The following is a 72,089-nucleotide window of genomic DNA, read 5'->3' on the forward strand; positions in this document are numbered from 1 at the left end:
CTGAATGTGTGTCTGGAGTAGTATTCATATTTGTATTTTGTGTTTGATTTAGAGACATTGTGTTATTATTTAAATTCTCTGAAGATGTAAAGGAACGAGTTTGTATTGCTGAACGTAAAACCATTAAAATTAAAAATGTAATTATTCTCTGGAAAGGAACTAATACTTAAATGTGAAATAAAATTAAAATTTTATAATAAATTAAAATAATTTGTTTATATACAAATATATATATAAATTTTATATTATTTAACCTTGATTAAAAATTTTATTTATATAAAAATATATATTTATATTCGTACTTACATACAATGATCTTTTAAATTATTTATAATTAAATTTTAGTTAAAAATTTTTTATTGTTGATATTGCCATGAAAAGGTTGTTGCTGTTTAAGTATCTTCAATGATGTTGCAATGGCTTTATAAAGGATGTCTAATAAATGGTTAAAGGAAGTATTAAGTGTTGTTGAAGTATCTTCAATGATGCTTTGTATGAGACTATCCACTTTAAAAATAAGCTTTTATTGAGGTGCAGATAAGACGTCGACGTTGCGTACAATTAATTAACAAAAATTACAGTAAGCACACGTAGTAACAGGAACAGTAAAAATACTTAATATTCGAATAAATAAGACGTTTATAGACACAAAGTATTTGAGAGTGACGTAGTGCTATTGTTATACTTCATCGTTGGTACCACTCTTATGTGCAAATAATTTTAAAAGTAGCCAAATATAATCTTTTTATTATTCCGGCAAAAAGCAGATTTTCTTCTATTTAATATATAAGTAAGGTATTTGTATATGTATATTATTTATTTATCTAAGGATGGCAAGGATGGCAAGAAGCGTGTACTGACTGTAGGTACGGGCGCATCTCATTCTTTAATCCGATATGATTTGGCCAACAGGAGAGTAAAGCCATTACCTGGAACAAGGTTGCGTACGGTCACTGGCGAGTAGAACCAAGTCCAAGGAGAAGTGGTATGTGAGGTCTTAATTGGAAAGGTCACGATTCTACACAAATTCGTTGTAGCGGAGATCGTCGATGAAGTCATATTGGGAGTGGACTTCTTAGTTGACCATGACATAAGAATCGACATGCAAAGAAGGATTATGCGTTATAAGAACCAGGATCTACCACTCTACTTCAGTTTTGAGAAAGGGTTCAGCAGTTAGCGAGTGCTGGTGGAGGCGATTGGACAAAGACCACCAAAGTCGGGCAAAGGTTGATGGATCGAATGCGGCAAATAAATCGAAATCAAAAGTACCTGCGAGAGAAACACTGGCATTGCCAAAACCAAATGGACGCACAAAAACGAAGGAAGGAATTTCCCAGAAAAAATGCGAGAGTAGTTTTCAAGCCAGGGTGCACTACTGTTGTGAAACGTGGGAACGATACTGATTATGCGAAGCCAATCCGTCAAGCGCAAGCTCTACGAAGTAGTTCATTGGCCAAACAACAGAGTGTGAGGGAACGGAATCAGTATAATGAGTACTAGGATGAAACACAGGTATGAAAGAACAATAATTCGAAAGGTTTCCGGGAGGGAGATTTGGTATTGCTATACAACCCTCACCGGCGGAAAGGTGTTCCATCCAAATGTTGGTGCAGTTGGGAAGACCCGTACAAAGTTGTGAAGAAGATCAGTGATACCATATACCGCATACAAACCATTGGGAAACCACGAAATAGAAGGGTGGTTGATTTGGAGATTCCAGCGGCGTTTAGATCAGGAAATTTGTCTGATCGGGACGATCAGACTTAGGTGGAGGGCAGTGTGTCTAATATTAACAACACTAAGGGATGCTATCATCTCTAAGCCGATACTAAGCAGTCACTTGTATCTACATAAACAAATCAATCATTATGTCTACACATATATACATACAGCAGTGGAGAGATACTCACAAAAGTATGCAATCATCAGCAAAGTAGTTCTCACACATACACACGCATATTTCTGAGATACTCGCAAAAGTATGCAATCTTCAGCGAACTACTAAATTCTAGAAGGAGAAACGCCTAGAAATATGCCAACGAGGAACCGAAGAGTATAAAAGCAGCACCAGCTGAGGCATGAGCAATCAGTTTGATTTATACTAGGTTCAATCACACACCAAATTGGCAATTTATACTATTTGGGCAATTTATTACGCAATTTATCATATAATAAATTGTAATAATAAATTGCCAATTGAAAAAAAATTGCGTAATAAATTGTTTCAAACTGCAAATGCAACATTGTAAAGTGTGTTTATTGAGTATATTTAAACGTCAGCTACGCACGGCTGAACTATATGGTTGGCTCATCTCATCAGCTGATTTTATGTCTTTCATTTCACTGGAGTAGGGATTGTCAAAAGAAGATGGCAAACTCAAAATGAAACCAAAACATTGAACACATTTTCTTACAACACACAAAAATTTCAAAGTTTTATGTTTTCATTCCATTTCATTCGCCTAATACCAACACGCACATTTTGACAGTCTGAACAAAGGTATCTTCTTGCTGTAGAGATGAGCCAACCAGCTATCAAATTACTATTGTGTAAGCTAAATCGAGTTGTATGAACAGCACTCAATTCAAATCGAAATTTCCTCAATTTATTTTTCTGTTTGAACATAGTATTAAGCAAGTAATGGTTGTGAAGTATCAGTGTTATTGTGAAGTACTTTAATAAAGGTCGTTTCGCTGCATTATTGAATATTATAGTTATTTTTTCAACAGTTTAGTGATACGAACGTTAGTAGAAGGTGTAAAATAAGCGGAGTTTCACTAAATTCGTTACAATATTATAACCCTTTTAATTTAAACATAAGCTTGTATGAATTTCAATTTTTGACAGCGCACGAACGCCGTTTAGTTGAAAATATTGATTGAAAAAACTAAAATTAAGCAAATGTTTGCGCTAATTACCTTTTAGTTTTTAATAACTTAATCTATAGATGGTTTCTTAATAATGATACGTCATCTTTGAATGATACCGAAAAATGTCTTTCTATATCCGTGTTTTGGCAGTAAAAATTAGAATTATAAAGGAAAGTTTTTTCCAAAAATATTTTTTTGGTATTATGTTTTCTTTTTTCATACATCAAAGAAAACATTAAAGCAGCAACCCTAGTCATGCTTGCCGTGATCGCCCGGCGATCGATAGCAATAAATCCATCTTTGCAAAATGCCGTCGCGTAAATTTTGCTCTTCCCTTTCATTGTGTTCACCTTCATGTAATTACAGGAATTTTATTTTTGACAGGACGAAGTTCGTCCTGTTTAATTCACGTGGGCAGGGAATTATGCTTACAGCTTTTTGTATTTAAAAAGTTTACAAAACTGCTGCGCACCAAAAATTGTTTTTTTTTTAATGAAAAAATCAGTTTCAACATTCTTGTCACATTAGAACAATTCTGTCAGTCTATTATCCGTAGAAAGGGTAGAATATTTTCCACTTTTTTTAGGCTAAATTTAACACACACAAAGAACACACCATTTACACAAACACCTTGTTGTTGTTGTTGTTGTTGTTGTAGCGATAAGGTTGCTCCCCGAAGGCTTTGGGGTGTGTTATCGATGTGATGGTCCTTTGCTGGATACAGATCCGGTACGCTCCGGTACCACAGCACCATTAAGGTGCTAGCCCGACCATCTCGGGAACGATTTATGTGGCCACATTAAACCTTCAGGCCATCCCCTCCCTCCCCACCCCAAAGTTCCATGAGGAGCTTGGGGTCGCCAGAGCCTCGTCTGTTAGTGAAACAGGATTCGCCGCGGATAGGTGAGGTTGACAATTGGGTTTGGAGAAGCTATATATTGCGCTGGCAACCTGAAGAATTCCTTGCGATTTAAATATGTAATTAGCGGCGGTGATGAAATATAAAATGCACATTTTCTGCAATGAGACATTTTTAGAAGCTGCCGCGCCCAAACATTCTTGATTTTTTTTCAGTTTTAATATGTTTTGTCAAAATTATAAATTTAGTATTCAAATATACACCGGGGTGAATCATGAACCAAGTGATTGGTTCATGAGGTTGAATATAAAAACTGTAGAAACCGCAGAAAATTTTTCACAAATGTGATATGTTGTTGCGTTTAGAAAACTGTCGACAGTAAAAAGAAAAAAGTTCAAGTTTTTGTCGTTTCTTGACAGAGAATACCCCTATTTATAAATTTTCTGTCCAAAAATACAGGGGTTTGAGTCAGAGGCTGGCACGGTGAGAGGACGCAATATGTGGGAATATTAGTGTGTTACGCTCAAAAATGCTTATGTGTTGGTGGTATTGCACTGGAAAAAATTTATATGTTGTATAAGTTAACAGATAAATCTTGACGTGGTCGAACTTAAATTGACAGGAGAACATAAAAAATCTTATGTTTTGTGTCTACTTGAACTTTTTTCAAGTTTTTTGGAGGGTAATTTTGTTTGAAAATAAAATATTTTTTTTTTAATTCATATGTGGGTTTTTACAGAAATCAAGCTAACGTGCTTCAAGCACATTTTCGGAATTCAAAATGTACCTATGTATCTGTTGTATTAATAGTTAAATTATGAAGGTGGCTTAACTTAGATATTAATAAAAAAGCATGTGTGTATGCTTTGTGCTTAGTTTTTCTTAAGTTGTTTATCAATAAATAAATAACTTGTTTTTTAATTAAAATATGGGTTTTCAACGAAATAAAGCGAGTGCTTCAAGCACTATGAATTTAAGTAAGTTTTGTAATACGAAAAGTATCTGTTGTAGGCATAACTTAACAGATAAAAATACCTAAATATTAATAGAAATTTTTTTGATTTTTTTTAACTTTTTTTTTTGTCAATAATTAAAAATAATTTTTTTTTAAATTCATATGTGGATGTTCAGAAAAATAAAGCTAACGTAGTTCGTGTACCTACTATGAATATTCAAAATAAGTTAGGTAATTCAAATGAGAAAGTAGTATACCTACATATGTATATGTAATTTTTACGTGATCGTAGTAAACTTTTCATTAGGGGAGTATGTATTAATTATTTAAGTTTTTTACATTTTGAAATCAATATTAATTTTTTGATGAAATATAAACTAATAATGTGATGATAATGATAATTACAAACTACAGAAAGTTTAAAAAGTTAACTATTTACATAAATTATCAAACTCTAATAATTTTTCAATTTGAATTTCCTTATCGTAGCACTTTATTTTGAGCACTGTTTCAAAGGGATTGCCCGTTAGCTGGCTTCGATGTTTGCGTTTTATGAGAGACACTGACGAAAATGTAGGCTCACATATATATGTTGTCGAAAACATTGAATACATGTTTAATACAAGGTCCCTAGTGGCCCTGTATTTGTTATGGCAAAAATCTTTCCAAAAAGGAATGCCGGTTTCCAATGGAATAGCTAAATCCTCCCTCATTGCTAATAGCTCATCTTGAATATTTATAGGTACATTCTCCAGTGAGCTGTCAATGGACTATTAAAAATGTTTATAACCCATTTCATTGAAAAAACATCTTTAAATCTACTGTCAAAGTTTGTTATACGATTATTTATTTCTTCCATGAATTTATCTAATTTTTGGGGACTTGGAAATTTTGAATATATTTCGGAAACTTTTGGAAAGTTAACAAAGTTTTGGCAAGCCATTTCGATCTTGAAACTAATTAGCTTTGTGGAAAACTCAATTATTGCTTGAAGCAAGTCGCATATGCTTTTATTTCTTCCCTGCAAAACTAGATTTAAATTATTTATTTGCAACGTAATATCTGTATGACATCTTATGGTATTAATTATTTGAGCATCCTTTGGAAGAGCCTCGGTCTCCAAAAAACGAGCTATTTCTTCTCTAAGACAAAATAAACGATCTAAACTTTTTCCCCGACTGAGCCACCTGACTTCTGTAAATTGTAACACATCCTTGTATTCTGAATCTATTTCCTTCAAAAACGCTACCAGCTTCCTATGTGTAAGAGCGTTGTGTCCACCTTTCAAACGATTGATTATTTGCACAGAAGTTTTCATTACGTCGACAAGGCCAATTGATTTTGCAAATAGAGCTTGTTGGTGTATAATACAATGAAACGTGGGAACATTTATTTCGGCTTTAATTAATTGCCCTACAAAACCCCGCTTACGGCCAACCAAAACAGATGCTCCGTCTGTACATATAGCTGAAAGCTTCTCCTTGCCTACTACTGATAAAACATTTCATTTCATTTATTTATTTGAGTTTTTGTACAAGTAAGACATAGTCTTTTAGATAGTACATCAATCGTATCACATTATCAAAAATAAAAGTAGAGTAATATAATATAATATAATATAATATAATCTAATATAATATAACGCAAATACAAGAGTTAAAAATATAATAAAATAAACTTATTCTTTAACAATTAAACCTCCTCAGTTCAAAATTTTTGTGACAAGGATAAAGATATATAATTAAAAGGTAGGTTAAGAGTTGAGAAAAGATAATACTGCCTGCTTAAAACATCCTGCTTTCCTAATAGCTTTAGTTGCGTATGGGAGTGAGTTCCATAGACGGATTGTACTGACAAAGAACATTCTGGATGACGTTGTGTACTTAAAATTCGGGACTATGAGATTCAAAGTCCGTGTAGATTGGCAGAAACTTAGTTTGTTAAATAAGTACGGCGGCTTTTGTGAGTGTATTAGCTTATGCAAAAAACAGAGATTTCGCATTTTTAGGAAATTATAGATATCGCATCCAAGAATCTGCATTGCATAAGATATGTGATCAAATTTCTTTTTAGAAAAAACAAACCGGGCAACATTGTTGAAGGCCAGCTGCAATTTGTTGAGTGACATTCAGTCCAGGTTACCGTATATTAGTTCACCATAAGAGACTTGAGGTATTATTAGAGCTTTGACCAGTTTCATCTTAGCGTCTCGTGGTAACAAATAGGCAGTTCTATATAAATTACGCAAGGTATTATATATCTTCCTCACCACAAGGTTGATATGGTCAACACAAGTCAGTTTAGAGTTGATTTTATAACCTAAATTAGTTACCACATTATGAAAAATAATTTTATCTCCATTGAGAATAATATCAGGAAAGTTGTTTACGTCATTTGATGTATTTGCTAACGTAATCGCCTTAGATTTAGCTGCATTGAGAGATAGTTTATTTAGGTTAGCCCAGTTTGCTATACGTCTTAAGTCTTCATTCAGTCTAGCAAATAAGTCTTCGGAAAGACCGATAGGTCGAGACATGTATAATTGGGTATCGTCTGCATATAAATGTATGGAGGCATTGTGGCAACAAGTAACTATGTCATTGATGAAGAGTGTAAACAATAATGGTCCTAGGATCGATCCCTGTGGAACACCAGATGTGATTGGTTTTAGACTAGAGACTTGGTTATCGCATTGAACCTGTTGAAATCGCTCGAGGAGATAACTTCGCATTAACTTGATTGCAAAAGGGCTGAAATTATAGCTGGCTTCGAGCTTGAAAAGAAGTATATTGAAATCAACCGTATCAAACGCTTTGGAGAAATCCAATAGTACTAACACAGTAAGTTCATTATTGTCATAGGCTGGACGTATATCTTCAAGAATCTTTAACACGGATGACGCACAGCTGTGCCCTCTTCTGAATCCCGACTGGACGTCCGATAGCAAGTTATTCGTAGTTATATGTTCAGTTATTTGCGTTGCCAATAACTTCTCATATACCTTCGATAAAGAAGGCAACAGACTTATCGGTCTAAACTCATTGCAGCAGCTCGGAGACTTAGTTTTGGGGACCGGAACAACATTGGCTATTTTCCATTGACTAGGAAAACTACTGCTAGTTACAGAAAAATTAAAAATGTGAGTAAGCGGAGAGATAACAACAGGAAGGATCAGTTTGATAAATCGTATGCTAATTCCATCGATTCCTACAGCATTCGACTTAATAACAAATATAGCGTTTAACACTTCAGCCTCTGTAACCACTGAGAAATCGAAGCGATTGATATTTGGTGTACTGCTTACACTGAAAGACATATTATCGATACTATCATTAGTATTACCATCAGAACTACTGCCCAAAAAATGTTGGTTCATTTCATTTGGATCAAAGTTACATTGAATTTTACTGTTATTAGATATTCCCAACGAGCGAAGATTTTGCCAAAGCGTTTTAGGGGGCAAATTATTATTAAATTTTGTAATTAGGTATGCTATCTTGGCATTCCGAATGCACAGGGTAGCTTGGTTACGCAAAAGGCGGTAAACTTCCCAGTGGTTTTTACTCTGAGATATCTTCCATTCCCTGTATGCTCTACCCCGTTTTTTTATAAGATTTAAAATTTCTCTTGTAAACCATGGTTTCTTATTACTTCGAACTCTAATGGTTTTAAGAGGTACAAATCTACTGAAGAGGTAGTGGACAAGATTATTAAAATATTTCAACTTTTCATCTAACTGAGAAAATGAAAAACATCCACTCCAGTCCAGACGAGAGGCCTCTTCATTTAATGCTTCTCTCACTATGCCATTGAAATCCCTGTACGTCAATTCTATGTCGTGCTCTATTGCATTAAATTTTAAACCATAGGATAGGAAAATCATTTCATGGTCAGAGATACCCTCCATAGGAATTTGGTCAACATGGTTTACAAACTTAGTATTGTTAACGCACATAAGATCTAGCATGCTAGGTTTACTATTTGGCGCAAAGCGTGTTGCGAACTGGTTAACAATGTTCAAGTCATAAGCCTGAAAATTACCAAGAATGCTTCTACTACGGGAATCGTTAATAAGAAGATCAACATTAAGATCTCCGCAGATGACATGTTGGTATTTAACTGTAAATTCAGAAATTTTCTTAAATAAATCTTCCAAATCGTTAGTCCTACTCGGGTTATAAATACACGCTACGAAGCAGTTTGTTAGTGAGTCACGTATTTCAATGAAAATATATTCAACCACACTTGCGTCATCTGAACAATAAACTATCTTTGAGTTTAAAACCTCTCTGCAATAAATTGCAACTCCACCACCACGAATATTGCCTTTTCTGTCATTTCGCAGTAATGCATAGTCATTAATCGCGTATGACCGATCATCAACACTGCATCTAAACCAAGTCTCAGTGATGCAAATTAAATCAATATTTTACTCAGCAAATACATAAGAAAGATAATCTAATTTTTCAACCGTAAGACTACGTGTATTTAGGTGACATAAATTAAATGCATGTTCTTTTGAAATTTGACTCAGTATGAACCTTACATGCCCACTGTCAGCACAATCATTGGTCAATTTATCCATAATCAAAATAAACAAGCTGGATGATTTTAAGTAAGCTGTAAAAATCAATTAGAAATATTGAGAACATAAAGAGTAAAGTTAGGGAAATAAACACCATAAAAAAAGAAGTAATAAAAATTGAGAATAAACAAAAAATCAATAATGAGTAAGTCATGTTTATCATATGTATATGGTTGAGTACTTTTCTATGTGCTGACTGCTGCAATTTTATCAGCGCTCTCTCTGTCATTAATTTTCTGCGCTTCGCTTTGTTGACTAGCGCGGACATACACACATCCACGAATTGAGAAAACAGCAGTGATTCGCTTCTGTTTTTTCAGTTGCAATGCATACTGCAATATCTCGCGGTTATTCTTCGTTAGGCACTCATGGACAAATATTTTGCCATTTCCACTATGCCCAATATCACTGAGTGTCAATGGCCTTTTGTTTGTTTTACAAAAATTCGCAATTGCTCTTAAAAGCAAAGAGCGTTCGGTAGGCGAATTGAGCTTTATTATTATGGGTGAGTTGCCATTTTTGCTCTTTTTAATTCGAAAAACATCACGTATTGTTGGCGCGCTTATTTGAACCGTGCGACATATGCTCTGAAATACTTCAGACAAATCCTCATTTGGCGTTTGGGGGACCCCACTTAACAATAAATCAGACAGCACCGCATTATTTTGGCATTCACTGAGCTGGCTTTTTAAAGAAATTACATCTGATCTAAGCTGTCTACATTCACTTTCAGCCAACTCAACCCTTTTTTCCATTTTGCTATAATTGATTTTTAAATTTGCTATCTCCGCTACCAACTCACCAACTCTCTGCAAAACTCGCTCCTCTGACTCTTTTAGATGTTCCACGATGCTCTCTTTCAGGGATGCACCTTAACGTTAAGCTAATCGTTTATCAAAAAATTTCCACCGTTTCCGTTGAAACACTTCGAAATATTATCGATAAAGAAATTATCAAGATAAATTGTATCTCGTTTTTAACCGAAACGAAAAGCTTTCGTTAGCGTTAAAAACGTTAACAGAAACGTGATACTTTATGTTTGAATTGTGCTGGCAATGCTATAGCCATGGTGAAGCCGTAAGGTGGCAACAACGAGCGCACATACACACACAAACTCTATGTAATTTGTTTGTGTAATTCGTTGGTGGTAATGTCAAAAATACTCTGAGAAATGTTCGTACTGTCAAAATTCATGAGAAAAGTTGCAATCAGCTTGGATAATGCTTTCACCTTTAATGACTCCGCCATCAATCAGCTTTGCCAGCATAGTTTGAAATTAATAATCAACATAAACGATTTGATTTCGTTTTGATATGGCAGAAAACGAAACGAAATCATTTCGTTAATTTGACGATCTTAACGTTAATAAACGAAACGAAATGACTTCGTTTCGTTTATTAACGTTGATTATCGTAACGAAATGATATCGTTTCGTTGGTTAAGCATGCCTGCTCTCTTTCCACAGAATCATTTTTGCCTCTAGGCGCGAAATCTTATGCGGCAGTTACCCACCGACGTGTGCCGTACGTAAGGACGTTTGTCGTACGAAGCACGTTTGACCGAACTCTCAAGCCCGTAGGAATCAATGTGTGCGTCTGTGTACATGTACATAACATATTTGTGTGTGTATTGTTTACAGATAAGCACTGTTGCCATTGACCATTTTGCATGTATGCTTATGGAAACATCAACTTTTTCCAATTAAATTTTTGATATTGTAAAAGGCCGGAATACATATTAAATAAGTATAAATAGATTAAATATTTATAATCAGCACTTTTACATAATTATTTCGAATTATTTTCACAATTTTTCAAACTTTAATTAGGCGTTTTTGCATAAAATTGCAAACGGTCAAAAATTAGCGCACAAAAATTTACTAGGCAACTCTGTCTAGTGAGAGAGCGATCAGCTGACACGTTCATACGGGAAAAATCAAAATTGTTTTGATTTCTACGTTCCGGGCTACGTACGTACGGGCGTTGCACGTCGGTGAGTTTTCGTTTACATTGCACACTCATAAGATAGGTCGTGTCAGCTGACACGTTTTTTCTACGTACGTTCGTGAGTAACTGCCGCATCACTCGAAATTGGCGGTGGACTCTCAATTGTTGAAGATTTAGCAAACGTTGGAGTGAGAAGTGGGGAAGATGCCGCCGCTGTTTGCCGAGTAGTTTTAGTCTTTGGCCTTTGAGCCATATTGTGAATTTATTTATATTAAATTTATTTACGTATTCCAAACAAAATATGACAAAAACGGATTCCACAAACTGGTTGCAAATGGTTTAACTAAGAACTTCCGCGTAATTTAAATAATTAAAATGACGTATATCTGTTTCTAAATGTATTTTATTGCAGCGAAGTAAGAACACGTCTACTCTCTTAGCATTTGTTATACATTGCGCTGGAAAGATTCGTAAATTTTTTCCCCAGTAACATTGCCATACATTGATTGCAGATTTAAAATCTCTTCAGATGCATTAAAAAAGTTGTCAACTGATCTTATGCATACAATCATCTGGCTAGTGTCGCAAATATCGAGGCTTTCATCAAAGCAAACCGATACATATTTAGCATTTTCTATACGTTCTTTGGTCTCCGTTTGTAGGAAATTCCCAATAATTTCACTTCTTCGAGTCATAGTTCTGGCTGACAACTGAAGACCATTTACGATTGCAGTCATTTGCTTCCCTACGCTTCCGAAAAGCGGAAATAGTTCAAGGCACATTTCTTTAAAAAAAAACCCCATCCTCAAAAGGCCTACCTTTCTTTGCTAACGCTAAAGCTATTGTATATGTTGCCTTCAGTTGACTGTCTTCCAAAGCATTATAATCAGCATGCTCTGTATTCAATAATTTACTATATTTTATCCTAAAACAGTCGACGAGCGTTATAATGGCGCTTAAGGTGAAATTCATCTTTGCATTTTAAAACTTGGCTGCATACAAGACACTCAGCATCATTAAAAATATTTATACAAAACAAAAAATCGTTTTCAAACTCCATCTGCCTGATCAATAAAATATAAGTTTGCATTTATGCTCAGTGTATCATTAAATTTAAATTTAATGATTAAATGATCAAGCAATGCGGTATCAACCTGCTTCATTTAATGCTTGCATGAAACTGAATAAAATTTGATTTTTTTGTGATCTGCTTGTTGACGCTCGTGTTGTGTGCGTGTAATTACGAACTGTGTACGTGAGACGGCCGAACATTCTTCGACTCCCAGGAAAATATATGCCTGCCTTTGGTTTGAGTACAGAAAATGTAGAAACCGTAGATATTTTTTTACAAATGTATTTTGTTGTTGCATATAGAAAACTTTTGACAGTAAAGTGGAGTAAACGCTTTCATAAGTTTAATAATCAGGGTATTCTCTCTCTCTATAGAGTATAGAGCACGTATGAAGTTTTTCATATTACCGAAAAAAGTTTCCTACACATAGCAATAAAATACACTCGTGAAAAATTGTCTACGATGTCTACATTTACTTTACCCTACCTCATGATGAAAACACCTACAAGGTATAACCGTTTCTGATATTATTGACGTTTTTCCGCAATGAAAAAGTTTTCAAATTTCCCAATTGCATACATACATTTTTTAGTTTTTTCTCAAATAAAAACATATCTGAAGATTTTATTTTGCTTTTTTTTCTTTTTTTTGGAAATCGATTTTTAAATTTTAAATTGCGCAAAGGCTTAAAAAAGTCGTGGTCGACGAGAAAAGAGAACCCTTATACCTTGTAAGTGTTTTTATCATTCCCAAACCCATGTATAATTTATAATTCCGGCAAGAATGTCGAAAACTGAAAGTTGAAAACAAAAATTATTAGGGTAATTCTCCCAATCTAGGAAGCGTAGTAAATGTATAATATTCCACGTTTTCTAGACCAAATGTAAGTATGCACCACCCACATACGTTATATAATATCCAAGTGGTCGTGTAGCGCATATTACATCATTCCCGAGATGGTCGAGCTTGTACCTTAATAAACTTGTTACGATCTACATATTTTCGGGAAAGAACCATCAACGCATTGATGATAACTTTACGGCTTTCCTAACCCTTCTTGACCACTCTAAAGCCTTCGACTCTGTTGACCATACCCTACTATGTAAAAAGCTGGAAAACATGTTTAATTTTTTCAGTCATGCAACCAACCTAATCAGATCTTATCTAGACGGCAGAACGCAGGCAGTATGTGTAGATAATAGAAAGTCAAACTTGTTAGACGTTTCGCGTGGTGTACCCCAAGGGTCAATCCTTGGTCCTTTGTTGTTTGTATTGTACAATAATGACCTGCCTCGTGTTCTTAAGTATTTTGACGTCCACATCTATGCTGACGATGTTCAATTGTATACGTGCTGTCCTGTCGATTGTATGAGTTTATGTATAAGTAACTTGAATCAAGACCTTAGTCAAATAGGTGTATGAGCTTCCATGAATGGTTTATGTCTAAATCCTAGAAAGTCGAAGTACATTGTTATCCGTAGAAAGCTGCTAGCTACAAATGGCTTAAACAATATTATGTTTGAAAATTCTGTTATAGAATATGTTGACACGGCAAGAAATCTTGGCATAGTTTTTAACAAAACATTGTCCTGGAGAGACCATATCTTTAGAACCGTAAGAAAAGTGTACGGTATGCTCCGTACACTGTGGTTGACACAGTATTTCACTCCGCTACATATTCGAATACTTTTATCCAAAGCGTACTTAATACCTACGCTCCTCTACGGCTGTGAGATTTTTTCTAACTGTGATGCTGTGAGTAAAAAGAAACTTAATGTTGCCTACAATAACATTGCTAGATACGTTTACGGGCTGAATAGACTTGATCACGTTTCCTGTTATTCTGCAAAGTTGCTAGACATTTCTTTTGACAACCTTTTAAAGTTTAGAACACTTATTACCTTGCATAAGATAATCTACACGAAGGAGCCTTATTACCTATATCGAAGGCTTCAATTTCTTCATTCTACGAGGACAATGGTTCTTGCACATGTTAATTTCTGAACGCCAATTCTTCGTTACTTCGATCCGTCTTTGGAACTCCCTTCCAGCCAGAATAAGACAAATAAGTAATGCACTGCATTTCAAGAAAGAATTAATCTTGTTCTTTAATTGACTCACCTCTCCTTCTTCAACTGACTCTCTTTACTGACCTTCTATCCGTTTTTCTTGCCACCTCCTATTTCCTCAAAGCATAGAACCAAATATTATTACTGTACTACCTACCCTTGCAATGTCCCCTTTATTCTTATTTCTGTTCTGTGTCCCTAGGCTAAGCTCTTTAAAACTTATTGTAACCATTAATTGTAATGTGGAACCAACGCCTCTAACACCCCTTTCCTTATGGTCCACCCCTGTTGAAACGGCAAGTTTCCTTGGACTCCGGTTAGAGGATATTGATGACAATTTGTGATCGGTCGCGGCTATTAGGTGGGGCGAGCATTGCTACAACAACAACAACCATTAAGTCTTATTTTACAAATTATCTATTTTGTTTATCTAAGTTATTGAAACATTTTTTGAATTTTCGCCTTTGTTCTGTCACTGTTCTGACTAGCACTATAAAATAATTTTGTCAAATTGTTGTGTTAGGAAAAAATTTAATAAAGTACAAATACAAAATACATCGAAAACACTCCCCAAAACCATTCGGGGCGAATCTTTGTCGGTACAACAAGAACAACATATAATTTCGATGCTATGGAGGCGCCAAAAAATAAATATGAAGTGTATATTATATGAATCCAAAATTTTGCTGTTGCATCTAGAAAACTTTTTATAGTAAAATGCTTCAGTGGTGTGTATAGTTCCGAGACAGAGAAAATATTCTATTGTTTATGCGCAGCAGGTTTTTGGAATTGTTTAATTATATTTCTCTTCTAAATCTATTTTTGTGGCTTGTGCATAAAAGGTGTAATAGTTTCTACGTTGCCTACCCTTTACTCTCGTAGCCTTAGTTGTTTCCTGCTGATTATGAAATTTTAAATGAAGCAATAAATTGATTTCAAATGCTTTTATTGCTGCAAGCATATTTTAACCACAAACTTAAACTATTATGCCATTTTATTGACTACAGCCTGATGTAGCGAAGAAATTTGTGTCGCCCAACCGTCCACGGCATTATATCGTGCCGCATTACTATTCTCTTTATCAAGTTGCAGAACTTGATTCATTTGATCGATGCGTCCTTGAATTGTACTGAAAAATAAAGAAATTTTAGTACAAATAGGGAAACAAATATGTTCATATCTCTTTTTATTACTTGTCTAATATGCACGAAACCAGCAAACTTTCAACTTCCGCCGCTTCAATTTTTAATTTCGTCGCTATGAATGGGATTCCAATATTTTTATATGGTCGTATCAATTTTATTAAAACCTGTGTGCGTATATTTCTTAACAGATCTTCAATATGTTCCCGTATAAAAGGGTCATCCATGATACTTTTGTGATTAGTTTTTAATATAGACTCAAATTCTGTAATATCGTTGTTTTGATATGAAATAACTAATTTCGTCATTGCCACAATTTCAGGATCTTGTTTATAAGGTTTAGCTTCTTGAGAATCGAAAGGATTTATACCGGACTTCATTAACCTAGATGAAACGAAATTTTACCAATTATATAATTTTGTCGAACAAATCATTGTGAATGCATAGAGATGTATATAAAGGGGCTGTTTGAGCGCAACACGCGGCTCTATACCTTCTCAGCCTATTCAACACAATTGCCGACCACGCCTATATATACGCTTCCCAAGGCCGTCGGTTCTATGTACAGGAGCGACTCGGGATTTTTCCCGACCAAGGACTGCCATTTCAGTGTAACCCCATTTAAATTGTTGCGTCCCTCCCATAAATTGTCATCCTCCCAGCAGCTCCTTGCAGCAGGACTGTTCCATATTCTCTCGCTCCGGGAAGGTATCGAACCCAATCTGGGTCCCTTCTCCTGACCCCGGTCCTGAGAAATGGTTTTGCTGCATCTGCCGGAAAAGAATCTTTTTAGGAGAGCGTGCATTACGCAAGGTCATTGAATCCGCCTTGGCTCGCAACTAACGCATCAGATTGCTTGTGGATCAACACAAGCGGGCGAAATGGGAGGAGCACGTAAGCGGTTGTAACCTCTCTGCCGGTGTAACTTTGGTCCACTGTAATGTCCCTATCGAATCCGTCTAGGCACAATGACAAAGTTTCCATCGCCTTTGGCGACAAAGTGCTGTCGGATGTGAAAAAATGCGCGAGCGCTTTCTGCCGACAATACATGTAAACATGAGTTCAGCGCGTCACCAAATACCATCACCGCCAAAGAGGTTGAGGATGCCATCGGTCATGCTAAACCATCCAAAGCAGTGGGCCCAGACGGCATAGCCATGCCGATGCTTAAAAGCCTAGGGAAAGAGGGTTTCAAATATTTAGCACATGTCTTCAACCTGTCTCTTTCCACCTTTGTCATACCCGAAAATGGAAAATGGCCAAGGTGGTCCCGCTACTAAAGCCTGGGAAACCAGCTAACATAGGAGTCATATCGCCCGATACCTCTCCTATCGCCAGTAGCCAAGACGCTTGAAGCCATTTTGCTCCCCTACCTCCAAGCAAATTTGCAGCTAGCCTGTCATCAGCATGGCTTTAGAAAACTCCATAGCACCACCACCGCGCTAAATGCCATTAGCATCAGATAAATTGTGGTTTAAATCAGAAGCCCCACCATAGAACAGTACTCGTAGCGCTAGACCTATCAAAAGCTTTTGATACGGTCAACCATGGCACGTTACTGCAAGACTTGGAAGGGTCTACCCTTCCCCCATCTCTTAAAAGGTGGACCGCAAATTATCTGGGTGGTCGGCAGGCATCGGTGCAATTCAGAAACGAAATATCAAAGCCAAGAAGAATTAAACAAGGGGTTGTTGTTGTTGTTGTAGCAATGTTTCGCCCCACCTAATAGCTGCGACCGATCACAAATTGTCATCAATATCCTCTAACGGGAGTCCAAGGAAACTTGCTGTTCCGACAGGGGTGGACCATAATGAAAGGGGGTGTTAGAGGCGTTAGTTCCACATTACAATTAAAGAAATGGTTGGTGTCATGTGGGGACACATTGTAACCGGGGCATAAATTTTGTATGTCAGGGTTGATTCTGGATATGTAAGAGTTTAACCTGTTACAGTATCCAGAACGAAGTTGAGCCAGAGTGACTCGCGTTTCTCTGGGGAGTATGCGTTCCTCTTCCGCAAGTTTTGGGTACTGGATTCACCGGGCAATTCCCGGCATAAAGGTCCAATGCCTGTTTTTGGAGTTCACCAAGGACCTGCCTATGTTTTTTTGCTTCATACGGCTTAGTTCTCAGGTGCCGTATTTCCTCAAAATGCTTACGGAGATGACCCCTTAAGTCCCTAGGCGGTGCTGGCTCATCAATCAGATGTCTGTTTGGATGCCCAGGTGTCTGGGTATTCAACAGGAAATGTTTGGTTAGCATCTCATTTCTCTCCCTGATGGGGAGTATTCTCGCCTCATTATGTAGATGGTGTTCTGGGGACATAAGAAGACAGTCCGTGGCGGCTCTGAGCGCAGTTTTTTGGCAGGCCTGTAGTTTTTAGGCTTGGCGACCATATAGGGGACGCGTAGCACGCAAACGGCTGGCCAATTGCTTTGTATGTGGTAATGAGCGTTTCTTTGTCTTTTCCCCAAGTACTGCCAGCAAGGGATTTGAGGATTTTATTACGGCTCTGGATTTTCGGAACAATTGCGGCTGCGTGCTCACCAAAGTGTAGATCCTGATCAAACGTCACACCCTAGATTTTGGGGTGTAGGACAGTCGGTAGCGTAGTGCCATCGACGTGGATGTTCAAAATGGTCCACATTTGGGACGACTAGGTTGTAAATTGGGTCGCGGATGATTTATTCGGTGATAATGCCAGGTTTCGCGAGGCGAAAAAACTGGAAAGATCAGGGAGGTAGCCGTTTATTTTGTTGCAAAGCTAATCGATCTTTGGGCCCGGGCCTGTGGCCATTATTGTGCAGTCATCGGCGTAAGAAACGATAGTAACTCCTTCTGGTGGTGAAGGTTGTTGTTGTTATTGTTGTAGCGATAAGGTTGCTCCCCGAAGGCTTTGGGGAGTGTTACCGATGTAATGGTCCTTTGCCGGATACAGATCCGGTACGCTCCGGTTCCACAGCACCATTAAGGTGCTAGCCCGACCATCTCGGTAACGATTTGTGTGGCCACATTAAACCTTCAGGCCATCCCTTCCCTCCCCACCCCCAAGTTCCATGAGGATCTTGGGGTCGCCAGAACCTCGTCTGTTAGTGAAAGAGGATTCGCCGCGGATAGGTGAGGTTGACAATTGGGTTGGAGAAGCTATATATTGCGCTGGCAACCTGAAGGGTTGCGCTACACAGCCCCTTGAATCTGGTATTTTAGTCGCCTCTTACGACAGGCATACCTACCGCGGGAATATTCTGACCCCCTAACCCGCTGGGTGCGAAGGTAGTTTTGATATGTAAAAATTAAACAAAAGTGGGGATAGGACACCACCCTGAGGCACCCCTTGTTTAATTCTTCTTGGCTTTGATATTTCGTTTCTGATAAGATAATTTGCGGTCCACCTTTTAAGACATGGGGGAAGGGTAGACCCTTCCAAGTCTTGCAGTAACGTGCCATGGTTGACCGTATCAAAAGCTTTTGATAGGTCTAGCGCTACGAGTACTGTTCTATAGTGGGGCTTCTGATTTAAACCACAATTTATCTGAGTGCTAATGGCATTCAGCGCGGTGGTGGTGTTATGGAGTTTTCTAAAGCCATGCTGATGACAGGCTAGCTGCAAATTTGGTTTGAAATGGGGGAGCAAAATACCTTCAAGCGTCTCTCCTATGTTAGCTGGTTTCCCAGGCTTTAGTAGCGGTACCACCTTGGCCATTTTCCATTTTTCGGGTATGACAAAGGTGGAAAGAGACAGGTTGAAGACATGTGCTAAATATTTGAAACCCTCTTTCCCTAGGCTTTTAAGCATCGGCATGGCTATGCCGTCTGGGCCCACTGCTTTGGATGGTTTAGCATGACCGATGGCATCCTCAACCTCTTTGGCGGTGATGGTAATTGGTGACGCGATGAACTTATGTTTACGTGCGTGTCTGTTGGCCCTCCGTCTATTTTTGTCGACCGTAGAATTCATTATGTATTGTCGGCAGAAAGCGCTCGTCATTTTTTCGCATCCGACAGCACTTTGTCGCCAAAGGCGGTGGAAACTTTGTCATTGTGCCTAGACGGATTCGATAGGGACTTTACAGTGGACCAAAGTTTACCTACACCGGCAGAGAGGTTACAACCACTTAGGTGCTCCTCCCCGCTTCCCAAGGCAGTCGGTTCTATGTACCGGAGCGACTCGGGATTTTTCCCGACCAAGCAATGTCATTTCAGTGTAACCCCTTTTAATTTGTTGCGTCCCTCCCACAAATTGTCATCCTCCCAGCAGCTCCTTGCAGCGGGACTGCTCCATATTCTCTTGCTACGGGAAGGTATCGAATTCAATCCGGGTCCGTCTCCTGACCCCGGTCCTGAGAAATGGTTTTGCTGCATCTGCCGGAAAAGAATCTTTTTAGGACGGTCATACTCTGTTCAGTGTGTCTCGTGTAAGGGATGGTTGCATCGGACAGGTTGCTCTGGGCTTGATCCCAAAACCCGACGTCCACGTAACTTTTATAAATCTTTTGTGGCTCCTTGCTGTTCACGTCCAAGGGCGTCCCGTAGTCTACGCCTTTGCACCCCCCCCCCCCCCCCCCCCACTACCATCCAGCAGCCCAGCTGCTCAGCAAGCCACAACTAGTACCCGCTGCTGCTCGCGCCCCCGCGGCGCCAACAACTCAAACAGCTGCTACCACTCATAACTACTATCTTCGTAGTAGAGTCGGTAGCAATGTTGAGCATCAGCCCCTGCCCCCGTCTTCTCCCCCCCCCCTCCTCTTTTCCGGCAGCAATCGTGTAGGTCAGCGAAACAGACTCTTAGTCCCTAACCCCGTTTGCACCGTTTGCCAGCATAGAAGATATATGTTTGCGACATCCGCCCAATGCAGCTCCTGCCACTTTCCTAGATGTTCTGGTCTCCGCGACGGCAACCCCCCGACGGGTTCCATTGCGCCATGTTGCCAGGTCGCAAACCCCAAACTACCGGGTACCCCAATCTACCGGGTACCCCAATGCTTGCCCAAGGACGCCCAGTCCCAGGGCCACAACAGCAGTTGCGTCCTGGCCTTCCTCAACCCAGGCGTAGTCACCCGTCACTTAGCCCAGAGTGGCGACGGCTCCCCCTATGCACTTCAGAATTCTGCAGTTAAACTGTAATGGACTAACTGGGAAGATCACGGAGATAGTCGATTTCATGAAGCGGCACAACATCCGCATTGCTGCGATTCAAGAGAATAAACTCACAGCAAGATCTGCACTGCAAACCTGTTCTGGGTTTAATGTCCACAGAAAAGATCGCATGAGCGAAATTGGAGGCGGCCTCGCGTTTATCATACACCACTCTGTGCAATATCATATATTTGATCCTGGCATCGACCGCAGGGACAATGTCTTAGAACGTCAAGGCCTATCTGTCCTGTCAGGCGATGCAAACCTTGAAATCATCAACATCCCTCTTGCCACCTGTTGCCCCAGTGGATACCACCCTAATATTAGCGCCTTACTCACTGGCAACAATCGCATTATCTTAGGCGACTTTAATGCCCTCACGATCTATGGCATTCAAACTTGCGGGCGGACAGTAGGGGTGAGATGTTGGCGGATCAAATAGAAGAAACGACGTTCTGCACAATAAACGGCGATGGTAACATTGGCATCCGACCACCTGCCTATACTTATTTCGCTCGAGCGTCCCGCCGACTTCATCGTAGCAGAAAAACTCACTTTCATTAACTTTAAAAAAAGAAAGTGGGACGAATACAAATCTTTTACAGACAACCTCTTTGCTGCCCTCCCTATCCCGACTGATGCCCGCTAAGGGGAGCATGCTTTCCGCAAGGTCATTGAATCCGCTTCGGCACGTTTCATTCCCGAAATTCTGCCCCACTTCCCGGCGGAGGCCGCAAATTTAGCGAGAGAACGTGACCTTATAAGACAGCTCGACCCAGGCGACCCCCAAATAAGGGATATAAACCAACGCATAAGATTGCTTGTGGATGAACAGAAGCGGGCGAAATGGAAGGAGCGCCTAAGAGGTTGTAACCTCTCGCCGGTGTGGGTAAAATTTGGTCCACCGTAAAGTCCCTATCGAATCCGTCTAAGCACAATGACAAAGTTTCCATTGCCTTCGGCGATAAAGTGCTGTCGGATTCGAAAAAATGCGCGAGCGCTTTCTGACGTCAATATGTAATGCATTCTACGGTCGACAAAGATAGACGGAGGGCCAACAGACACGCACATAAACATAAATTCAGCGCGTCACCAATTACCATCACCGCCAGAGAGGTTGAAGATGCCATTGGTCACGCTAAACCATCCAAAGCAATGGGCCCAGACGGCATAGCAATGCCGATGCTTAAAAGCCTAGGGAAAGAGGGTTTCAAATACTTAGCGCATGTCTTCAACCTGTCTCTTTCCACCTTTGTCATACCCGAAAAATGGAAAATGGCCAACGTGGTCCCGCTACTAAAGCCTGGGAACATAGGAGAGTCGTATCGTCCGATATCTCTCCTATCGCCAGTAGCAAAGACGCTTGAAGCCATTTTGCTCCCCTATTTCCAAGCAAAGCAGCTAGCCTGTCATCAGCATGGCTTCAGAAAACTCCATAGCACTACCACCGCGCTAAATGCCATTAGCACCCAGATAAATTGCGGTTTAAATCAAAACCCCCACCATAGAACAGATCTCGTAGCTCTAGACCTATCAAAAGCGTTTGATACGGTCAACCATGGCTCGTTACTGCAAGAACTGGAAGGGTCTACCCTTCCCCCATGTCTTAAAAGGTGGACCGCAAATTATCTGGGTGGTCGGCAGGCATCGGTGCAATTTAGAAACGAAACATCAAAACCAAGAAGAATTAAACAAGGGGTGCTACATGGTGGTGTCCTGTCCCCACTTTTGTTTAATTTCTACATATCTAAGCTACCTTCACCACCGGAAGGAGTTGCAATCGTTTCCTACGCCGATGACTGCACAAAAATGGCCACAGGCCGAGGCCCACAGATCGATGAGCTTTGCAAGAGAATAAACGGCTACCTCCCTGATCTCTCCCGTTTTTTCGCCTCGCGAAACCTGGCATTATCACCGACTAAATCTTCCGCGACCTTATTTACAACATGGACGTCCCAAATGTCGACCATTTTGAACATCCACGTCGATGGCACTACGCTAACGACTGTCCTACACCCTAAAATCTTGGGTGTGACGTTTGATCAGGATCTACATTTTGGTGAGCACGCAGCCGCAATTGTTCCGAGAATTCAGAGCCGTAACAAAATCCTCAAATCCCGCGCTGGCAGTACTTCGGGAAAAGATAAACAAACGCTCATGACTACATACAAAGCAATTATCCAGCCGATTACGTGCTACGCGTCACCCATATGGTCGCCAAGCCTAAAAATTACCCACTGGAAGAAGATACAGGCCTCCCAAAATACTGCTCTCAGAATCGCCACGGGCTGTATTCTTATGTCCCCAAAACACTATCTGCATAATGAGGCGAGAATACTCCCCATCGGGGAGAGAAATGAGATGCTAACCAAACAGTTCCTGTTGAATACCCAGAAACCTGGGCATCCAAACAGACATCTGATTGATGAGCCAACGCCGCCTACGGCGCTTAAGGAGTCATCTCCGTAAGCATTTTGAGGAAATACGGCACCTGAGAACCCAGCCGTATGAGAACCCAGCCGTATGAAGCGAAAAATACGCTTCCCAAGGCAGTCGGTTCTACGTACCGGAGCGACTCGGGATTTTTCCCGACCAAGGACTGTGATTTCAGTGTGACCCCATTTAATTTGTTTCGTCCCTCCCACAAATTGTCATCCTCCCAACATCTCCTTGCAGCAGGACTGCTACATATTCTCTTACTCCGGGAAGGTATCGAACCCAATCCGGGTCCGTCTCCTGACCCCGGTCCTGAGAAATGGTTTTGCTGCATTTGCCAGAAAATAATCTTTTTAGGACGGTCATACTCTGTTCAGTGTGTCTCGTGCAAGGGATGGTTGCATCGGACAGGTTGTTCTGGGCTTGATCCCAAAACCCGACGTCCACGTAACTTTTATAAATCTTTTGTGGCTCCTTGCTGCTCACGCCCAAGGGCGTCCCGTAGTCTACGCCTAAGCGTATCCCCACTACCGTCCAGCAGCTTCGCTGCTCAGCAAGCCACAACAAGTACCCGCTGCTGCTCGCGCCCCACGGCGCCAACAACTCAAACAGCTGATACCACTCATAACTACTACCTTCGTAGTAGAGCTGGTAGCAATGCTGAGCATCAGCCCCTGCACCCGTCTTCTTCTCCCCCCCCTTTTCTGGCAGCAATCGTGCAGGTCAGGGAAACAGACTCTTAGTCCCTGCCTCCGTTTGCACCGTCTGCCAGCACAGAATATACAGGTTTGCGACATCCGCTCAATGCAGCTCCTGCCTTGGGTGGTGCCACTTTCCTAGATGTTCTGGTCTCCGCGACGGCAACCCCTCGACGGGTTTCATCGCGCCATGTTGCCAGGTCGCAAACCCAAATCCGGGTACCCTAATGCTTGCCCAAGGGCGCCCAGTCCCAAGGCCACAACAGCAATTGCGTCCTGGCCTTCCACAACCTAGGCGTAGTCACCCCTCACTTACCCCTAGAGTGGCGGCGTCACCCCTCATGCACTTCAGAACTCTGCAGTTCAACTGTAATGGACTAACTGGGAAGATTACGGAGATAGTCGATTTCATGAAGCGGCACAACATCCGCATTGCTGCGATTCAAGAGACTAAACTCACAGCAAGATCTGCATTGCAGACCTGCTGTTGTTGTTGTTGTAGCAATGCTCGCCCCACCTAAATAGCCGCGACCGATCACAAATTGTCATCAATATCCTCTAACGGGAGTCCAAGGAAACTTGCCGTTTCAACAGGGGTGGACCATAAGGAAAGGGGTGTTAGAAACGTTGGTTCCACATTACAATTAAAGAGATGGTTGGTGTCATGTGGGGACACATTGCAAGCAGGGCATACATTTTGTATGTCGGGGTTGATTCTGGATAGGTAAGAGTTTAACCTGTTACAGTATCCAGAACGAAGTTGAGCAAGAGTGACACGCGTTTCCCTGGGGAGTATGCGTTCCTCTTCTGCGAGTTCTGGATATTTTTCTTCAAGTACTGGATTCACCGGGCAATTCCCGACATAAAGGTCCGACGCCTGTCTATGGAGTTCACCAAGGACCTGCTTGTGTTTTTCCGCTTCATACGGCTGGGTTCTCAGGTGCCGTATTTCCTCAAAATGCTTACGGAGATGACTCCTTAGGCCCCTAGGCGGTGCTGGTTCGTCAATCAGATGTCTGTTGGGATGCCCAGGTTTCTGGGTATTCAACAGAAACTGTTTGGTCAGCATCTCATTTCTCTCCCTGATGGGGAGTATTCTCGCCTCATTATGCAGATGGTGTTCTGGGGACATAAGAAGACAGCCCGTGGCGATTCTGAGAGCAGTATTTTGGCAGGCCTGTAGTTTCTTCCAGTGGGTGGTTTTTAGGCTTGGCGACCATATGGGTGACGCGTAGCACGTAATCGGCTGGCTAATTGCTTTGTATGTGGTCAAGAGCGTTTCTTTATCTTTTCCCCAGGTACTGCCAGCAAGGGATTTGAGGATTTTATTACGGCTCTGAATTCTTGGAACAATTGCGGTTGCGTGCGCACCAAAATGTAGATCCTGATCAAACGTCACACCCAAGATTTTGGGGTGTAGGACAGTCGGTAGCGTAGTGCCATCGACGTGGATGTTCAATATGGTCGACATTTGGGGCGTCCATGTTGTAAATAAGGTCGCGGAAGATTTAGTCGGTGACAATGCCAGGTTTCGCGAGGCGAAAAAACTGGAGAGATCAGGGAGATAGCCGTTAATTTTATTGCATAGCTCATCGATCTTTGGGCCTGGGCCTGTGGCCATTATTGTGCAGTCATCGGCGTAGGAAACGATTGTGACTCCTTCCGGTGGTGAAGGTAGCTTAAATATGTAGAAATTAAACAAAAGCGGGGATAGGACACCACCCTGTGGCACCCCTTGTTTAATTCTCCTTTGTTTTGATGTTTCGTTTCTGAATTGCACCGATGCCTGCCGACCACCCAGATAATTTGCGGTCCACCTTTTAAGACATGGGGGAAGGGTGGACCCTTCCAGGTCTTGCAGTAACGAGCCATGGTTGACCGTATCAAAAGCTTTTGATAGGTCTAACGCTACGAGTACTGTTCTATGGTGGGGATATTGATTCAAACCGCAATTTATCTGGGTGCTAATGACATTTAGCGCGGAGGTAGTGCTATGGAGTTTTCTGAAGCCATGCTCTCATCAGCAGACCTGCTCTGGTTATAATGTCCACAGGAAAGACCGCGAGAGCGGAAATGGAGGCGGCCTCGCGTTTATTATACACCACTCTGTGCAATATCATATATTTGATCCTGGCATCGACCGCAGTGACAATGTCTTAGAACGTCAAGGCCTATCTGTCCGGTCAGGCGATGCAAATCTAGAAATCATCAACATCTACATCCCTCCTGTCACCTGTTGCCCCAGTGGATACCGCCCTAATATCGACGCCTTACTCACTGGCAACAATCGCATTATCTTAGGCGATTTCAATGCCCACCACGACCTATGGCATTCAAACTTGCGGGCGGACAGTAGGGGTGAGATGTTGGCGGATCAAATAGACGAAACGACGTTCTGCACAATAAACGGAGACGCCCCCACACGTATGGTAGGAAGCTGTCATAGCTCGCCAGATATCTCAATCGTGGGCGCAGAACTCGTAAATTGCGTCAACTGGCAGCCGATGGTAACATTGGCATCCGACCACCTGCCCATACTTATTTCGTTCGAGCGTACCGCCGACTTCATCGTCACCGAAAAACGCACTTTCATAAACTTCAAAAAAGGAAAGTGGGAAGAATACAAATCTGCAACAGACAACAGCTTTGCTGCCCTCCCTATCCCGACTGATGTCCGCCATGGGGAGCGTGCCTTCCGTAAGGTCATTGAATCCGCCTCGGCACATTTCATTCCCGCCGGGAGAATTCCCGAAATCCAGCCCCACTTCCCGGCGGAGGCCGCGAGCCTAGCGAGGGATCGCGACCTTATAAGACAGCTTGATCCAGGCGACCCCCAAATAAGGGATATAAACCAACGCATCAGATTGCTTGTGGACGAACACAAGCGGGCGAAATGGGAAGAGCACCTAAGAGGTTGTAACCTCTCTACCGGTGTAGGTAAACTTTGGTCCACCGTAAAGTCCCTATCGAATCCGACTAAGCACAAAGACAAAGTTTCCATCGCCTTTGGCGATAAGGTGCTGTCGGATGCGAAAAAATGCGCGAGCGCTTTCTGCCGACAATATATAATGCGCCCTACGGTCGACAAAGATAGACGGAGAGCCAATAGACACGCACATAAACACAAACTCAGCGCGTCACCAATTACCATCACCGCTAGAGAGGTTGAGGACGCCATTGGTCGCGCTAAACCATCCAAAGCAGTGGGCCCAGACGGCATAGCCATGCCGATGCTTAAAAACGTAGGGAAGAGGGTTTCAAATATTTAGCGCATGTCTTCAACCTGTCTCTTTCCACCTTTGTCATACCCGAGAAATGGAAAATGACCAAGGTATCGTCCGATATCTCTCCTATCGCCAGTGGCAAAGACGCTTGAAGCCATTTTGCTCCCTTATTTCCAAGCACATTTGCAGCTAGCCCCTCATCAGCATGGCTTCAGAAAACTCCATAGCACTACCTCCGCGCTAAATGTCATTAGCACCCAGATAAATTGCGGTTTGAATAAATATCCCCACCATAGAACAGTACTCGTAGCGTTAGACCTATTAAAAGCTTTTGATACGGTCAACCATGGCTCGTTACTGCAAGACCTGGAAGGGTCTACCCTTCCCCCATGTCTTAAAAGGTGGACCGCAAATTATCTGGGTGGTCGGCAGGCATCGGTGCAATTCAGAAACGAAACATCAAAACAAAGGAGAATTAAACAAGGGGTGCCACAGGGTGGTGTCCTATCCCCGCTTTTGTTTAATTTCTACATATCTAAGCTACCTTCACCACCGGAAGGAGTCACAATCGTTTCCGACGCCGATGACTGCACAATAATGGCTACAGGCCCAGGCCCAAAGATCGATGAGCTATGCAATAAAATAAACGGCTATCTCCCTGATCTCTCCAGTTTTTTCGCCTCGCGAAACCTGGCATTGTCACCGACTAATTCTTCCGCGACCTTATTTACAACATGGACGCCCCAAATGTCGACCATATTGAACATCCACGTCGATGGCACTACGCTACCGACTGTCCTACACCCCAAAACCTTGGGTGTGACGTTTGATCAGGATCTACATTTTGGTGCGCACGCAACCGCAATTGTTCCAAGAATTCAGAGCCGTAATAAAATCCTCAAATCCCTTGCTGGCAGTACCTGGGGAAAAGATAAAGAAACGCTCTTGACCACATACAAAGCAATTGGACAGCCGATTACGTGCTACGCGTCACCCATATGGTCGCCAAGCTTAAAAACCACCCACTGGAAGAAACTACAGGCCTGCCAAAATACTGCTCTCAGAATCGCCACGGGCTGTCTTCTTATGTCCCCAGAACACCATCTGCATAATGAGGCGAGAATACTCCCCATCCGGGAGAGAAATGAGATGCTGACCAAACAGTTTCTGTTGAATACCCAGAAACCTGGGCATCCCAACAGACATCTGATTGACGAACGAGCACCGCCTAGGGGCCTAAGGAGTCATCTCCGTAAGCATTTTGAGGAAATACGGCACCTGAGAACCCAGCCGTATGAAGCGGAAAAACACAAGCAGGTCCTTGGTGAACTCCATAGACAGGCGTAGGACCTTTATGTCGGGAATTGCCCGGTGAATCCAGTACTTGAAGAAAAATATCCTGAACTCGCAGAAGAGGAACGCATACTCCCCAGGGAAACGCGTGTCACTCTTGCTCAACTTCGTTCTGGATACTGTAACAGGTTAAACTCTTACCTATCCAGAATCAACCCCGACATACAAAATGTATGCCCTGCTTGCAATGTGTCCCCACATGACACCAACCATCTCTTTAATTGTAATGTGGAACCAACGCCTCTAACACCCCTTTCCTTATGGTCCACCCCTGTTCAAACGGCAAGTTTCCTTGGACTCCCGTTAGAGGATATTGATGACAATTTGTGATCGGTCGCGGCTATTAGGTGGGGCGAGCATTGCTACAACAACAACAACAAGCGAAAAATACAAGCAGGTCCTTGGTGAACTCCACAAACAGGCGTCGGACCTTTATGCCGGGAATTGCCCGGTGAATCCAGTACTCAAAGAAAAGTATCCAAAACTCGCGGAAGAGGAACCCATACTCCCCAGGGAAACGCGTGTCACTCTTACTCAACTTCGTTCTGGATACTGTAACAGGTTAAACTCTTACCTATCCAGAATGTGGAAATAACGCCTCTAACACCCCTTTCCTTATGGTCCACCCCTGTTGAAACAGCAAGTTTCCTTTGACTCCCATTAGAGGATATTGATGACAATTTTTGATCGGTCGCGGCTGTTAGGTGGGGCGAAGCACTACTACAACAACAACAACAACATCAAATTATCCGCAATACCTTCGATGAGTGTTTAAACAGATTTGGTATTTGTATGTGGAATAAGGCACCGAAACATATAAAACTAGATAGATTAAAGATGTCAAATAGTGATATACAGTCAACACTTTTGTATAAAACTATTCTATAACGGCAACGTCCCGAAGACATGGATGTGAATGAGTTATGTTATAAAAGGAAGTTTTATTCAAATTTTTTCACCTCACTCAGCCACCTACCAAGTAAGTCGATTACCTCTTATAAGTACTTTCCTAGGTATCGTATACATGGACACAGTATCGAGGTAAGATCACTCATGTCAAATTTTGCTCCGACAATTTCAAACTTCTTTGATTCGATTTAAAGATTTGCAGCTCTTCGCACTTCTAAGTTCCAATATAAAAATTCCACAAAAAATATATTTGATTTTGATAATATTGCATTCCGCTAATAAATTGGCTTCTATAAAAAGTAGCAGTAAAGAGTAGTTTCCCTCGATACTTGTTTGGAATCAATTCCTTGATTCTTTTGAGGGGAGATTAAGGGAGTGTTGCTAGTATGGACAATTATAACACATGGTACCAGCCCGATTGGCTCAGGAAAGAAACACTTGCCTACCGCCGGAAGAATTCTAAGCACCTTAACCAACTGGGAAATCTCACAAATTGTCCTTATCGTTACAATAACGCTCGCTTATCGTTCACAACTTTGAAAATAGTTAATTTAGTTTCTGTGAATAAGAGTTAAAAAAAAAACTCCCTGTAAATAGTACGGTTATCAAATGCAACTTCATACAGCCGCTAATGGCATTCCCAGTAATTAGGTAAATTCCCGAAGGCAACAGTATCCAATTTAGCAGTGTATTCATAAAAGATCTTTTTCTCTACTTACATGTTCGCCAAAACTAAATATTTTAAGCACGTTGTGCGTCGTGGGGAGCCAGATTCATCATAGTTTTTGAATGCTTCGAAGAAATCAGTATGCGCTTTTTCAAATTCCCCTTCTCGCAAATGCATTTTTCCGCCGCACTCACGTATTACGCCCATTATAAGGGGATGAGGTATTGCCGATTTAATATGCAATGATTGTTCATACAAAGCTTTTAGTTTTTTATTGTTTTTCTGCACCGTATACATTTGAATTTCTAACGCATAAACTTCCAGCAATTGCGTCCCCTTCTTCAAATCATCCTCACCATCATCTGTTTGACAGGATTGGTGTAATTGTTTAAGTATTTTTTGTAACTTAATAAAATCGCCAAGATCAAAGTAAAGTTTTCCCAATTTGGTGTTGGTTTTGAACCAAAGACGATCATTTTTGGCATCCTTCAACGCATCCAGTGTGGTTTCATAGAACTTTTGTAAGATTTCCATCTAGAATAAAACGTGTGTAATTTGAAAATTTATGATAGTTTCTACCTTTAATATGACTTACATTTTTGGATGTGGAAATATAGTCCAAGATGGAGTTGATGGATTTTTCTGAGTGATTACGCGTAACAGCACTTTTAATGTAAGTCAATAGTAGTTTGTATCTTTCCATCATTTCATTATAATTATTCTATAATACAAGTATTTATTAAAATGTTGGGGAATTCTTCACTTCATCCATATAATTACCAATTTAAAATTTATCTTGATCATTTGCTTAAGCGCCTTGAATCCCCACTCTCCTTTTTCACCTCCTTCCAGGTCAAGCACCTTTTGAAACGAAGCCAGCGCTCCATTAGGATTATCTTCCTTTAGCGCTTTACTATTGTAATATTGGTTTTCGAGATCCACATCTGGTTCGGAGTTGCTATCCTCTGAATATTCCTGCAGACACTTTACCGGTTATTGGCCAACTAGGATCTGCATGGGAAGGCCCACAACAATTTTTAATTCCGCTAAACTTACCAATCCATAATCTTCGTCGTCTTCGCACATAAAATCATCCTCATTATCGGACATTACAGTAATATAGTAATCAAAATGATAATTCTTCGAAACGAACGCGTTTACTCAATTATTTCACGGCACACAAACTTTTTATTTAAGAAAAGTTCTTAATTTTGCAACACTGAATAGATGACAGCAAAAAAGATATGATCCCGTACTTTCATGGCGAAACGATACAAGGTGGCAGCATGGAACAGCTGATTATACACTTTTTTTATTTGATTTGATACATCAACTTCCGGCGCAGTACGTTTTTGACATTTGTCCATCGAATTTACAAAAACAAACCCTGCAAAAACACTCCACGTCATTTGACTAGTCATTTGACCGTCATTGTGCGGTCACGGCCCTTGTTAAATTTTAGTCACGTTTGCACTAGCAAAAGTAGATTTTTTACATTTTTTTCCCATTTCGTACCTATTTATGTGATTGTGCATTCCGCTCCCACTTATAGGATGTGGGCATAGTACTGTGCTGCTCACACACGTCACAATGCTCGTCAAATGGCGGTCATATTCTCCGTCATTTCACTCTACATTTTCGAGTCATTTGACAATCAATTTTACTGCGGTTTGCCATTTATATAACCGCCATATAACAGAATTTTACCTGCAGATTTACTTTACCCGGAGCAGCCATATGAACAAAATATGAACCAAAAAAATTGATTTTCAATATTTATTATTTTCATTATTATTATATATGTACATGAAATTGGAACTTATATTAATAGAGTTTATATAAAAAATAAGTAAGTAATTTAATAATAACTAAACTCGCTTAATTGGTTTTTGTTTTCCAATTGAAATCTTTTCTAAGCGAGCAGAAAATAATTTTAAGCTTTAGAAAAAACTCCAATTATTTGAATCAATTTACTCAACAACAGATTCGATTTACTCTTTTTTCAGATCAAGAATATTCAAAGGTGTCGTGGAATCCGATTGCTGTCGTAATTGAATTTTAAAGTAATAAAGTAAAGTAAAATATGAATTTAAAAAAGTAGGACTAGTAATTGAGTCAGACTTATTATTGTTCTAAATCTAATCATTCAAGCAATAATTCTGAAACCCTAGCAGGAGTATTGATTGGTTGCAAATCTAATTCCAACAGCAATCGTATCACGACATACCTTATTATATATGTACATGAAATTGTTACTTAAATTAATACAGTTGATAAAAAAGAAAAGTAAGAATTTTAATAATAAATAAACTCGCCTTATTAGTTTTTATTTTCCAATTGAAATCTTTTCCAAGCGAACAGAAAATAATTTTAAGCTTCAGAAAAAACTCCAATAATTTAAATAATCTACAACTTAAAGCTTAGTAGAAATTCAGATTAGGTTTACTCTTTTTTCAGATCAAGAATATTCAAAGGTGTCGTGGAATCCGATTGCTGTCGTAATTGATGAACTTAAAAATGTACGGATTGTAATTGAGTCAGACTTATTATTGTTCTAAATCTAATCATTCAAGCAATCACCCCTATTATGGTTGTCAACGTCAACTGTCGCTTCGTATCAATATCAACATCACGTCGTATCAATATCAGCGTCGCGTCAATACAATTCTGGTATTTATTTCGTCAATGTATTGACGTTGACGTGTTATCGATGATTTCAAAGCAAAACTACGATCCTTATACTTTTGACAATTGTTTATTTTCAATTTGTTGTGCATAAAAAGTGTTTAAGTTTTGTTTAAAGATTTAAAGATGTTTTTTTACGAAAGTTCGAGCTCAAGCGATGAGGAGAGGAAGGAGATGTTGCTCCTCAGAAGAAGCGAAATGCGCCAAAGATCTCAAATATTTAATTTGCCAGATACGAAGTGAGTACCATAACTGCTCATTGCAATTTCTATTAGTGCACAAGCGAAAATTACACGCTAAATATAAAGAACTTCTTTCTAAACTTTTGTGAAGATATTAGTGGATGATTAATTTTCCCATTTCCCAAAAACGATTCTACATCCTAGAGCGGTGTGTACTAATGGAAAATATAATCGAATTGTTAGATGTTTGCTAAATTGATTCAACCACTTTTCATGTTTATGTTTAATTTATTTCAGATTTGTTGATTATTTTCGGCTAAGCAAAGAAGCTTTCAAATTCGTTCTGGAGAAAATCGTTCCATCAATGAAAGTAGCGAAGCGAACAACAATTATTTCTAATGAAATAATTTTCATTAATTTTCCTAAATTAAATAAAAGCTAAACAAATAAAGTGTGTAAAAAGGTATAATTCAGAATTATTTTACCAAATTTTTACAGCAGAATATTTAATTGAGCGCTTGTCGTCACCAAAAACTGTGTTGACAGATTTTATGTTGACACGCGTCAATAGAATATCAATATTGTTGTAGTCAATACCAAAAAAGCATCAACAGCTGTCAATAGTTATCGACATTGACAACGCCGATACCATTTCATGAGCGTCGACACTATTTTTGACAATATTGACTTGATATTGACAACCGTAATAGGGGTGAATAATTCTGCAACCCTTAGCAGGAGTATTGATTGGTTTCAAATCTAATTCCGATAGCAATCGTATCACATCCCTTATTATATATGTACATGAAATTGCAACTTAAATTAATACTGTTGATATAAAGAAAGGTAAGTACTTTAATAATAAATAAACTCTCTTAATTGGGTTCAATTGAAATCTTTTCCTGTGCAAGCACATCGCTAACCTGTGTTGGAAAAAGATGTGATTATACTGTCTTCGATAGATAGTCGGACGAGCCGCTACTCGGCGAAGTAGAGATGACCGTTGTGTCGGTGGCAGCTGTTACAACAGCAGTTTCTAACTTTACACCATCCGTACAGTGTGATGAATGCTTCACTGCCTTTTCCAATTGCTTGGCGCCAGCAATTTTTGCTGTTTGTAAAGCTTTAGCTGTAATGCAAATATATAGATGGGTTAAAGTGGTTTTCGTATGTTATTCAACAACTCACCCTATACCATCATCACAGCCTCCTCATCGATTTTGAATATGTGTACTGTTTCAGTATTCAGACCCAGTTCGTTTGGTGCAATATTTTCGATTTGATGAATATGTATACTATCCGTTAGGCAGACAATTAGGTGCAATCGATTCATTCATATACTGTGGGTATTTGAGCCGTAGACGCAATGGCAGATATTTTGATTTTTTTTGAAGTGTAACATTTGTAAACAGTTGGGTTTCTCTGCTGTCACCATCACCACTAGAGAGCTATTGAAGAAACGCTCGACCAAGATAATATGTGAGATTTGCACGCATAGATTTCTTCCACCTTTTCACAGTTATTGATGGAGAAAATGCGAAACCCATATTTACCATCGAATACCGAAATAGAACTGTAGAGGAAGAAACATTTTATAAAATTTAATAAAATCAAAAAATGATAGTTGTGCTAAAATGGGGTAACGTATTGTATGTTAAAGTATAGCGAAGTCTCAGCGGCTTTGTCCTGGTGAAAATTGAGTTTGAATAGGTTTTATTCTTCATTCTTAGAAACATGTACGAAGGTACCTGGTAAGATATTAAAAATTCTCAACGCTTTTTTTGCTATAACTTAAAAAAACCCATATTCAAACTTCTGCTTAACTTCTACATATCAATAGCTACCTTTACCACCAGGAGTCACTATTGCTTCTACGCCTATGCTATTGTTTCCTACATCGATGAGTAGGCAGTCCCATGACAAGACAAGTAGGCCCAAAGCTGTAAGACAGATGGGCCCCAATAGCGAAGTAGCAACTACCTCGAAGGATGCGAGTCAGAGGGAAGTTCCAACTATGGAAGTAGGAGATAAGCCAAAGGCAGATAACGCTAAGACTCCGACTTTCTCGGAGGTGCTAAAGGGAGCTAAGACTCCGGCTTTCTCGGAGGTGCCAAAGGGAAATAACACTAAGACGCCGGCTTTTCCCGAGAAGATGAGTGATGTGGCAAAGCAGTCACTGACTGTGGCGCTGGTTGATCGTAGCAGTCCTTTCGAGCAGATGACTAGTGAAAGGTGGAGATCTGTAGAAAAGGAGCTTATTGGCTTAATGCTTAAGATGATGCGGGAATAACCAAGTAAGCTCCTTCCAACCTTTGATTGGGGGGATGGTATAATGGTATGAAGATGATAGCGTGCGACAACATCGCGAGCTTGCGGTGGCTGGAGGAAGTGGTTCCAAACTACCAAAGGCAGGGCAGGAACGCGCGTTTTGAGATGGGGGATAAAGCGAAAATCCCCAAGGTACAAAAAGTTAAGGTATGGATACCATGCGTGATGAAGTCGGAGGATACACTGCGACTTTTGCAGAATCAGAATCCGAACATACCGACACAAGATCGGAAGGTACTTACTGTATCTCGGCCTACGGAGGAAGGTCAGTTATACATCTTCCAAATAAACAAGCAGGCGGAGGATATATTGTACGCGCAGCTTGGAAAATGTCCTTAGGTACAGGCAAAATTTATATGCGACTCAGGAAAAGAAGTCGCGGGTATTAAAGTCCTAACACGCTGGACGTGGGCGAAGTCGAAAAGGACCTCAAAAGCCTAAGGGGAAAAAGACAGGTGGAGGTAGCCCACGTCACTCCGAATATGTTAGAAGGGGACCAACAGCCAGACGGTGCTGTGAGTCGCACAGAGGAACACCCGGCACAACAGGTACAAGAGGCTGAAGGGGGCTTCGAACACTCTAAACCAAAAGGGCTAGGGGAGGACGACGACGTCACGATGAAGGTGCTGGAGGGGGACAAGCAGCCCATTGGTGCTGCGAGTCCTACAGATAAACCTCCAACACAGTAAAGTGGCGTCGAGCGAACTCCTCCTCCTAACGCGCTGATCCAGGAGCCGTGGCTTCCATCGGGAGGAAAGGTTTCTGGACTTAGCGCGCGCGGATTTGGCGTTTACTATGCGCAAACGTAAGGACGGGTGCGAGCTGTAGTAATGGTAAGGAAACAGCTGAATTCATATATGCTGCCTAATTACACTACTGAAGACCTCGTAGTGGTGGTGAAATCGCCGGGCTCAGATGGTACATGTCCGGCCATGCTACAAGTTTGAAGTAGGGCGGTCGTGGGATGGCTTAAAATAATATTCGATGTGTGCATAAACTGAATCATGTACCGCACTCTTGGAGAACTGCTCGTGTAGCTTTCCTACCAAAGGCGGGGAAGATCGGTCACGTGTATCCCAAAGATTATAGACCCAATAGCTTACCATCATTTCTGCTCAACACCTTTGAGAGGCTGATAGATGTGTACATAAAGTCCAACGTGGATGAAAAGCTGCTCTCCACAACACAACAGGCGTACACCAAAGGCAAGTCAGTAGACACCGCATTGCATAGGGTGGTAATAAGCATAGAAAAAGCCCTGGAATATAAGGAATATGCTCTAGAAGTCTTCTTATGCATTGCCGAGGCTTTCTAAATGGGCGATTATTGATGGTCTTAATTACGTTAAAGTACATCCATCCTTACCCAGATGGATCGACTGCATGTTAAACTGCAGTAAGATTACATCGCAATGGGGATTGTACGCGGCCACGAAATTAGTGGACAGGGGCACTCCGCAGGGAGGGGTGCTATCACCTCTGCTGTGGACGCTGGTCATTAACCAACTGCTTAGGGGATTCTACGAGGGACCAGAAAAACTTACGGTTTACGCAGATGACGTTGCATATGGTCTTGTTTACAAAGAGGTACAAGGTCCCTAATTGGACCAGGCCTACGTTAGGAGGGGCGACCCTACGGGAGAAACCTTTGCACAAAATATCTAGGAATGATCCTAGGCAGTAAGCTGTAATGGAAGCTCAACGTGGAGGAGAGGGTGAGGGAGGCTTCAACGGCACTTTATGCATGTAAAAGAATGCAAATAACCGGCATATACGATCAGAAGGAACTCGATGACGATGCCTCAAAACTAACAACCAAAAGCAATAATTATCATTTCACTAACACAAATTTATAGTTTTTTTCGGGATTTGGACACAATGTTGTTGTTTTTGTAGCGATAAGGTTGCTCCCCGAAAGCTTTGGGGAGTGTTATCGATGTGATGGTCCTTTAGCCGGATAGAGATCCGGTACGCTCCGGTAACACATCACCATTAAAGTGCTAGCCCGACCATCTCGGGAACGATTTATGTGGCCACATTAAACCTTCAGGCCATCTCTCCCTACAAACGATTTCGTCTAGCAATGGTATTCCCTATCATTTTCGTTCGGTCTTTACCTTTATAACTAACAGGAAGGCCAAAGTAATTGTCAAGTGATAAGTTGCCATTGTTTAACATAGTGCAAATACACTAGCGATTCGTCTCTCATCCGCATCGAAAGTTCGTTTCGTAATAGAGAATGAGGCCCTAAGATTAGACATTTTTTTCAATTTGTATTTTGACTTACCAGCAACAACAGAATCATGTTTAATTGTACGCCGCACAAGCACTATAGCATCATGTAACGAAGCTCAGTTTCTTCCAAAAATTATTCAACACTGCCACGTAAAATCAATGTACTTGTTCTAGCATTAACGCAACCTTTAAATAATTATAAACTATAAAAATGAAATTAATGTCAAACCTTGGAAAATGTTGAAACGTTCACCACCAACCTGACGTTCTTCAAAGTAATCACATTGACCCAAAACACTTGAATTAATATCATTAGCTACAGCACCACCACAAGCTTTCATTCTACGTTTCCAATCTTCTTCTGGTACATGAACAGCACAGAACATATCACGATCTGCAAAACACTGTGTAGCAACATCGCCAATTGGTAATTTAGAAAACACAACATTGGCGCCTTACTTAGCTAGTTTATTCTACAGAATACGCCATTCAGCATCAACAATTTTCTGATACTCTTGGACATTGGAGGACATTGCTGTGGCAGATCATTTTTCCAATAAAGCACTTTGTTGCTCCTTTGATTGGCGCTTCGACATGTACAGCCATGTCATATTTTAGGATGCATAATTGTAATGCTTTACGTATAGCTTTAATGATGATACGTGCATGCACGCCTTCCTCAACATCTGGCTTAACTTGTTTTAAGATTTCACATGCTTAAAATACTACTGAAGTGGTGCCATCGCCGACCTGATAAGAGAAACATTTTTATTCTACACATTCTAATATAACAAAAAACTTACCTCAGCATTTTGAAATTTGGCGATGTCTACTAGAGTTTTACGGCTGGATTCACAATATCCAATAGTTTCATAATGGTTGCCCCATCATTTGAAATTGTGGCCTTACCACTGGAATCAACAATATGCTTGTCCTTACTACGTGAACCCAATGTAGTGCGTACAGTGCCACAATTGAATGCGAGGCATTGATGTTCGATATGAGTTGAGGTTTACCATGAGAGCTATCGATACCCAAGCATTTTTTACACAAATACTCATGCACCCAATACAAGTTCAGGACGTTCATATTTATCGACACGCTGTCCGGTATGGCCCAAATGTTGGAAATATGCAGTTGGCACTGTTGAGGAAAAATATGGATCAATGAACACAAGTAAAAGTGAAAGATTTTTTTACCATCTCTTGTTACTTTACACATTAGACATTGGAAACGACGACCAGCATCTACAAGTTGCTATTGAGCCTTGCAACGATTACATCTAATTGCACCCAATTCACCAAAATTTACAATGGGTGGCTCATATTTACCCTCAACCGTGCGTGCCATTGGTGAGACGGTAAGTGTAATGGACAAAGCTGTTGTTTTTAATAAATCGGCTGTTGCAGGTATGCTATACAAAGACGACTTGCAAAGAAGAAAGATCAATGTAATTGCCAAACAAATTTCGATTATCGATACCTAACGTAACGTGGCGAGGAGTTACCCTGATCTTCTACCACATATTTTGTGGTCACCAATGGTGGTAATAAACCCTGTTCATTAGTAATAAAAGCACCACCAGCGCTATTTTGATTTTCAATGATAACGCTTATCGGATTTGGCATCTGATCGGGATCTAAACGGCGTTGGGCTTGATCATACTGTTGCGGCTGTTGATATTTACCAGTAACAGGTGCAGGTGGTTGCTAAAGAAAATAACACAAAAATAATCATCAGCAAATTTGTGAATTATAAGTTGTATTAGCATACATTATAACCAGGACGTCCGGACGTGTCCGGGTATTGGGGGTTGACCCGGCTTGGGTGGTTGACTGAGCATTGGCGTCTGTCCAGGTTGTGTTGGTGGCATCATAAAAGCCATCAATAACAAGTTATAATGTACATATTCATCGTACTTGCTTGCTGACCCAACAATAACTCACCCGTGGTGACTTGGGAGTCCCAGCACCATGCTATTTGCGAAATTCGAACCGTGGAGGGCGGCGCCTCCAGATCGTTGCCATGGTGTGTACTGGAATTAAATTTTCACTACCGTGGCGGCCGTCTACGGTACACTTTCCAATTCATTAAAAATTCAACACTTTATTTGGTGTAAAATATCTTTTATTAATACTTTTCCCGACTACTTCAAAATTGCGTGTCTTTATGCGTGTGTCCAAATTTATAATGATGGCGGTGAAACATGAAAATGTCGATGTCACTCTTGCCAATCGTTTTTCATGTTTCACCCCACATATATCTGGTTCACTCTTACATACTACATTACAATATCTCATGACGTATTATGTTTATGTTTTATTCATTCTGTTTTAATATTTACAATTAAATATCATTGTGAGTAACAATGTTGAGATGTTGCCAGATGATTATTAAAAAGTTAATTTGGGGGATTTTATCCTCACATCACCCTTTTTGGGGAAAAGAAGAATTGACAAAGTGATCAATTTTGTCACATTCTTCTTTGGCCAAAAACTTATAAAAATTGTTGCGAACAAACGAATATATTTATATTAGGGTGTACCTCACCTTTTTAATTCGTTGGTTCGGAACCATTTTTATTAATAATTGAAAAAAAAAATTTATACATCGAATAGTTAAATTTTAGTTACATTTTTATAGTTCATTGTAACTTAAATGAAAAGTATATAATATTTTGATTTACTACAAAATATGTTGAATGTTTCTTTTTTTTTTGTAAATATTTGTGTTTTACATATTCAATTTAAAGTTTTATATTTTGTATTACATATTAAATATGTATTTTGTGTTACGGACAATTTTATAAGAAAGTTTTTTTTTTTTGAATATACAAAATTCGTATTTTCTCTTTTTGCTTTTTGGTTTAACAGTTTTTAAGCCTTCGTGGCTGCTTAAATGCTAGTAAGTAAATTTTGGATTTGTTTTTTTTTTTTTATCAAATTTAAAGTTGAGTCAGGGTATTAAAGTAATGTTAATTTACTTTACTTAGGCAATTTTTTGTACTACTTTTTCTTTGTTTTTGACTTCATCGATAATAGTTACGTTAGGTTCGTTAATTTTAGTTATAATAAACGGACCTTGATAAATATTTTCGTGCTTATGATGTGGTTCTTTTTGTAAAAGTACTTTATCTCCGATTTTTACAATTAAAAGTCGTGCCGTTTTATCGTACAGGTTTTTACTTTGTAATTTATTTTTATTAATTAGGTTTTGTGCCATCTTGTGTGCTTTCTGTATCCTAAACTTAACTTCTTTGGTATAGTTTTCGACGTTATAAATTGGGTAAATTTTTTCTTTTGTTAATTCATTAGGCAAAGTTGCCTTTTTCCCAAAGACCAACTCGTAAGGTGAAAATTGATTGCCGAAAACTGTGCTACTCGTAGTATTGTGTAGGAAGGTAAAGTATTTTAAATAAACATCCCAATCAGAAAAAGTGTCTTGTAGATATGCACGTAAGTATTCATTAAAAACTCTATGATTACGTTCAATCGTGCCAACAGTTTCATGATGGTATGCAGTAGAAAAATTATGTTGAAAATTTAAAAGATTTGTTAATTCTTCGAATAATTCATTTTTAAATTCAGTATCTAAATCTGATTTTATGGCATTCATTGTGCCGTAAGTTAAAATGAATCCTTCAAAAATTGCTGAAGCGATTGTTTTTGCCGATTTGTCTGGCACAGCGACTGTTACCAGGTATTTAGTCATGTCGCAAATCATGGTAAGTGCGAACTTGTTACCATATTTGGACTCAGGTGGTCCTATTGTGTCAATTACTAATATATCGAATGGTTTACAAGGAGTTGGTGTTAAAACAAGTGTTTCTTTTGTTTTAGGTTTAACCTTGTTTAAAAGACAATCCTTAAAATTTTTGATATATTTCGATATATCACGAGTCATGTTCTTCCAATAAAATTTTGTTCGCAATTTTGCGTAAAGTCTTTTCATTCCGCAATGTCCACCAGAAATGGGATCATTATGGTAAATTTTCATAAGTTTTAATTTTGTATCTTCATCTGTTACTGTCTCCACTGGATCTGTTAATATAATTTCTAATGATTTTAAAATTTTATTTCCAATATTTTTGAAATTTGTAATAGTGTAGTGTTCGAACAAAATATCGTTTTCAGGCCATTCAATCTGCTTAAATTTGTGTTTGCCGGCTTCTGATTCAAGCCTCGAAAGTAATTTCTCTAAAGTCATTATTTCGTTAACAACCTCAAAACTAAGTAACTCGAGTTTCTTATGTTTAGTATGCGCAAAAATTCGTAAATTTGTTGTTTTATTATTTTTATCGTACGTAATTGCGGATCTTATTCGTGGGACTTTTTTCGAAAAATTTTATGAAAATGTGTCGTAGACATGTAAAGTAAGTTGTTTTTCGTCGTTTTTGTCTATTTTCTTATGTAAATTTTTGTCGTTTGCCTTTTTTGTCATGGCTCTTGTCTGTACTGCCAAAATTTGTTTGTTAGCTTCTTTAATCTCATCGATTGTTATACGCGATAGTGCATCAGCACAAACGTTTGATTTACCTTTTATATATACAATAGTAAAGTTATATTCAGACAGTTCCAGTCTTATTCTTGAAAGTTTTGAAGATGGGTCTTTTATATTGAATAAATATACTAGAGGTTTATGGTCTGATTTTACAATGAAATGGGTACCATACACATATGGTCGAAATTGCTTGATTGCAAAGTAAATAGCTAAAAGCTCTAATTCTATAATTGGTTTTTTCTGTTCGGCTTTATTAAATGCTTTAGAAGCGAAACAAATTGGTAAATCGCTACCTTGCTGTTCTTGACTCAGAATAGTGCCACATCCAGTTGTGGAAGCATCAACTGTAATAATGAATTGTTTAGTAAAATCTGGATATTGAAGTAATTTTGGTGAAAGTAACGCTGCTTTCAAAGATAAAAATGCTCTTTCGCACTCAACATCCCATACAAATTCAACTCTTTTTCTGCTTAATCGGTTCAGAGGCGCTGCCAGAGACGCAAAGTTAGGTATAAACCGTCTGTAATTTGCAAACGCGACAAATCGTCGTACCACATCTTTGTCGTCTGGCAACAAACCTTTGGCTGAACATTTACGACCTAAAAATGCAACTTCTGGTCGTAAGAAGTTGCATTTATTAGGGTTAAGTTTGAAATTAAAAGATCTACAAGTATCGAAGACTTTTGAAAGATTTTTAATGTGGTGTGCTTCGCTACACCCTATGACGATAATATCGTCGACGTACAAAAATGCGACATTGGGTGGTATACCCGAAAAAGCTATTGTCATCATTCGTGAAAACGAATTTGGTGCTATATTTAAGCCAAATGGAAGCACTTTCCATCTAAATGCGCCACGGTTAGTGCTGAAAGACGTAATGTCACGAGAGTCAGGATGCAAGGGGATTTGATGAAATCCTGAAAAAAGATCTAATGTGGAAAAATATTTTGCTCTACCGAGATTGTCTAAAATATCGTCAACTCTAGCTAGTGGGAATTTATCAGCAATGAGTTTTTTGTTTACTGCGCGAAAATCTACGCACATACGATATGCTTTTTGACCATTCGTATCTTTCTTTGGGACTACAATCAAAGGACTATTGTAATTCGAATAACTAGGTTCAATCAAATCATTGTCTAACAATTTATTTACTTGTCGATTTATTTCTTCGCGTTGAGAGTATGGCAATCTATAGTTTTTAACATATACCGGATCGTTGTCTGTCAATCTTAGTTTTTGCTCGTAAAAGTTATTTAAAGTCATTTTGTCCGTGTCAAGAGCGAAAATGTCGGCATAATCTATGCAAAGGTCAATTAATTTACTATGAGCATGTTGAGGTATTTGATTTTTCAAAATCGAAATTAGTTTTTTGGTACGTTTGTCTTCTGTTTCTGTCTTGTTAATTGTATAAACATTGTAGTTTGAAAGTTTTTCTGTCCGAATACTTTTTCTTTTGATATACTTTATATCATCTGTGGTATTTATGACTTCAATAATTGGGTTACTGGAATTAACAATGCACCTAGCTGTGAAAACACCTTTTTCGATTTCCTGCGAGTCCACGAAAAGTGGTTCGGGTGAATTTCCTAAATCAAAAAGTCTGAATATTTCGCATCTTGGCGGAATGATACAACTGTCGCTTTCTGTTCCGTGTAGGATTGGTATCGCGACTTTTTCATTACCTACCCAAAAGGAAATACTATATCTTTCATAATTAATAATGCATTTGTTAATTTTCAGAAAATCTTTACCTAGTACGCCATCGGATGGGATATTAAAGTCTTCATTTACTACATGTAAAGTATGTTTAATAGAAAAGTTAGAAAATTTTTAATTTACTGTAATTTTACCTAAGGTAGAAACTGAATTTGAAGTGACACCGGTAATGTTAATAATGTCGTTCGTATTTAAGGAAATGTTACTGTCTAGACATGATATTTTTATTAAAGAAATGTCGGCTTGAGTGTCTACTAGGAAAGAACAAAATTTTTGTGACTCGTTTAGTTGTAATTCTATGAAATCAGAGTAATTTAAATTTAAACAATAGATGCCTATTGGTGAGGGAAGTTCGCTTACTGGCTTAGTTCGTCCTCCCTCAGTGTTCGCTCCTGAGAGGCGCTGGCGTTTAAAGCGCGAACGTTTGCGTTTCGACCTCTACCATTGGCTGATCTCGAATTGTTACCTCTATTGTTACCGCTGTTTGTATTTGAATTGGAATTTGGACGTATATTGTTATTGTTGTTATTTTGGTATCTATTTCTGTTATCATAGCGATATCTCTGATTATTGTTACCGTTATAGTTACTATTATATGAAAATGAACTATTATTTCTATAACCAGTATAGCCGCGGTTTGGGTAAAAACCCCGATAACTACCACGTGTATTTCTAAATGTACTGTTACCACGTGATCGAAAAGCTACAACCTGGCGTTCAGTTACTTCGTTGTTTTGTTCTACAATTAATTTTGCTACTACGTCTTTCGGATCTGTAAATGTCGTTGAGGCTAAAATGGTTTTTACTAAATTTGATTTTGCATTTAGACGACACACGTTAACAGTTTGTTCGACTGCCATTTCGTGAGCTTTTGTTTGAGTGATCCCTTCAATAATAAGGGACCGCTCAAGTGAGTCAGCTAAATCTTCCACTTTTTTGGCAAAATCTGTATAATTGTTACCGTTAACGTGTAACGCTGCAATTCTCCCTGCTACAACTTTCGAGTTGTCTGGTTTGATCCTATTACGTAGAGCTATTTTAATATCATTGACTGAAGTTACTTGTGTTGGTAGTGCTTCACGAGCTTTACCCTCTAATTTTGATTTTAAGAACGCTATAAAAGTATCGGTTAAATCTGGAGTAGCGAATTGTTCGAGTGATGCAATTTTGTCTATGAAAGCATCAAGTGCTAGTGGATCACCACTGTAGTTTTCTCTAATAGAGTTAGCACATGTGTTAATAAAAATTCTTTTATCCTCTGGTATTGCCATGACTTGATCGTTAAGATCTGGAGCTGAATTAGAAGGTGAGGCAACGTTTGTACTAATTGGATCGTTAAGATCTGATTTTAAAGTAGGAGAAGTTGAAGTTAATATTTCACTATTTGAATCGTTAAGATTTGAAACTAAATTAGAAGTTGATTTTTTAATGGAAGAATTTTCGAAGCCTGGAAAATCTGTTGATAAAGAGAATCTATTTTCCTGGTTTGTGATTTTTCCGGTCGATGATGAAGCTAAACTTTCGTATCTTGAGCCTGATTTATCTGAATCAGATTCTGAATCTGAAGTTTTTTGCACTTGTCTACCACTTCTAAGGTTGTACATATGAAATTACTAAAGCACTTGTTTGAATGTTGAATTTATATTTGAAGTTAAATTGTTGAGGAAAAAGAGCGAAGGAAAAATTAAAGAAATATTTAACAATTTATTAGAAGAATTAATTGAAACTGCAGTAAATTTTTATGAAAAATTTTTAAAAAGTAATTGAATTCAAAATGGCTCAAAAGTCTGTAAGAATTAATTGTTAAAAGTCTTAAAATGTACTCACGGACGCACCGCTTTATTCAAAAAAAAAATCTCAATTTGGTTTTTCACGGAACCACCGCATGTATTAAAAAAAATTGGTTTTTAACGGAACCACCGCATATTGTCAAAAAAAATTACTTGGTTTTTAACGGAACCACCGCATGTACCGAAAAATTAATTGGGTTTTTTCGAAAACCACCGTATGTATCAAAAAGAAAATTAATTGGTTTTATCGAAAACCACCGTATGTATCAAAAAAATTAATTGGTTTTATCGAAAACCACCATAATATCAAAATCCAAAATTTATATGCTATTGAAACAATCCAAGTTAATTATATGAAAAGCGAATGCATTGCATTTAATGGTAATTAAAATGTTTTATATACGTATATATGCTTGAAGAAAAAACCGTAAGCAAAAGAAAAAATTTTAAATACATACATATATATACTTAATTTCGCTGCTGCTAGTTTCCGTCACTGCTGCTGCTGCGCTGGCAGACCTGAATCGCTGCTGGTGTTGTTGCTGCTACTGATTGCGGTAAAAATGGCGTTGTATTGGTGGAGTGGTTTTTCGCGTTCCGTTATGTGAGTAGGTGGAGGAATGCCGTTAGAAATTCCGATGGTTGGTGGTACAGTTTGCCCTTACGTAGGCGAATTAGTTTTTCGAATTTATAACACCCTTATCGCGAAGTTCACGCGGAAAAGTGTTCGCCTTCACTTCTTTTGTTCGGGTGAACTTTTTCCGCCTATCGGCAATTTTTGGCGAACAAAAGTTCACTTCGAAACAGCTGATGCTCTATTGCGAATTGGCAGTGAACAAATAATTTACTTACAATTGTGTAAATTTTGTAACCAAGCATATATTTCCTTAAAATACAACAAAAATAGAAATAAAAAATGTATAAAATAATGTTTAGTATTGCACTTAGGTTGGTACTGATTGAGCCTGAGGAGAATATACATAAATGTGAAAGCGGTTCGGAGGCAATTAAGGGAAAGTTCTAACCCTTTGGAGCTAAATGATGACTAAAAATTACTATTTTCAGCACTTTTGAATAACAAGTTAATTTTTTTCAATTAGTTTTCGCCAATATTTCAGGCTAAACAAGTCGGCATTATAATATTTGCTAGTTATTCTTACCACTCCTTGCCACCATTGAAGCAAAAATTTGGAGTTCCACTAATTGTAAAATTGTGTACATGTCTTTTTTTTTGCATAGGGAAAAGGCGGCGGAAAGGACCATGAAGTGGGTCTTAGCCAATCTTGTTTCAGAGAGGTGCTCAACATTTTGGAACCGTTGCTTTGTCCACAATGGAAAACTTGGCCAACTGATAAGTTGCCATAAAAAATAGAATTTACAGCAATACGGGAATTTCACTTCTTCCACTCAGCTTCCGATTGTGCATTATTTATTGATTTATTTCTAATAATAAAAGAATATATAATTATAAGAGTATCAAATTTCAAAACAAAAAATTACTTAAATTTTGTTTTCCTCTCGTTCGCCTGTAAAATATAAGTGAACAAATTTGGGTGTTCATTTCGCCCGAACAAAGAGTTGCCGATAAGGTGAAATCTTTTTCGAACACGAAAAATTGTTTCGCCACCCTCTGCGATAGGGTGAACAAAAACTGTGAATATTTTCGGGTGAAAATAAAACTCGCGATAAGGGTGAATTCTTTTTTTTGTTGTATTATCTCTGCTTCTTTTTATATTTGTTGTAGTCGTAGATTTAATTGAGGGGAAAAAAAATTTATTTCTGCTGCTTTTTATAAATTTTAATTGTGAAATTTAGTTAAATTAATTATGAATTTATGGACTTTAGTTAGGAATTTGTATTAACTCTGTTTTTCGTTGTAGATTTGCATGTGTTTTATTAGAAAATTGTATTACTTCTGTTTTTCGTTATAGATTTGCGTATATTTGTTAGAAAAATTAAATTATTTCCGTTTTTATTAAGTGTTTAGATATTTGTTAGAAAAATTTTATTACTTCCGTTTTTATTAAAAATGTTTATATATTTGTTAAAAAAATTGTATTATTTCAGTTTTCATTAAAAATGTTTAGATATTTTTTAGAAAAATTTTATTATTTCCGTTTTTATTAAAAATGTTTATATATTTGTTAGAAAAATTTTATTATTTCCGTTTTCATTAAAAATGTTTAGATATTTTTTAGAAAAATTTTATTTAAATTTGTTTTTTTTTTCACTGCACCACCACTTTGCAAGTTTTCACTCCACTTTACTCACCGCTGCTGTCCAAAACGAAAAATGACCGGTCGCCATATAATGTACATATTCATCCTACTTGCTTGCTGACCCAACAATAACTCACCCGTGGTGACTTGGGAGTCCCAGCGCCATGCTATTTGCGAAATTCGAACCGTGGAGGGCGCCGCCGTGTGTACTGGAATTAAATTTTCACTACCGTGGCGGCCGTCTACGGCACACTTTCCAATTCATTAAAAATTCAACACTTTATTTGGTGTAAAATATCTTATATTAATACTTTTCCCGACTACTTAAAAATTGCGTGTCTTTATGCGTGTGTCCAAAATTATAATGATGGCGGTGAAACATGAAAATGTCGATGTAACTCTTGCCAATCGTTTTTCATGTTTCACCCCTCATATATCTGGTTCACTCTTACATACTACATTACAATATCTCATGACGTATTATGTTTATGTTTTATTCATTCTGTTTTAATATTCACAATTAAATATCATTGTGAGTAACAATGTTGAGATGTTGACAGATGATTATTAAAAAGTTAATTTGGGGGATTTTATCCTCACAAAGTGCCAAGAATATATCCGCGGCATACCTGCCGACCAAAATGATTCAAGGGGTTGTGATTGCCAACCTCACCTACCCGTGGCGAATCCTGTACCTAACAATTTGGTGTGAACAATTGGTACCAGTTAACCCTCTGAAATAATCGGCGCAATTGTACGCCATTGTATTGGCATTAATTTGGCAAAATGCAAAAACTTTTCATCCTCCTACCGTGACCATTCTGTCTTCTTTATGCTAGGATCAAGCCATTCGTACCAGCGTGCCTTACATTGCTTGGCAGATTTGCGGTGCAGCAGTGATGCAATACGTGACCACTGGTTTTTGCCATATTTCATTACAGCTGCTTTGAGGATTTCATCCTGAAAGTTATCAATTTAGTTAATAAACATCCAAGAGTAACCAGTCGCGTCAAATGCTTACCTCAGTGTTTCTCCACACACCACCTTTTATCATAATTCGCGGCATGGTGCTATATAATTGTGAATTCTTTCGATGAGCACAAAAATCAAATCAAAAGTTTTTGTCGAAATAAACAGCAAAAATTATTTGGGCCGTTCCATTGGTTTATCGAGCTCTGGCTCTGGCTCAAATCTCATTGGAACGATCTGGATCAACTTTATGAGAGCTGGCAGCACTAATATAAAACATCTGTTTTGTAGAAAATAAGAAGAAACGTACACAAAATTTTAAGATACTGATAGAATTATTAACATTTAAATAGTTTCGCACGTAAGCAAACTATTTATTTTCCTTCCATGATCTTCAAGTTGTTTACTCTTTCAGTGTTTTTGCTTTTAAATATTGCGAGATCTTTTATGTATACACAAATGTACACGTATTTAGTTCAGTGCTACAATGGCTCAACATATGGTTGGCTCATCTCACCAGCTGATTTTATTTTTTTTATTTCACTGGAGTAGGGATTGTCAGAAGGAGATGGCAAACTTGAAAAGAAACCAACGAATTTACAACATTTTCTTACTACTTACAAATGCTGCTAAGTTTTATGTTTTCATTCCATTCCATTCGTCTAACACCAACACGCTAATTTTGGCAATGTGAACAAAGGTATGTTATTGCTGTAGAGATGAGCCAACCATATAGTTGAGCCATGAGTGCTACCAACTCAAAAGTGGTTAGCTGTCAAAAAATCTACTACAGGGGGCCTACTCTGTATTGCGATGCGAAAGAAAAAATACGCGAAATCGCAAAATCGGTACTCTGTATCTTGACATTCGCATGTATATTTTGACTTTCGCATTCTCATTTTGCCCATTCGCAATTTTTCTCCCTTTTCGCATTGCCGGTACTCTGTAAAGCGAAAGCAAATGTCAAACAGCATTCATTTTCGCATTTTTCTTGCTACAAGTAATAGGCATTCGCATTGTTCAAATATGTAAGTATTAATTGATGATTTTATAAATTGATATCTTTATATTCATTTAAAAATATATAGGACAACTTAAAAAACAAACACAAAAGCAACAATTTGTAATCCTAGTGGATTTAAAATACATAAATAAATAACAATTAAATCGAAACCACTTTTTTTTACCACTTTAACACCAAATAACTTTTAAATTATAAGTTTTCGCACTTTAAAATATATATATTTGTGATCTGGAGAACTCCCTCTTAATTTTAAATCTTTCCGGAGATATTCCACTTAAAACTCTCAAAATTGAAAAAATTTTCCACCACCAAATGTTTTGCTGTCTCTGCTGAATTAGAAATGGCGGATTTTTTTGCACGCAAAAATTACGTATTTTGCTATCCCTATAAAAATAACAGGTGCGAGAGAGCATGATACATTGTGGGAAAGCAAAATTTGTCAGCATGCTATTTCATTTGCACAATTTTTCATTCCAAATCGTCACCCCTGTCAAAAATTCGTGTGGCTGTGTGCGTTTTTGGTCACACGATTTTTGCAGGGATATATTGAGCTACACTCTAAAAACAGTATGTAAAAATGCAAGCTTATTGCTAGTATTTTTTTGTGTAATCTTACAATTTTTTTGCATAGTCCCGCACTTAAAGCGTATTTTTCTTATTTAAACAGCAATGCCACAATCTTACCAACATTTATGCTGTAAAAATACATATAGTTCGCGAAATTACTAACAACGTTTGTAAGCTAACACAAAGGTGTATACATTTACAACAAAAGCTTAGTGGAGGTTGCCGATCGACACCATCTTAACGCGTCGTGTTCATTCGTTTTAGTCAATCGGCAGTGTGCTTTATCGGAAAACGTGAATAATTATTTAATTATTTTAGTGCATAATTATAATTATTATAAGTTATTGTAATACGTAAGTTATTTTTACTTTAATAAGAATAATGCTGAAAAATTATGTGCATTGGCAGCAAAACGCCGAGCATAAGTGTAGCGTTTGTGGCTGGTGTTTCGATAGCGTTAAATCTATTTTCCCTCATTTGCACGCTCATTTGCGTGATAACATTTCAATTAGAAAATTGTTAACTATTTCGGGGAAAATCAAGATTTTCTTTTTATGGGCTTTGAGGCAAGTTTTTGGAACATGGTAAAATAAATAATTTTATAATACATAATTCTTCTTTTAATTATATTTCCAGATTGGAATCACAATGGATACAATAATAAATAAACTACCATCGAATTTGCCTCTCATAGGTATGTATATTACTATTTATTATTATAAGGCCTTTCTACACGGCGACCTTTTACGTAAAAATTAATTAATTTTGATTCTATTGCATTTTTACAGAAACTGAAAGGGCTCACATTATAATTGAGAAAACACCCGTTGCTGAATACGGAGAATATGACTTTATAAATTTTGTCAAAGTAATAATTAATTATTACTTTGTCTTAAACAAAATGTACCCAGCAGAAATATCGCAGACTTTAGAGTTTTTGACTAGATTTTGCTATAAGCACTATCCGAATCAGACCCGTGGTGCAAAAAAAACATAAACAGTTTGCAAAAAGTGAATAATCTTATTTCAAAAATTAGTAACGTGTAATATTTTTAAATACATAAAAACATACGATGAGTGCCACCACCTTAAAATTGCAGGTTTCGCAAGATATTTTTCTTTTCAATAATTTTGCTAATTTCTTATGAAAGTACACATAAAAATGCAATACAAATACTGCAAATTTAAGTTAAGGACTTTAGTACAAAATTGCCGAAATTATTTAAAAGAAGTCTTCCTGAAAATTGCTATTTTAAGGTGGGCCATTTTGGGTGTTACTCACTGCCTGTATTGATTTAGGATAATATAGTATATATTAATTCAATTAAAGTGCCTGTATGGACTGAACTGAATTCTGACTGAAAATAAATTTTATTAAAATATCAAAATCTTATTCGTATTGCAACTACATAAAATGTATATGTTTATAATTAAACACCCAGGATCAAGCAAAATAAGTATTTTATAATACCTCTTTTTTAAAAAATGTAAATGCATTTAAACATATACATGTTATTAGCTGAAAATACAATCAAATATTTTCAAAAAGGTGGGAAGTGGGTTACAGGGGCTAAGGGGTATGTGGCATTGCGCATATGATAAGTAAGTTCACTAAAACCGTTGTATGTTTCACGCATTTTGAATGGTAATCATTACGCATAAGGTTGGTAAATTCACTAAAATCGTTGTAAAATGTTGCGCATTTTGAATAGTAGTTTTTACGCATGTGTTTAGTAAGGGCTTTACACAGTCTGATAGTAGATATACAATGTGTGTAAATTTGCAATAATTAAGCGAGGCAACTTTTTTGCTGGCTTAATGTGTGTAGATTTACATGCTTTTTTTAAGAGTGCAGTCTGATAGTAGATATACAATGTGTGTAAATTTGCAATAATTAAGCGAGGCAACTTTTTTGCTGGCTTAATGTGTGTAGATTTACATGCTTTTTTTTAAGAGTGTATGCATTCAACTTAATATGTGTGATGACTCAACTTTTGTGGATAAATGTGGTCATCCAGTGAGTTTTACAGCTCCGGGTCACGCTCAATTCTCACGAGAATGGTCCGGATCATTGTTGTGAGAGTTGGCAGCACTACCAAAAACGTCATTTTCGTTGTAAGAAGAAAAGTAAACAAACCGATATAATTAAAGCGTTGTGAAAAATTAAACGAAAAACATGGATGAACATTTGTTTGAAGTAAGTTTACACATTTTTTAAACTCATTGCTATTTTTTAGTAAGTGTTTTCCTTCATGTCTATCATTTAAATATATTGCAGTTTATGTATGAATCGTCATCGGAATCGGCTTTTGTGGTACATGGCAAATACCAGTACGTTTCGTGAAATAGCAAATCGTTTCAACATGGCTGAGTCAACTGCATGAAGAGTAATAAGGCGAGTGATTTAATGGCTATTGTCAATTGGCCATGAATATGTTCAGTGGCCTTCTCTGTCCAAAGCAAGGGACAATATACGCAAGTTTTATGCCATGAAGAGCATTCCAAATGTGATTGGTTGTATCGACTGCTCGCACATAAAAATTAAAGCCCCAGTATCAAACAAAGAAGCGTATTTCAATCGGAAGCATTTGTATAGCCTGCAATTGCAAGCTGATGTATACGCAGATAAAATATTTACAGACATATTCGCTGGTGAACCGGGCTCGTTAGATGACAGTCGAGTTTTGAGACGATCAAGTTTATACCAACGAGCGTTAGATGATATGACATCCACTTTTCCATTCAACTCATGTTGGCTTGGAGACTCAGCTTACGCAAATACGGAATGGTTTATAAGTCCATTTCGAGATAATGGATTTTGACATCAGCCCAGAGGCAATTCAATTATTTACATTCGTCAACCAGAATTGTCGTTGAAAATGCTTTTGGATTATTGAAAATGAGATTCAGACTACTGCTTCATTTCACTGAAAATACAGACCTGCAATCGATCGTTCGGATTATTATATGTGGATGCATTCTTCATAACATTTGTTGTTTGGAACACGACAGCATTGAAGACGAGAATTTGATAGAGGATGAAGAACATGTAAGCAATATGCATCTGCAAGGGAACGTAGCGGCTTCTGGAAGTAGGCGTGGTATTGTTCTACAAAACCTAATCGATACAAATGTTATTAGCACGCCGTCGTAGGTTATACTTACTTGTACGCTTAGGTTTCTAGTTCTAAAATACTTGTCGAACTGAAATTTTCTTCGAAATAAAAATTTTATTTGGATTGAAGTTCCTATATTCATATAAATTCATTTATTTATTATTTGTTGTTTCATGTAAAGTAAAAAACACTAACATCCAATCCAGGTACAGATGTAAGGAAAATTCGTCTATTATATTTCTTAAATCTAGGCTACATCATTATATATTCAAAAACAAAAAACACTCAATTGTTAAAAGTACTCATAAAATATCACAAAGAAGTTGACTTCATATTTTTCAAACTAAAAAGTGTCGCGAAAATACTCCAAAGTTCATTCCTACTTACAACTAATCTAGGTTTATAAATATATACAGACTTCACTCATATTCCTAACTATAACTATACATACATGCTTAAAATAGCACATGTTGAACAAACGGTAATTCATAATAAATACTAATAATAAATATATCACATTGCTTTTTTTGCATCCATAAACGCTTTGAGCATGGCCATTTTTTCTTCATACCGCTTTTGCTTTAATTGCTGCGCCTCCTCCATCTTTTCATTTTTTTTGCAGCATACTCTTCGAAGACCTTTATTTTGTTGGCAGCAAGCTCCTTTCTGCACTGAATTTTCATTTCCATTATTTTTTCTTTCAATGGAGGTCTATAGCTGTTTTGTTTTCTATAACATTTTGGCAATTTTTTTTTCGTTTCCGCCTTCCTTGGAACAGCTAGGTGTGCCATCCTGTGGTGGAAAATTTAGAGGCTGGCCGATTAAATTTATGGAGTGGTTATTTGATATAACTGGATTATCACCAAATATTTCCTCCATCAAATCAGCAAACGGAGCATTGCATGGCGTTGCTCCTGTCCTGCCATTATTGTCCACACTCTGTTTATATGCCCTTATTAAATTTTTTAGTTTTGCCGAAAGCATCTCCACCGTCGTTGGTTGACTCTGTGTTAAGATACAAATATAGCAAGAAGAAATTATTAATAAACTGTGTAAACATCTATCGTGGGCTAACATCAAACTCACCAATACACCTTGGCTCTCCAAATTCATCAGCACATTCTCCATGGCATATTTTTTTCTCCTAATGCTGGCAAACTCTTCCTTCCTAGCAAGGTACGCATTTAAAAAAGCTCTTGTCTCCTCTCTAGACCAAATCCTTCTTTCACTAAAACAGTTTACATAGTTAATATATGTTAAAATTTTATAAATTTTATTTTTTTATACATACATTTTATTAAAGTTGTCCATTTTCTCTTTTCTAGTTGAACAAATTGCGGTAATAGTCTAGTTGAGGGGTCGACTGCTAATACGCTACCAAAAATATCGAGAGAGGTGTCAAACGACGCTTCTTGACATCAGTATATAGTAGTAATAATCCGAAGGTGTAAAATTTTAACTCGTTCAAAAGATATTAACGAAAAACCGAAAAAAGACCCGCGGGTACCTCCGAAACCGGGGGTGGGATCCATAGTATTTTTGCGCAGAACACCTTTCTGCGTTGGCGGCCTTCGGCCGCGCTTATAAAAAATAACCCTGGGCTACGCCATGCCAAGTCCGGGTGTGTGGTATAACCGTGGCTACCGCCACGGTGATGCACAATTTTTTTTGTGGGTACAAACACAACAACAACCACATAAAATCGCCAAGTTCAACTGAAAATATCTCCGGACAGAGATAAAATTTTTCTTTTCCGCCGTCGGATTATTGTTCTCGAGATTAATACGCGTCTTTTGACACCTCTCTCGATATTTTTGATAGCGTATTAGCAGTCGACCCCTCAAATATACTATTACCCAAATTCCTTTTACATAGATTAGATTGATACGAATCTTTTGTTTATGCTCTCATATTTTTGCTCTCACGAGGGATTTATCTTCTAGTTGTTGCTGCCAACAATCACAGATAAATCCCTCGCGCCAGCTGAAGCGGGTGCCAGAACAAAAAATGTGTCAGCCAAAACGAAAAACGTGCCAAAAATTTTGGTAAACTTTAGTTTGACCTATAACTGTAGAATAGCGTTCAAAAATTATGGGAAAAAGGATAAAAATACTTGTTTTAGTGTAAGTATTATTAGTTCGAAGGCGGAGGGTAAATATTATTTACCATTCAAAAGTTATCACTAAAAACAGGTTTTGTAAATATGAACTCCCGATGCAACCAGTCCATTTTGATCACAGAACCTGGAACACCAGACATGTGGGATAAGCCCTATCCATTAAATAATGTTAATTATTATATCATAGGTCCGATTTACTGAAATTTCAAAAGGATATATGGTTTTCACTGCGAGTTAAATGCAGTTACAATATTTGACTAATTAATTTAATCGAAATGTTAGTTTACTTAGATTTGTTTATATTTAACTCTAGTCGTATTATTGTAAAATAAGGGGAAAATTTTAGAATAGCACCCCCCGAGTTCGGGGTTAAACTTGGTATCAAATGAAAGAGGGAGTTCTCCCGATCGCAAATATATATAACTTAAAGTGCGCAGACTTATAGTTTACGAGTTATTTGATGTTAAAGTTTGCAAATTTAGCAAATTTCTATAGCACTTTCACTTACAATTTACACATCTTTCAAAACCTTTATGCACATAAATATCTATATAAATTGGCAACGATACACTTAATTCATTTTAGTATAAAAAAAAATAAATGTAAGGCGCGATAACCTCCGAAGAGATCTAAGGCCGAGCTTCTCTTCCAATTTGCGTCGTGCTCCTCTTGATTTTTCCCTACAAATTGGCCGGACAGGACCTACATGTTTTATGCCGACTCCGAACGGCATCTGCAAGGCAGATGAGTTTTCACTGAGAGCTTTTCATGGCAGAAATACAATCGGAGCGCTTGCCAGACACTGCCGAGGGGCGACCCCGCTTAGAAAAATTTTCTTCTAATTGAAAAATCTTATTTCTAAAATTTTGATGTTGCTTTGCCCGGGAGTTGAACCCAGGGCATACGGTGTGATAGGCGGAGCACGCTACCATCACACCACGGTGGCCGCCATTATATATTTCACATATAATTCTTGCATTGTTTTTACTTAATATAAAAGTTTTTATTAAATCAACATTCACATTTATGTATATATATATTTTATTGATGACATTACAAAGCTGTGCTGCCACATCTAAAAAACGGAACAAGTGGAGAATCGAAAATTAATTTATAAAAATATCTTTCATCTGATGTATATATATCTTTAACTTTTCTAGTCTTTATTTAACAAAAATTTGAAAAAGCTCTTTTTTGCATTCGTGAACGAGCTGATATTTACCTTATAACTCTTATGTTTATTATTATGTTAGCCGATCCAACACCGGCTGCGCCATGCACAGTAATTCTGCGTAGAACACCTTTCCGCGTAGGCGGCCTTCGGCCGCGCTTATTTAAAATAACCCTGGGCTACGCCATGCCAAGTCCGGGTGTGTGGTATAACCGTGGCTACCGCCACGGTGATGTCCTTCCGCATATTACCTTATAACTCTTATGTTTATTGTTATGTTAGCCGATCCAACACCGGCTGCGCCATGCACAGTAATTCTGCGTAGAACAACTTTCCGCGTAGGCGGCCTTCGGCCGCGCTTATTTAAAATAACCCTGGGCTACGCCATGCCAAGTCCGGGTGTGTGGTATAACCGTGGCTACCGCCACGGTGATGTCCTTCCGCATAGTAGTAAAAATATATATTTTCCTTTTTCTTTATTAACGGAAAGGTGGCACGTTAATATTTATATTTGTTTTTTCTTTGTTGATGTGGCAGCACAGCTTTGTAATCATTGTTTACTATATAGTTTGGCAGCTTAAGTAGAGGTTATGTTGCGAATAGAGTGGAAGGCAGTGGACTAGGCAGTCGAATGTCATATAATGAAGGAATGGTGTTCGGAGATTTTTCAAAGTTAAAAAAAAAAAATGATAAAAGCTTTAATATAAATAAAACTATTGTTTTAATAACAACAAAAACGCCATATATATTCTGTATACATAAATTTGTAAGGATTATCTCACCTTAAAATTTGAATTAAGTAATCTAAAGTTTTTTTTTGAAACTGAGTGGAGAACTGTGCGTGTGAATGTGCGAATTTTCACCGATCAGCTGTTAGTTGCGCTACTTGGTAAAATTTACGATGACTATCATTTTATTAAATGATTGAAACTACCCTACAAGAATACTGACTATCATATGACTATCATCTGATTGTCAGCAATGTCAACCTAACGATCAGCGCCTCATACAAACTTTCTATCACAAACTTAAGGGGACTTGCGCAAATGTGATGTAAACAACTGTGTGCGTGTGAGTTTTTGTCTCCTTCTTATACACCAACATGGCCTACTGATTAAATATATAGCCGTACTCCTCACTCTCATTCATTTTCCTGGATCAGTGCAGACACTCTAACTATCAAAAAGTGTCATAAATGATAGTTTACTGTAGATATCAGCCCTACAAGAAACGCTGATAGTTTTACTAATACACTCACACTTGTAATTGACAATGCTGATCCTGCGATGACGTAAACATTGATACTCAAATTTATGTATGTTCCTTTCTTCGCTTACGCATGTCCGCATATTCCCAACGACAGCCTATAATCAGGAAAAAGGACTCAAACTGGGAAAGCTTCGGACACCTGGTACAGAAAAAAAGAACATACAGCAGATACCATTATGCATGTGAGACAGATACATAATTCTCAACGGAATTTTATGTATGCTAGAACAGTTTATCCGATTTAATCATGTTGTCATATGACAATCAAATGATTATCACGGTTGTTTTGTTATTTTTTAAATTCCGCCATTTTCAACCGACGAAAACCATAAAAAAAATAAGTTTAATAAAATGAAAAAGAGAGCATTTCAAAGATCCATGCTAAAAGAAAAAAAATCGAAAATAATATCAAAAAATACCAAAAGCTGTCGGAATGTATGAGGCGCACTCAAAAAATTGATACACGAAAAATAATAGTGGTTAGTGGTGATTCATTTTTAAATGTGTTTCCGCATGAGGAAAGCGCTCTTCTGTTGTTTTGTTATTTTCTGAATTTAAATTGAACATTCTGAACTCTAATTCTTATAAAACTATTTATTTTAAACAAATAAGAAACACGTATGCTTTTATCACGTACTAAATTAAAAACGTAATGAAATAAAGTAAATAAAAAGCAAAAAGCATTGTTTCATTTTTGGCGGAATATAACAATGGTCATTTATGATAGTATAACAGTCAAACCTGATATCTACAGTAAACTATCATTTATGACACTTTTTGATAGTTAGAATGTCAGCACTTATCCAGGAAAAGGAATGAGAGTGAGCAGTACGGCTATATACTTAATCAGTAGGCCATGTTGGTGTATAAGAAGGAGACAAAAACTCACACGTACACAGTTGTTTACATCACATTTGCGCAAGTCCCCTTAAGTTTGTGATAGAAAGTTTGTATGAGGCGCTGATCGTTAGGTTGACATTGCTGACAGTCAGATGATAGTCATATGATAATCAGTATTCTTGTAGGGAGGTTTGACTGTTATACTATCATAAATTACCATTGTTATATTCCGCCAAAAATAAAACAATGCTTTTTGATTTTTATTATCTTTATTTCATTATGTTTTTAATTTTGTACGTGATAAAAGCATATGTGTTTCTTATTTGTTTAAAATAAATAGTTTTATAAGAATTCGATTTCAGAATGTTCAATTTAAATTCACAAAATAACAAATCAACAGAAGGGCGCTTTCCTCATGCGGAAACACATTTAAAAATGAATCACCACTAACCCCGATTATTTTTCGCGTATCAATTTATTGAGTGCGCCCCACACATTCCGACAGCTTTTGGTTTTTTTTTAATATTATTTTCGATTTTTTTTTCTTTTAGCATGCTCTCTTTTTCATTTTTTAAACTTATTTTTTATATGGCTTTCGTCGGTTGAAAATAGCGGAATTTAAAAAATAACAAAACAACCGTGATAATCATTTGATTGTCATATGACAGTCAGTAGTGACAACATGATTAAATCGGATAAATTGTTCTCGCATACATAAAATTCCGTTGAGAATTATGTATCTGTCTCACATGCATAATGGTATCTGCTGTATGTTCTTTTGTTCTGTACCAGGTGTCCGAAGCTTTCCCAGTTTGAGTCCTTTTTCATGATTATAGGCTGTCGTTGGGAACATGCGGACCTGCGTGAGCGATCAAAGGAACATACATAAATTTGAGTATCAATGTTTACGTCATCGCAGGATCAGCATTGTCAATTACAAGTGTGAGTGTATTAGTAAACTATCAGCGTTTCTTGTAGGGTATAATCGCCGAAATGTATGTCAAAAATCCCATTTTCAGATCTATTAATTTTTGTTTGGAGTGGCATCATTGATAAATGTTATAAAAAATGTGCATTTTGACAGCGCTCTCTCGAAACAAAGAGTTGCAAATCCATTCATCTATGCCTTTTAAATATGGCTAACAAATTGTTTATGCATACATCAAACTGACAGTTCTACGTCACAAAACTGCTACCCTACAAGACGGTGGTAACTAGTTCACCCACACATTCAAAGCTTTTTTCGCTCTCCACTAACCCATCGACGTTTCTTGCTGTCATCGAAATGACAGCGTCATCTTAAAACCATTGTAAACTTTACCAAGTAGCGCAACTAACAGCTGATCGCTCAAAATTTGCACACACACACACAAACTTCACTAATGGCCATATTACGGAAATCTTAGGGAAATTGAAGTTAAATTTTTAAACAGACATAAAATGTTATAATTTTGGAATATGTAGCATCTAAGACACCTTAATTGGAGTAATTGAAAGAAAATGTTTGCTTATACTCAACTATTTAATTATTTGTTCTAAATTTATCTTTAATATTGATGCAATGATTGATCCAATTCAACTCTGGTCTTCCTACTGTTCTTCATTCCACTCCATTCGAGTGCCTATTTTCACGGCTTGCGAGTGCCTTCCACTCTATTCGCAACATAACCTCGAATCATTGTTTACTATATAGTTTGGCAGCTTAATTCGAGGTTATGTTGCGAATAGAGTGGAAGGCACTCGCAGGCCGTGAAAATAGGCACTCGAATGGAGTGGAATGAAGAACAGTAGGAAGACCAGAGTTGCAATGGATCAAACTTGAGTATAAGCAAACATTTTCTCTCAATTACTGCAATTAAGGTGCCCTAGATGCTATATATTCCAAAATTATAAAATTTGATGTCTGTTTAAAAAATTAACTTCAATTTCCCTAAGATTTCCGTAATATGGCCATTAGTGATGTTTGTGTGTGTGTGCAAATTTTGAGCGATCAGCTGTTAGTTGCGCTACTTGGTAAAGTTTACAATGCCTCGAATTAAGCTGCCAAACTATATAGTAAACAATGCTTAAACGGACAATTTATTAATTATTCCGGGAAACATTTTAAAACGATGAAAAACTATAATTGTGGTAATTAAACTAAAAATCTAAAAAAGTGCTTGTGCTACGGGCTTTTAGGTGTGACGTGTGTTAGCTGTTTAGGCACTTCTAAATTAACCTGGCGCATTAACTAGAGGCAGCCAAGTACTCTTGCCACCAATTGGAATTGGAAGATTCGATTTCCAAAACTAAAAGAGGTAACGTTTTCAAGACAGTGTACAACCTAAACAAAGGTGGTATCAAAAGACGCGTGTCGAGATCCGGTTTTTAGAATCTGAAAGTTGTATAGAATCAACGGGATGCCCTAGAAGTTTTCAGGTGGTCATACTAAATCGCTCCCGGGGAGTGTCCTTATCGCTACAACCAAAGCAACATTATTTACTCTCTGCTTTTCATTCATGCGTATGTGTATTTCTAAATAATAAAAAAAATGTTATATTATTCTAATATATATCATCTCTACCGGGGTGTGATTCAGCTCAGGATATGCCAAAACAACAAGAAACCTACAATTAAATGCAGATTCACGTGTCATTTGCCAAGGATTTACCGATAAACAAGGTACTTTCCACAACCAACATGCTTTGGAATACGGTACAAAATTGGTTGGATGTATTTTCCCAAAAAAGGGTGGAACTACGCATCTTGGTTTGCCAGTATTTGCTTCGGTAATTTATATTGATTTGTATTGATTAAAAATTGCAATAGTGGATAATGTAATGTGAATTAAAATTGAATAGGTAGCCGAATCAAAATATGCAACTGATCCGCATGCAACTGCTGTTTATGTGCCGCCACCGGGAGCTGCTGCTGCTATCATAGCAGTATTACAAGCACGACATTTCTTTGATTGGTTGCATAACCGAAATTGTGCCCTAACATGATATGGTTCGCGTTAAGCACGCTATGTTAAAGCAAAATAAATCTCGTCTAGTCAGGCCCGATTGTCCAGGATCATCGCATCAGAAAGGGTAAGTAAATTGCCTACCATATTAAATATATAAACAACATGAATGAATTTGTTAGTGATAATTTGTCATGCTTTTGTTGATAATCAACTGAAGAAGGCAAATACCAAAGAGTTCGAAGTTCATGTAAATACCAATTGATTTCTTTAAATAGCGTTTGGAGAACAAAACCCATATGTATGTATGCATACAACTGCATAGAAAGGGAGGGATTAATTAATTATGATCAGTAGATTTATAGGATTTTTATTATTTTCCCTGCGTCGCCGTTGCCATTACATTGCGTTAAGAGAGGACATCAACACCTTACCCACAACCAGTTAAAATTTTAGTAAATTTTGCTCTTTTCATTACTGATTCAAAAAGTGGGAAGCTATATATGTAGCATTCCATGGAGAATGGTAAATTTTAGCAGACTTTCGCATTGCGGTCATTAATAATATTCAATCCCTAGAAGGTTCAATGTAGTCATATCAATAGGTCCGGAGATGGTCGGGTTAGTACCTGTTGTTGTTGTTGTTGTAGCAATGCTCGCCCCACCTAATAGCCGCGACCGATCACAAATTGTCATCAATATCCTCTAACGGGAGTCCAAGGAAACTTGCCGTTTCAACAGGGGTGGACCATAAGGAAAGGGGTGTTAGAGGCGTTGGTTCCACATTACAATTAAAGAGATGGTTGGTGTCATGTGGGGACACATTGCAAGCAGGGCATACATTTTGTATGTCGGGGTTGATTCTGGATAGGTAAGAGTTTAACCTGTTACAGTATCCAGAACGAAGTTGAGCAAGAGTGACACGCGTTTCCCTGGGGAGTATGCGCTCCTCTTCTGCGAGTTCTGGATATTTTTCTTCAAGTACTGGATTCACCGGGCAATTCCCGACATAAAGGTCCGACGCCTGTCTATGGAGTTCACCAAGGACCTGCTTGTGTTTTTCCGCTTCATACGGCTGGGTTCTCAGGTGCCGTATTTCCTCAAAATGCTTACGGAGATCACTCCTTAGGCCCCTAGGCGGGGCTGGTTCGTCAATCAGATGTCGGTTGGGATGCCCAGGTTTCTGGGTATTCAACAGAAACTGTTTGGTCAGCATCTCATTTCTCTCCCTGATGGGGAGTATTCTCGCCTCATTATGCAAATGGTGTTCTGGGGACATAAGAAGACAGCCCGTGGCGATTCTGAGAGCAGTATTTTGGCAGGCCTGTAGTTTCTTCCAGTGGGTGGTTTTTAGGCTTGGCGACCATATGGGTGACGCGTATCACGTAATCGGCTGGCTAATTGCTTTGTATGTGGTCAAGAGCGTTTCTTTATCTTTTCCCCAGGTACTGCCAGCAAGGGATTTGAGGATTTTATTACGGCTCTGAATTCTTGGAACAATTGCGGTTGCGTGCGCACCAAAATGTAGATCCTGATCAAACGTCACACCCAAGATTTTGGGGTGTAGGACAGTCGGTAGCGTAGTGCCATCGACGTGGATGTTCAATATGGTCGACATTTGGGGCGTCCATGTTGTAAATAAGTTCGCGGAAGATTTAGTCGGTGACAATGCCAGGTTTCGCGAGGCGAAAAAACTGGAGAGATCAGGGAGATAGCCGTTTATTTTATGGCATAGCTCATCGATCTTTGGGCCTGGGCCTGTGGCCATTATTGTGCAGTCATCGGCGTAGGAAACGATTGTGACTCCTTCCGGTGGTGAAGGTAGCTTAGATATGTAGAAATTAAACAAAAGCGGGGATAGGACACCACCCTGTGGCACCCCTTGCTTAATTCTCCTTTGTTTTGATGTTTCGTTTCTGAATTGCACCGATGCCTGCCGACCACCCAGATAATTTGCGGTCCACCTTTTAAGACATGGGGGAAGGGTGGACCCTTCCAGGTCTTGCAGTAACGAGCCATGGTTGACCGTATCAAAAGCTTTTGATAGGTCTAACGCTACGAGTACTGTTCTATGGTGGGGATATTGATTCAAACCGCAATTTATCTGGGTGCTAATGACATTTAGCGCGGAGGTGGTGCTATGGAGTTTTCTGAAGCCATGCTGATGAGGGGCTAGCTGCAAATGTGCTTGGAAATAAGGGAGCAAAATGGCTTCAAGCGTCTTTGCCACTGGCGATAGGAGAGATATCGGACGATATGACTCACCTACGTTAGCTGGTTTCCCAGGCTTTAGTAGCGGGACCACCTTGGCCATTTTCCATTTCTCAGGTATGACAAAGATGGAAAGAGACAGGTTGAAGACATGCGCTAAATATTTGAAACCCTCTTTCCCTAGGTTTCCCAGGCATCGGCATGGCTATGCCGTCTGGGCCCACTGCTTTGGATGGTTTAGCACGACCAATGGCGTCCTCAACCTCTCTAGCGGTGATGGTAATTGGTGACGCGCTGAGTTTGTGTTTATGTGCGTGTCTATTGGCTCTCCGTCTATCTTTGTCGACCGTAGGATGCATTATATATTGTAGGCAGAAAGCGCTCGCGCATTTTTTCGCATCCGACAGCACCTTATCGCCAAAGGCGATGGAAACTTTGTCTTTGTGCTTAGTCGGATTCGATAGGGACTTTACGGTGGACCAAAGTTTACCTACACCGGTAGAGAGGTTACAACCTCTTAGGTGCTCTTCCCATTTCGCCCGCTTGTGTTCGTCCACAAGCAATCTGATGCGTTGGTTTATATCCCTTATTTGGGGGTCGCCTGGATCAAGCTGTCTTATAAGGTCGCGTTCCCTCGCTAAGCTCGTGGCCTCCGCCGGGAAGTGGGGCCGGATTTCGGGAATTCTCCCGGCGGGAATGAAATGTGCCGAGGCGGATTCAATGACCTTACGGAAGGCACGCTCCCCTTGGCGGGCATCAGTCGGGATAGGGAGGGCAGCAAAGCTGCTGTCTGTTGCAGATTTATATTCTTCCCACTTTCCTTTTTTGAAGTTTATGAAAGTGCGTTTTTCGGTGACGATGAAGTCGGCGGTACGCTCGAACGAAATAAGTATGGGCAGGTGGTCGGATGCCAATGTTACCATCGGCTGCCAGTTGACGCAGTTTACGAGTTCTGCGCTCACGATTGAGATATCTGGCGAGCTATGACAGCTTCCTACCATACGTGTGGGGGCGTCTCCGTTTATTGTGCAGAACGTCGTTTCGTCTATTTGATCCGCCAACATCTCACCCCTACTGTCCGCCCGCAAGTTTGAATGCCATAGGTCGTGATGGGCATTGAAATCGCCTAAGATAATGCAATTGTTGCCAGTGAGTAAGGCCTCGATATTAGGGCGGTATCCACTGGGGCAACAGGTGACAGGAGGGATGTAGATGTTGATGATTTCTAGATTTGCATCGCCTGACCGGACAGATAGGCCTTGACGTTCTAAGACATTGTCACTGCGGTCGATGCCAGGATCAAATATATGATATTTCACAGAGTGGTGTATAATAAACGCGAGGCCGCCTCCATTTCCGCTCTCGCGGTCTTTCCTGTGGACATTATAACCAGAGCAGGTCTGCAATGCAGATCTTGCTGTGAGTTTAGTCTCTTGAATCGCAGCAAAGCGGATGTTGTGCCGCTTCATGAAATCGACTATCTCCGTAATCTTCCCAGTTAGTCCATTACAGTTGAACTGCAGAATTCTGAAGTGCATGAGGGGTGACGCCGCCACTCTAGGGGTAAGTGAGGGGTGACTACGCCTAGGTTGTGGAAGGCCAGGACGCAATTGCTGTTGTGGCCTTGGGACTGGGCGCCCTTGGGCAAGCATTGGGGTACCCGGATGATTTGGGTTTGCGACCTGGCAACATGGCGCGATGAAACCCGTCGGGGGGTTGCCGTCGCGGAGGCCAGAACATCTAGGAAAGTGGCACCACCCAAGGCAGGAGCTGCATTGAGCGGATGTCTCAAACCTATATATTCTGTGCTGGCAGACGGTGCAAACGGAGGCAGGGACTAAGAGTCTGTTTCCCTGACCTGCACGATTGCTGCCAGAAAAGAGGGGGGGAGAAGAAGACGGGGGCAGGGGCTGATGCTCAGCATTGCAACCAGCTCTACTACGAAGGTAGTAGTTATGAGTGGTATCAGCTGTTTGAGTTGTTGGCGCCGTGGGGCGCGAGCAGCAGCGGGTACTTGTTGTGGCTTGCTGAGCAGCGAAGCTGCTGGAAGGTAGTGGGGATGCGCTTAGGCGTAGACTACGGGACGCCCTTGGGCGTGAGCAGCAAGGAGCCACAAAAGATTTATAAAAGTTACGTGGACGTCGGGTTTTGGGATCAAGCCCAGAACAACCTGTCCGATGCAACCATCCCTTGCACGAGACACACTGAACAGAGTATGACCGTCCTAAAAAGATTCTTTTCTGGCAAATGCAGCAAAACCATTTCTCATGACCGGGGTCAGGAGACGGACCCGGATTGGGTTCGATACCTTCCCGGAGTAAGAGAATATGTAGCAGTCCTGCTGCAAGGAGCTGCTGGGAGGATGACAATTTGTGGGAGGGACGAAACAAATTAAATGGGGTCACACTGAAATGACAGTCCTTGGTCGGGAAAAATCCCGAGTCGCTCCGGTACATAGAACCGACTGCCTTGGGAAGCGCAGGGTTAGTACCTCAATGGTGCTTGTTACCGGAACGTAGATAGATAATTTATTGAGGATTGCACAGTGACTTGCACATCTCCTTCACAGCACCTCATCGTAGCCGACTTCTTTGATGAACCCTAGCAGAGTTCTTGGCTTGAGGGATTAAATGTGGGAATGCACTGGCCATGGGGAGCCCATAAACTTAGCCCTACGTTTTGAGATTGCTTCGTATTCTTGGAGGATATGGTCCGCCGTCTGCTGATCGATCACAAAATCGGCATGTGTTATTCGATAGTATGCCCACTTTCTGCATACGGCTGCTCAGTCTATAATGCCCTGTAAGAAAGCTCATGGGATTCTTCGGTTATCTTTCGATAGGTCTATTATTGCCCTGTAGCGACTTGTGCTATAACTTCCTAACAGTAACTTAGATTGTCTCAAACCTGGCGTATTGCTCCAGTGTTCTTCTCGCCTGTTTGTGGAGTTCACTCAGGACCTGCTTGTGTTTTTCAGCTTCATACGGCTCTGTTCTCAGGTGCCGTATTTTCTCATAATGTAATGAGGGCGTGAACAACAAGAAGCCACAAAAGATTTGTAAAAGTTACGAGGACGTCGGGTTTTGGGATCAAGCCCAGAGCAACCTGTCCGATGCAACCATCCCTTGCACGTGACACACTGACAAGAGTATGACCGTCCTAAAAAGATTCTTTTCCGGCAAACGCAGCAAAACCATTTATCATGACCGGGGTCAGGAGAAGGACACGGATTGGGTTCGATACCCTCCCGGAGGAGGAGAGTATGGCGCAGACCCGCGGCATGGGTCTGCTGGGAGGATGATAATTTGTGGGAGGGACGCAACAAACTAAACACTGGAGTCCGCCTGCTCATTACCCTGTACTCCCCTGTGGCCTGGGACCCAGTGCAACAGTACTACGTTGTGCACCCAAGGACCAGTGCTGACTTTATTTCGAACGCCACAATTGCCTTTAGTGGGGCCTGACTGTCTGACTGAGTATGGCAATTGTTTCATTGGAGTATCAGCGCTGAAGGTTCAGCTTAGCGCACCAACATATGGCGAATACTTCCGCTTGAAAGCTGCTCATATGTGCTTTTAGAGGTACTGATATTTTGGCTCTGGGTCCGGAGACTGGCTTCAATCCCCTCTGGCGTCTTCGAACCAGGGCCGTAGAGAGAAAATCCGGGCCCGGGACTAAGAAAAATTTTACGGGCCCCTATAAAAAATCCACTAATACATTTGATTAACGTGAATTAATGACGTTTCATTCATAAATCATTATTGATGGATTACATCAAAAAAACTTTTGCCACATCAACTAAATGATTTTTGGCTAAGAGCTGACAATAAAATTAACAGAATATTTACTATTTCTTTTATTTTATTGTAACGTAAAAATAAAATTCTCTATTAACAGCCACATATTATTTCAAATAATCTTTTCTAGTTATTTGGTAACATTTTCATACATTTCTGATAAATTTAATGATGATTATAAATTTTAATTATTCAATATAGAATGTTTGGATATCAAAGAGTGGCTTTACTTGCTTTTTTCGCTGCAAATTTTTTTATAATAATATCAAAATTTAACTGTCTTGCCAAAACGGATGCAACACAAAGCGTGGCAAGTCCTAAAACTCGCTCTTTAGATGAACACGATCTATGAAAGTCTTTCATTCTTGAAAGAACGCTGAAGGAACGTTCTGCACTAGATACAGTGACAGGTAAAGTGCAAAAGGTACGTAAACCAATACAAAAGTTGGGGGAAAATTGTATACATATTTTGAAAATAGACGGCATTTAGCAATTCCAATGGTGACAGACCTTTATCAAAATTTGCTTCGTAAATGTGTTTCAAGTGAACTATTTCACATTCTAAGCTTTGAGAAATATCCGACTTGTATTTTTCGACAAATTTTGCTGCGCTCGCCTGAACCGTAGTTTCATCCGTGTCTTAAATTGCCACAAAAAGGAAAACTTTTCGTTCAAATTTCTCATAGCTGTAAATCGTTCAGTAATGCCAGTGATTACCGAATCAACGATCACCAAGAATGTATTGTTTTTGAAATCAGACTCTGAATCATCCGTAATCATCTCATTTAAATTATCTTCAGAACGCCTCTTGGATTTTCTCTTTCGAATGTCCGGAAACTTTGGCGAGATGTTCAATTGAATAGCAACTGTTTTGCATTCGTTTAAAATTGTTTCCCATTGGTTCCTGATCAACTTCAAATCAGCTAATAAGGCATCTAGATGTCGGACCTCAACATCTGTGGTGGCGTCTCTCGCTTGGAGGACCACGCTTCTTTCATTAATGGTAGGGGTTTGAACCAAATTGAGGACAGCAAGATACATTCGAACTTGTTGATGTACTTGAGAATGCCGGTAACATCGCCGTATGCTTGCGCAGTCAAATTTGGTTTTTGGCTGAAAGACTATGAAGAGAGCTAGGTACATTTTTTTTGAGGATGTCACATCGTTGTGGAGTGCTGCCGAAGAAAATAATTGCAGCCGTACAATATTCTGCAGCATCAACACCACATAAATTGATAGCGTCTTCTTTTCTGAAATAAATTGTTGCCTAAGTAAATGGTAATACTCTACCCCATCGGGTTAGGGGGTCAGAATATACCCGCGGTAGGTATGCCTGTCGTATGCGTAAGAGGGGACTAAAATATCAGATTCCAGGGGCTGTGTAGCGCAACCCTGCAGGTTGCCAGCGCTATATATAGCTTCCCCAAACCTAATTGTCAACCTCACCTATCCGCGGCGAATCCTGTTTCACTAACAGACAAGGCTCTGGCGACCCCAAGCTCCTCATGGAACTTGGGATGGGGAGGGAGGGGATGGCCTGAAGGTTTAATGTGGTCACATAAATCGTTCCCGAGATGGTCGGGCTAGCACCTTAATGGTGCTGTGGTACCGGAGCGTACCGGATCTGTATCCGGCAAAGGACCATCACATCGATAATACTCCTCAAAGCTTTCGGGGAGCAACCTTATCGCTACAACAACAACAACAACTATAGAGTTACTCCTACCCCAGAAAATGGTCAACATTTATAGTGCATACAAAGAACATTTCAACTCACCAAATTCACTCATATTAACAGAGTATATGTGGAACTTAAGAGCGAATTGAGAGTTTCACAAAGTTGCACTGCCACACCGCCACACCGCCATTTTATACAGGGTAAAAGTGTAACGCTTGCGAGCAGGCAAGAATTTTCACAAAAGAACGAAATAACCCGTAAAGGCGTTGCCTGTTTTTTAGAATAGAACAACAACGCTTGCGTAACACTTTATCCAGAAAAGAAAACGCTATCATAGCTGCGGGTTGCACAAGGCGAGTAATCAGCATTCGAGTTTTTGTCGAGAATGTGACGTAGTGCTCCGTTGTAAGTTCCCTTCATATTGGCGCCGTTATCGTACCCTTGTGCACGATGGCAAATTATATCAGCGATTTTCTGACCAGTTTTTTGGTTACAATTCACGAAAGTCAAAAACCGTTCTTGAATTATAAAATTTGTTGCTTTCGAATTGAAATGGAGTTAGCGCAAAATGAACGTAATCAACGTGACTAGCATCAGGCATAGCCTCAACGATAAAAGCAAAATACTTTGCTTTCTTACCTTGATCTAATATAGTTTCCCTCACGTGCTTTGCACAAATTTCTTTAAACTCGTTCTGAATGTCTGGGGAAAGATAGTGAACTTGTAAACGTTTGTGCTCCTGTTGTGAAATCCAAACTTTCTCCAAATGATCTCTAAATGTCGGATCATAATGGCTTATGACATCTTAGATGCTCAAAAAATGTCCATCGTTTCGTTCACCAAGATATATACTTTCGCCTTTGAAAGCTAGGCCTCTTTCACCCAAAAATAAAATAGTGTCCAAAATTTATATAAAATTTCTTTCCACTCTTGAGTTTCAGTGATTAGCTGGTCATTGATAAGTGTATCAATTGTAGCCTCCTTTCGAATTAGGTTTTGTAAAGATCGCCATTGAATATAACATTTAATTTGATCTTCAGTATTTTCGTGTGATGGCAGTTTAGCGTATAGCTTCTTCCATACCTGGAATTTCAAATATTCGCCAGGACAACAAATTTTAGGTCGATTTAAAGTATTGGTGCTTAACAGACGACATGGCAGGCAATACAAAGCATTGCTACTGGCACGCCACACCAACCAGTCACGCTCCACTTTCTCTCCATTTGGCAAGATTCTGTTTAACAACGAGGTAGGAAATGCCTCGTCATGACAATCACGTGGAAAAATAACAGGGCACTTTTGATGACCTCGATGAATTATTTCGTTGACTTCTTCAGATCGCAAAAACTCATTATTCACGGTACCGATATCGAAGTCGTATAAATAATCTAGACTTTGATACAGAGTTGGTGGTATTGTTGGAAGGCTTTTTGAAGATGAACCTTCATCAGTGTTACCACGAAAACTTTACGATTTCGGATTCATGTAAACATATATTTTTGTTTGATGTTTTTATTGTCTCCTCACTGTTCGAGGGACCAGGTAAAAAATCATTATCAATATTCGTTGCTTTTGAAATTCGGCTTAAAATTTCCGCATGGAACAACTAAAGACTCTCCTGAATTAAAAAAAATGTCTTAGTACCTCTAAATCGCGAGCCCCCCGAGAAATATCGTGCCCTGCGCTTGCCAGGCTAAGGCTCCAGCTATTAGGAGTGATAAAGCTGTCAGATCTAGAAGCAGCAATTGGCTTAAGTCCTAGGAAGCTTCTAGTATTTGTCAAGAGGACGGAGTTTTTTTTATAACATAGGTCCTGGTTCTTGATAGGGTTTTCAGCTTGGTCGTTAAAACAAACTTCTGGTAACACTACGGACTCATTCAGTCTATGTGAGATCCTCATGAACCGGCCAATTCAACCTAAGCTATATTTTGTGTTTTGGTTTTTACTTTAGAATCTACCGGTTAAGTAAGCGATGTCAGCTAACTAAGCGCCTTCAAATGTAGATAAGGAACATGAGGTCGCCAGAGCCTCGGCTGTTAAAGAAACAGGATTCGCCACGGGTAGGTGACGTTGACAATTGGGTTGGAGAGGCTATATATTGCGCTGGCAACCCATTGAAAGGATTTCGCTACAAAACCCCTTGAATCAATTTGGTATTTTAGTCGCCTCTTACGACAGGCATAGCTACCGCGGGTATACTCTAAGCCCACTAACCCGCTGGAGCCATGAGAAGCGTGAGTGCACTTTGGGTGTCGCAAGGCAAGTTCCGTCGTGCCTGGTGTTGTTGGGTGAGCGGCCAGGCAAGGCAGCAGGGTACACATGCACCATTCAGGAGGATACCCTCGCTGAGCCCAGAAAATCTGGGAAAATTAGATGTACTGCTCAGATCCAGCAAACGAGTATGTTCTGTACTGGCATATGATAAACTTGCAGACAACCAAACGTTTACTTTCCTGTCCAAAAGGGAATTGGTGCTCGGCACTGCTGCTAAAGAAGAATAGACGTAGTCATATCAATTCGTTCCCGGGTTACTCGGGGAAAGCAGTTTTAGCAGTACTTTGCCCGTTTCAATTTGCACATCCATTCAAAGATCGCATAATGGATTAAACAGTCATCTGCATTTATTCGTTTTTGTTTTTGTACCACGCCTAATTTACTATCTATTACCCCAACATCTATCAGTTATCCCTTGTTATAATCTTCGGCTACCCCCGCTACCGGAAGATGCGTTGGCATGGTGGAGGTTCACTTGAATTTGCTTTACAGGTCCTGATTCTGGTTATCTGAAATCCCCTTGAGTATCTTGTA

The 72,089-nt window shown here is 39.1% G+C and overlaps 1 protein-coding gene and 3 long non-coding RNA genes across 6 annotated transcripts in view; 2 read left to right on the forward strand and 2 right to left on the reverse strand.

Annotated features, from left to right (window-relative positions):
* Window positions 1-15,289: 15,289 nt before the first annotated feature.
* On the reverse strand, window positions 15,290-31,171 carry alien (COP9 signalosome complex subunit 2 alien). Of its 2 annotated transcripts, none has more exons than XM_067769558.1 (6): window positions 30,980-31,171; window positions 30,704-30,898; window positions 30,519-30,644; window positions 29,976-30,457; window positions 15,554-15,886; window positions 15,290-15,489 (listed from the first exon to the last, which is right to left on the reverse strand). In XM_067769558.1, the coding sequence occupies exons 1-6, from the start codon at window positions 31,031-31,033 to the stop codon at window positions 15,345-15,347; spliced, it is 1,335 nt and encodes a 444-aa protein (XP_067625659.1). In that variant the 5' UTR covers window positions 31,034-31,171; the 3' UTR covers window positions 15,290-15,344. The 2 variants fall into 2 exon arrangements, with proteins under 2 accessions (XP_067625659.1, XP_067625658.1); XM_067769557.1 differs by having other exon boundaries at window positions 30,704-30,907.
* Window positions 31,172-49,523: 18,352 nt separating this feature from the next.
* Window positions 49,524-51,461, forward strand: LOC137242189 (uncharacterized). Its single transcript, XR_010950114.1, has 3 exons — window positions 49,524-49,574; window positions 50,774-50,831; window positions 50,926-51,461. It is a non-coding gene; the product is annotated as an uncharacterized lncRNA (long non-coding RNA).
* Window positions 51,462-53,454: 1,993 nt separating this feature from the next.
* LOC137242190 (uncharacterized) lies at window positions 53,455-55,267 on the reverse strand. The gene is made up of 3 exons (XR_010950115.1): window positions 54,545-55,267; window positions 54,340-54,481; window positions 53,455-54,258 (listed from the first exon to the last, which is right to left on the reverse strand). It is a non-coding gene; the product is annotated as an uncharacterized lncRNA (long non-coding RNA).
* A 5,420-nt stretch (window positions 55,268-60,687) lies between these two features.
* LOC137242191 (uncharacterized) overlaps window positions 60,688-72,089 on the forward strand; it is an 11,969-nt gene continuing 567 nt past the window's right edge. The window contains exons 1-4 of one of the 2 annotated variants that reach the window (XR_010950116.1): window positions 60,688-61,154; window positions 61,231-61,420; window positions 61,493-61,723; window positions 67,805-68,027. This is a non-coding gene — a long non-coding RNA (uncharacterized lncRNA). The remainder of the gene's footprint in view (window positions 61,155-61,230; window positions 61,421-61,492; window positions 61,724-67,804; window positions 68,028-72,089) is intronic. The other variant, XR_010950117.1, reaches the window with a different exon arrangement.

Source organism: Eurosta solidaginis, chromosome 2 (genome assembly GCF_040869045.1).
Source record: "Eurosta solidaginis isolate ZX-2024a chromosome 2, ASM4086904v1, whole genome shotgun sequence".
Lineage (NCBI taxonomy): Eukaryota > Metazoa > Arthropoda > Insecta > Diptera > Tephritidae > Eurosta > Eurosta solidaginis.

Coding starts and splice junctions, on each gene's coding strand:
- alien (XM_067769557.1), bottom strand. CDS start 31,033: ATGTCCGATAATGAGGATGATTTTATGTGCGAAGACGACGAAGATTAT. Junction 30,908..30,979: donor ACGACGAAGATTATGGATTG/GTAAGTTTAGCG, acceptor TAACCGGTAAAG/TGTCTGCAGGAATATTCAGA. Junction 30,458..30,518: donor ATATTTCCACATCCAAAAAT/GTAAGTCATATT, acceptor GTTTTATTCTAG/ATGGAAATCTTACAAAAGTT.